At 36.8% G+C, this 60,948-nt stretch overlaps 2 protein-coding genes across 7 annotated transcripts in view; both read left to right on the top strand.

Moving 5' to 3' along the window:
- Nucleotides 1-21,964, top strand: part of LOC109068090 (OTU domain-containing protein 7B-like) — a 36,125-nt gene extending 14,161 nt beyond the window's left edge. For 2 of the 6 annotated variants that reach the window (XM_042773148.1, XM_042773150.1), the window contains exons 2-12: nt 8,028-8,208; nt 9,055-9,231; nt 9,453-9,677; nt 10,095-10,196; nt 12,097-12,224; nt 14,273-14,379; nt 14,480-14,607; nt 14,894-15,043; nt 15,287-15,401; nt 16,246-16,330; nt 16,682-21,964. In XM_042773148.1, the coding sequence (XP_042629082.1) occupies nt 8,124-8,208; nt 9,055-9,231; nt 9,453-9,677; nt 10,095-10,196; nt 12,097-12,224; nt 14,273-14,379; nt 14,480-14,607; nt 14,894-15,043; nt 15,287-15,401; nt 16,246-16,330; nt 16,682-18,130 (2,751 nt within the window). In that variant the 5' untranslated portion in view covers nt 8,028-8,123 and the 3' untranslated portion in view covers nt 18,131-21,964. Of the gene's footprint in view, nt 1-8,027; nt 8,209-9,054; nt 9,232-9,449; nt 9,678-10,094; nt 10,197-12,096; nt 12,225-14,272; nt 14,380-14,479; nt 14,608-14,893; nt 15,044-15,286; nt 15,402-16,245; nt 16,331-16,681 lie in introns of all 6 variants that reach the window. The other 4 variants (XM_042773151.1, XM_042773152.1, XM_042773154.1 and 1 more) reach the window with 4 other exon arrangements.
- Nucleotides 21,965-25,130: 3,166 nt separating this feature from the next.
- Nucleotides 25,131-54,543, top strand: LOC109104763 (myotubularin-related protein 11-like). Its single transcript, XM_042773157.1, has 17 exons — nt 25,131-25,450; nt 33,256-33,325; nt 42,678-42,814; nt 42,997-43,066; nt 43,185-43,324; nt 44,094-44,178; nt 44,751-44,898; nt 45,919-46,006; nt 46,812-46,900; nt 46,997-47,121; nt 47,331-47,409; nt 47,762-47,832; nt 48,948-49,120; nt 50,180-50,350; nt 51,364-51,579; nt 52,790-53,089; nt 53,959-54,543. Exons 1-17 carry the CDS (start codon nt 25,394-25,396, stop codon nt 54,373-54,375), a joined length of 2,436 nt encoding a protein of 811 aa, XP_042629091.1. The 5' UTR covers nt 25,131-25,393; the 3' UTR covers nt 54,376-54,543.
- Nucleotides 54,544-60,948: the final 6,405 nt, after the last annotated feature.

Consider the following 60,948-nt stretch of genomic DNA (forward strand, 5'->3'; position numbering starts at 1 on the left):
CCTCCATGTGGAGCACCGGCTGTTGTCAGACTGCTTGTGCATTCAAAAATCTCACTAGATAATTATTATAAATTAATGTTTGAAAATGTAAACTGATATTTCCTACTGACACACTACAGCAAAAGATATAAATAACTTGCTTAAACCCCTTTTTTGGGGTGAAAATACTAATGTGCCTAAGACTTTTGCACAGTACTGTACTTTACAAACGACATTGTTGCTACTTTATAAAGAATGACCATACAGTCATTTACAGAATCGATTAAAGACAGTGACAGACAGCACTCATTTTAAATAAATATCAGAGTGATTGACAGAGATACAGTAGGAACATTATTTGCGGTTTTGTATTAAATAATGACCCAGATCATGAAATACATTTGTTAGCCTTAGAGTAAGGGAAGCACAACTTGGGAAATGAGAGCATCCAAGGAGTGTGTAAATGATATGGATTTATTTTAAATATTTTTAATGTTCTTTAATGTTATCCATAGTTTTTTTTTTTTTTTTTTTTTTTTTTTTTTAAGTATCGGTTCAGGCACCGTTTAGGCAATGGTACCATTTTAAAAGTATCGATATGGCACCGGTATCGTAAAAAACCCAATCAATACCCAACCCTATAAATGACAGATTTGTTTTTTAAACATACAACTTTTTCACTTCACAAGATGTTTTTGGGTGAACTACTTATTTAAGTTATCTTTTACTTTTTTTGTCAGGTTTTCATGCAATCATGCAACTTCTGTCTTTGACCTTTTTGCTTGTTGGATCGTCCTGCTTATGACCTTGTCCTGGGGGCTCAGACCTCTGGAACTGCTGCCCTGTTGTGTTTGTTTGTGTTATAGAAGAGGCTGACTCACTCTAACTAATGTTATGAAAGATGTAAGGTGAGTGTGAAGCGAGCTGTACACTACTGAGTCAGTCAGGGTTTTATTTAGCACTTCATATTTCCTTTGAACTTTGACAGGAACCGTTTTGAGTCATTAATCTTATCCCCACCCAGTGGATTAGTCTGATTAGCAGCTCTGGGCAGGAGTGCTTTACATGCCTAGAAATCATAAGATAGAGATTTTTAATCATGTTCTAGATTCTACAGACTCTCTTGTTTTCATTGTTAGTCTTTTTCTAGTCGCTCTTCTGTAGTTGCCAAACAAAGTCCAAGCGAGAGAGAAAGCAGCTCCCTCGCTGAAAAAGCCCTGTATGTTCATCAGTGTTACTGTGAGCTGCCTGCCTTTTTGTAGGGTGTAGAGGTGGGGAGGGCCCAGTAAGGAATCATGAGTCATGGGCATTATGTTGAAAAGTTTGAGTAGGAGCTTAAAGGGAGGCGACGGCAGCGCTGACAGGATGCACCTTTACACCAGGGAGAGGAGATTTAGACCTAGTCCACACATACATGGCTATTTTTATAAACCGAGTTTAAAGCTTAAGTCTATGGAAAACCAACTGAAAAAAAAAAACGTAAAAGCGCTGTGAATCCGCACCAAATTCGGGGGATCCCTTCAGCTCGAGGAACCCTCTCAAATGTTGAATCAAGTTTATGTCTAGAGGACTTCTTTCGAATGAGACCACCCCCGCTTAGATAGCCCCCGGGGTTCGGGAGTTATGGGTAGTTAAATTCGCGGTTCAGCGTGACCGATCTAGCTATCACGGGGGGCTACCGACATGAATTTATATTGTATTTATTTACAGAGGTATATCATGTCACACTTCACAGTTCTCTAGTAAGTTTCATCTGTGTGTGAAGACAGTAGCGCAAATCCGTAAATGAATGTTCCAAAGTGAAATAAACTCCAACAAAATAAAGTTGAATGGAATTTAATTGAATTAAAGTTGAATAAACTTCAAATTTAGTGTTCAGTGCACTGATGTCAGACTCATTTTACTCCCTAACATTGGTATCGGCCCCCAAAAAAACCATATTGGTCGGGCTCTAGTAGCAAGGCTGCACGATATTCAAGAAAAATGTGATAACTTGTAAAATAATACACTATTCAATATGCAATACGAAAGCAATACAAAATTATATTTAAACATATTTAAAAACTTTATATTATATAACCAAAATACTATTTTTCATATTCTCCAAACAGGATTTTTACAGCCAAAACAGATCTACAATTTAATTTAATCTTGATTGACTGGTATTGTTTTGTTGTTGTTGTTGTTGTTGTTGTTGTTTTTCTTGTGCGTGTGTTTTTTTTTTTTTAAAAAAAGCTTATAATATTTATATAATATACACACATTTTCACTGGCCACTTTATTAGGTACACCTTGCTAGTACCGGGTTGGACCCCCTTTTGCCTTCAGAACTGCCTTAATTCTTGTGGCATAGATTCAACAAGGTGTTGGAAACATTCCTCAGAGATTTTGGTCCATATCAAGTCAAGTCTGCTTTATTGTCAATTCTTTCACATGTACAGTACATACATACAGAGAATCGAAACTGCGTTACTCTCAGACCCCCGGTGCATACAGATAACACTAACAGTAGAGCCTAAAAATCTAGATCAAATATAAAATATAAGATAAAACTATACAATAAGGCAATGTAAAAAAGACATAATAGAAAAAATAAAATAAAAATAAGGTTAAATAAAAGCAGCGCAAGGCACATGGCAGATAGAGTGCAAACCAGTGAACAAACAGTGCAGATAAAAAGATTTTTAGTGCATAAAAAATAGCTTATTCAGTCTGATTAAAAGTGACAAAGGGCTCAAGAGCAGTTATTTTATTAAACTGACTGATGAGGAGGTAGAATGATGTCAGTTCCATGGTGAATGAGGTAGTGAGCAGACCACTGCTGCACAAAGTGACTGGTGCATGACATCGTATGTTAGAGGGAGGGGGGGTGGAAGGACCTGGGGATGTGGGACCTGGGGGGGGCTTCATAGTTCAGTGGTGCCTGAGGCAGAAGAGGGACGGGGGGGCAAGTTCGGGAGCGAGTTCAGCTTCCTGACAGCCTGATGGATGAAGCTGTCCTTCAGTCTGCTGGTCCTGGCCTGGAGACTTCACAGTCTCCTCCCTGATGGCAGCAGACTGAAGAAGCTGTGTGACGGGTGAGTGGGATCACCTGCAATGACATGATAGCATCACGCAGTTGCTGTAGATTTGTTGGATGCGAATCTCCCGTTCCACCACATCCCAAAGCTGCTCTATTGGATTGAGATCTGGTGACTGTGGAGGCCATCTGAGTAAAGTGAACTCATTGTCATGTTCAAGAAACCAGTCTGAGCTGATTTGAGCTTTGTGACATGGTGCATTAACCTGCTCGAAGTAGCCATTAGAAGATGGGCTCACTGTAGTCATAAGGGGATGGGCATGGTCAGCAACAATACTCAGTTAGGCTGTGGTGTTAATACGATGCTCAGTTGGTACTAAGGGGCCCAAAGTGTGCCAAGAAAATATCCCCCACACCATTACACCACCACCACCAGCCTGAACCGTTGAGACAAGCAGGATGGATCCATGCTTTCATGTTCTTTACGCCAAATTCTGACCTTACCATCTGAATGTTGCAGTAGAAATCGAGACTCAGCAGACCAGGCAATGTTTTTCCAATCTTCTATTGTCCAATTTTGGTGAGCCTGTGCGAATCGTAGCCTCCATTTCCTGTTCTTAGCTCTTAGTTCTTAGACAGGAGCGGCATCCGGTGTGGTCTTCTGCTGCAGTAGCCCATCTGTTTCAGGGTTCAACGTGTTGTGCGTTCAGAGATGGTATTCTGCATACCTTGGTTGTAACGAGTGGTTATTTGAGTTACTGTTGCCTTTCTATCATCACTAACCAGTCTGCCCATTCACCTCTGACCTCTGACATCAACAAGGCATTTTCGTCCACACAACTGCCACTCACTGGATATTTTTTCTTTTTCTGACCATTCTCTGTAAATCCTAGAGATGGTGGTGTGTGAAAATCCCAGTAGATCAGCAGTTTTTTGAAATACTCAGACCAGCCCATCTTGCACCAACAACCATTCCACGTTCAAAGTCACTTAAATCCCCTTTCTTCCCCATTTTGATGCTCAGTTTGAACTTCAGCAAGTTGTCTTCACCACATCTTGATGCCTAAATGCATTGAGTTGCTGCCATATGATTAAGGATGCTCCAATCCGCCTTTTTCGCCTCCGATACCGATTCCGATACCTAAGTATATTCTATAAAATTAAAATACATTTCTTTTAAGTGTATACAATATTTTTTTAATAAGGCAACAATATATGATAGATACTATAGGACAAAACAAATACAGTGAACAACAAATAACTGAAATGGAGCAGAGGTACCCAGACTCTAACAAATCAAATCTCTCCCGTGAACTGCCAAACTCCAAGCAGCACATTACGTGTCCCACCAGAAACAGTAATATATTGGATCACTGTTACACAGCAAAAAAGGATGCATATTACTCTGTCCCACGGGCAGCTTTGGGGCGCTCCGATCACTGTTTGGTTCATCTTATACTGACCTACAGCAAGAAACTGAAATCAGCTAAACCTGTTTTAAGGACTGTTAAAAGATGGACTAATGAAGCAGAGAGTGATTTACAAGCTTGTTTTGACCTCACTGATTGGAGTGTTTTTGAAGCTGCAGCCACCGATCTGGACAAGCTCACAGAGACTGTAACTTCATATATCAGTTTGAATCCTACAAGGACATTATTATCATTTAGTAATGATAAACCGTGGTTTACTGGGAAACTCAAATAGCTTCATCACGCCAAAGAGGATGCTTACAGAAGTGGCCAAAAAAAACAATATAAACAAGCCAGTAAAATAATAACAAAAAAAATAAAACTCTCAAAAAAAAAAAATCATAGAAACTGAGAAAAGAGCTGTCAGCAAACAATCCGGCGTCAGTATGGACTGGTCTGAGGAACATCACCATGTACAAGACACAACCCCCACAGTCTGTGGAGAATCAACATCTGGCTGACGATCTGAATGTTTTACTGCAGATTTGAAAAGGATAGTCTACCACCCCCCATCCGCTCTGATCTGCATTTTTCACACATTCACTTACCACCCCTGCAACCCCCCTCCCTCCCTCCCCCACCATTCAACCTATGCTTAAGGTCTGTGTAGAGGACGTGAACCGGGGCTTCAGGAAGCAGAAATCTAGAAAAGCTTCAGGCCCAGATGCTGTTTCACCTCCCTGTTTAAAAGTCTGTGCTGACCAACTGGCCCTTCAACAGATCTTTGGAGCTGCGTGAAGTTCCCTGCTGTTTCAAATACCCCACCATCATTCCGGTCCCCAAAATCCCAAAATCACTGGACTTAACGACTACAGACCTGTCCCTTTCACGTCTGTGGTCATGAAGTCACTTGAGAGACTGGTCCTGGCCTACCTGAAGGACATCACTGGACCCTTGCTGGATCCTCTTCAGTTTGCATACAGAGCAAACAGGTCTGTGGATGATGCAGTCAACATTAGATTGCATTACATCCTGCAATACCTCTTTTTTTTTTTGTGGACTTCAGTTCGGCCTTTAATACCATCATGCTTGACCTTCTCTCTGACAAACACACACAGCTCTCCGTGCCCATCTCCATCTGTCAGTGGATCACCAGCTTCCTGACAGACAGGCAGCAGCTAGTGAGACTAGGCAAACTCACATCCAGGACAGATGAGTCTGCTTACAGAAAGGCGGTTGAGCAGCTGGCTGTCTGGTGCAGTCTTAACAACCTGGAGCTAAATACTCTCAAAACTGTGGAGATGATAGTGGACTTCAGGAGAAACCTCCCTGCACTCCCCCCACTCACCATCATGAACAGCACTGTGACTGCAGTGGAGTCATTCAGGTTCCTGGGCACCACCATCTCTTAGGACCTGAAGTGAACGTGAATTGACATACAGCTAAGTATGTTGACCCATAATCAGAATTCATGCTCTGCATTTAACCCATCCAAAGTGCACACACACAGCAGTGAACACACACCGTGAACACACACCCGGAGCAGTGGGCAGCCATTTATGCTGCGTTGCCCGGGGAACAGTTGGGGGTTCAGTGCCTTGCTCAAGGGCACCTCAGTCGTGGTATTGCCGGCCCGAGACTCGAACCCACAACCTTAGGGTTAGGAGTCAAACTCTCTAACCATTAGGCCACGACTTCCCCACTCACATAGACTCCATTGCAAAAAAGGACCAGAAGAGGTTGTACTTCCTTTGCCAGCTGAGAAAATTCAACCTGCCACAGGAGCTGCTGAAACTGTTCTACTCCGCCATCATTGAGTCTGTCCTGTGTTCATCCAAAACTGTCTGGTTTGGTTCAGCTACTAAATCAGACATCAAGAGACTACAGCGGACAGTCAGGACTGCTGAAAGGATCATTGATGCCCCTCTGCCCAGCCTCCAAGATCTTTACATCTCCAGAGTGAGGAAAAGGGCTAAAAAAATCACCTTGGACTCCTCACACCCAGCCCACTCTCTCTTTGAACTGTTGCCTTCTGATCGGCGCCACAGAGCACTGACCACCAGAACAGCCAAGCACAAAAACAGTTTTTTCCCGCAGGCTTTATTCAACCTGAACAATTAATCTTCATAATTATACAACGTCCATCACAACTAACATAGTTATTTGACATATATATATTAAACTGCACACTTTGTAAATAACATATCTGCACACTAATAACATACCTGTACATTTATCTAAACAATTACATTTGTTCCCTATACTTCTATTTCTGTATATATAGTACATTATTTAATGTTTTGTTTTTCTTTTTTTTTATATTAGTGTTATATTACATCCCTACTGTGTTTTTCCTGTTTATGTCTGCACTATGTTGTAATTTCTTCTACACTGGAAGCTCCTGTCGTCAAGTCAAATTCCTTGTGTGTGTGTAAACATACTTGGTAATAAAGCTCTTCTGATTCTGATATTGTGAAATATTATATATTATTATAAAATATCTATTTGGATATATTTTAAAGAGTAATTTATTCCCATTATACAAAGCTGCTTTTTCAGCAATATAACTTCAGTCTTCAGTCTCACATGATACTTCAGAAATTATTTTAAAATGCTGTTTTGTTGCTCAAGAAACATTTCCTATTATTATCAATGTTGTAAACCGTTGTGCTGCTTAATAGTTTTGTGGAAACTAGAGGTCGACCGATATATCGGTTTTGCCGATTAATCGGCACCGATAGTTGATTGCTGGAACAATCGGTTATCGGCAAAAATCCATGCCGATATTTTTCTGGGTTGCGTCTGTTGCTGGAGCGGCTGAGAAGGATCTGTTTTCATTATACAGTGCGAGAGCGGCTTCTAGTGGTTGAAATCACTGACAGAACATGCTGTTTGTTTAGACACGTGACGCTACACGCTGAACAGAGCCAGACGCGGATTTAAATGCAGCTGACAGAAAATCCTGCCACGCCACAGAGGGCCATTCACATAGTTTTACATTAAATTACATTATATTTGCCCCGAATCGTTGTTAATGCACATAATGAATTGTATATTGAGCATTTTCGGTATCGGCAAAATCCACTATGGATCGACCTCTAGTGGAAACCATGGTACTTGACTCTTTGTTCAGTAGAAAGGTTAAACGGCTTTGAAATCTTATGTAACATCATTCCTTTAAAAAAAAAAATCTTGCTTTTGATCCAAACTTTTGAACTGTAGTGTATGTATGTATGTTGCAAAAATGCAAATAAAACTGTAGTATTACTGGTGAGGTCAGCGGAAAAACATCCTTATTGCTGAGCCCTGTCATTGATTTTGTCTGTGTGGGTCTCCATATATGTCATTTAATTGCTTTTTATTTTTCAGTTATTGAATTAACATCATTTGGGGCTTTAAAATGTGCATAAAACAGCGCTATCATAGTAGCCATCTTTCTAAAGAATTGCGAATTCTCTGTAATGCAAACTGAAGCATTCAGCTGAGCTCCAAAGCAGAGGTCACAGGAAAGACATGTGACTGCTGGAGTCAACAGATCTCTGGTAATGTGCACCAATATGATGCACAGAGCCAAAGCTTTAACATGGCCTCACTGTCTGTTTTCTTCTCTTGCTCTTTAGGTGTGGCCGAAACAGTCCTTCTGCTGTGAGGGAGAATTGCTCTCCTGTCTTTTCTCTCTCCTGATGCCCCCTTCTGCACTGTAAATTCATGATCACATGACTTTGGATATGGACGCAGTCCTGTCCGACTTTATCCGTTCTACTGGAGCTGAACCCGGACTGGCCAGAGACCTGCTGGAGGGTGAGCAAAAACCATCCTGTTCCCCTGTTCCCCAGTGTCCTTACAGATTTATGTATGTATGTATGTATGTGTGTGTGTGTTTTTTTATATATATTTGTGTGTGTGTGTGTGTGTGTGTGTGTGTGTGTGTGTGTGTATCTGTGTGTTTGTGTGTGTCTGGTGTGTGTGTGTGTGTGTGTGTGTGTGTGTGTGTGTGTGTGTGTGTGTGTGTGTGTGTGTATGTATGTATGTATGTATGTGTATGTATTGTATATATATATATGTATATATGTATGTATATATATATGTATGTGTATATATATATATGTATGTGTGTTTGTGTATGTGTGTTTGTGTGTGTAATATTTATGTAATTTTAATTTATTTTTTAATAAATACTTTTTTCATTATTATATGTAACTTTTCTTGATTATCTATGCTTTACAAAACTACATTGTAAAATTATTATTATGGTTACCATTCTGACTAATTCTGTTTGGGTGAGGCATGTATAGTTCAATATGGTGTCTACCCTGAGTAAGGTCTTTAGGATTAAGTGATTGCAGAAGAGCAAAAGAACAGTTGCTTAAACATCTATGTGAATATGTGCAGTTAAGCCTTAACAAACCCAGTGCATGTTGCCTAGCAACACTGCAGATAAGAGAATGAGTTAAAATATGTATAGTTCTGCAGTATGCTTGCCTGACAGATATTATTTGCACAGTATTCGTACAAGTGACTGCAGCGGAATGTGTCATTGACCTTTGCTGCAATGTCGGGTTAATATTTAAACTCCTAAGCAGAGGTGCAGTGGAAGTATGAACTCTCATTTTCTTGCATGCTTCATGAATGTGGCTTTCCTCGCAGGGAAGAATTGGGACCTCTCGGCTGCGCTGAGTGACTTTGAACAGCTGAGACAAGTGCACGCTGGGAACCTCTCATGCACCTTTGCTGAGGAGAGAGAATATGCCTCCATTGAGCGGACAGGGCGACCCTTCGTGCATCGCCAAGATGAGGTTGCACAAGGTACAAAAGCACTAGAAGGTCTGTCTGCCTGGCCTGACCTTAATTCTCAAATGTGTTTCATAATTTATGTAAATTATTTACCCTGATCATGACAGTAGTTGCATATGATGTCATTTCAAAGCCTTGCCCACTCTCACCTGACTAACGTTGTTATCTGGTCGACCAGATAATAGGTTACCAGTGTCTAGTTTCATATTCTCCAGTTTATACAGTAATCTGAAAATGTATCATGGCAGCAGCCACGGAGAAGCGGTTGTCGAGGGGAATCTCCCACGCCAGCTCCACCATCGTATCTCTGGCCCGCTCACATGTGTCCAGTACGGGTGGCAGCAATGAGTCACTTCTAGACACTCCGCTCTGCACCTTCCAGTTGCCGGACCTCACAGTCTACAGAGACGACTTCCGCGGCTTCATCGAGAGAGACCTCATTGAGCAGTCCATGATGGTGGCACTGGAGCACGCTGGTTAGTCATTTCATTTCAAGAATCTCTTCTCCAACAATGTTTTATATTACCAAATATTTTGATATTATGAGAGTCATAGTCAGATATTTCTAACATAACATTATGGTTAGCTGCTTTATTCTCTACTGCCTACATAAGCATCCTGACTAAAATGTAACTACATAAGTGACTGATTTGAAATTCCCTACATAGGCAGCATATAGTGCTTCTCCGCACTAAATACACCGCACACACAAACAATGTGTAAGTAGTAAGTAGTAGGGATGGTATAGTATCCACTGGATACACACTTCAGAATCTTGCCAGAACAATTCTTGTTTACTGTTTTATGAATGCTGTGAATTTGTTCATACTACTCTGTTTGCATACTGTTTTGCCTACTATATAAAACCTTGTTCCCCCTCCCCCCCCCAACAGGAAGGTTGAACTGGTGGACTTGTTTGGGGACTGGCTGTCAGAGTTTATTACCTCTGGCTACTAGTGGTGATGGGAACTGTCTGTTACACGCTGCGTCACTGGGTAAGTGTTTGAACAGACTTTTTGTGTGCAAGCAGACCTGCCAACTTGTACGTAATTTGCGTAGCGGCAACGTATAGCGGCAACGGGTAGCGGTACGCATTTTGACCTCAAAGTACGCTGGTACGATTTGTCACTCTAAACTACGCAAAAATCTAGTGACACCTCTGTCCACGCGCAGTATTCAAAACAAGTAACAGAAAAAGATGAAGAGGTCAACCAATCAGAGCGTTATTTTTTAATTTTTTTTGGTTTTGCATTTAAATAATTTCTGCGTTTTATTTCTCTCCTAGTAGCCTATAGTTTATAGTTTGAGTTCAAAGCATCTCACTCTCGCCCCGTCAGGTGCTCTGACAGAAAGGCTTCGTGTGAGACTGACAGAGACGCGCTGTTTAATGTGTTTGAGATGTTTTTTTCCCTTAATGCATAACCTGCATTTCACAGGTATATTCTCCATCTGTAAATGTTAAAAAAGCAATGGAAATATTTCCATTTTGCTGTCAGAAGTGCATGAGCTTTTGCTTTGCGATTCTCAGCTAAACTCCACAGACTTTATTTAGAATGTGCGCCAAACAGACAGAGCTCAATGAAATAGGAGCGCAATAACTCTGACTAAAATATACATTTTGCTGAAATATTTTTAGTTGCACAATAAATGTAACATGTAGAATTTTTAACCTACAAGTAAGTGTATTTGTATGATGGCACTAACTGTAAAGTGTAAAGGGGTAATCAAAATAACCTCAGTTTGTGCTTTTTATTACTTTCATTTTTAGTTTAGTAACTAACTTCTACTTTAAAAGATTATTTTTAGGGATGTAACGATTAACTGCGAGCCGGTTGAAAATCGATTCAAATCGGTTGAGATGCTAAACCAATTGCAATTCATTTAGGAGTAGGAGATTATATGAATGCATGTCTGAGGCGAAATTACTGTCTTTAGAAGAGTTTAGATCATATTTTTTCTTTTCATCTAGCCTCTGTATAATGCATATTAAAGTTCGTATGTGCAGCGCTTTTAAAAAAAAAAAAAAAGTGCAGCGCTGTTTTGTTTACAGCAAAAACCAATGAAACACTTTAAGCGCCACCTGCTGGCAGAGAGTGAATCAGCGTTTCATTCGGCTCGTTCGCTGTTTCATGCAGATATTTTTATGTATAGTTTCACAAAACTGAAGTCAAACCATTCTGTTTTTGCCTCAAAATTTTTTAATTATACAATCTAATTTAGATTAAAAACTGCTCATGTTGCATGTATGCGGCATCTTTGTTTGGATCATGATTAAAATGCAGTGGTTACCTCTAATTTTAAATCCAAAGAACTACCGTACACCGCAAATCAGCCAAAAAATACAAGATATCATATCACCCAGCCTTATACAGAAGTGTACTGGAGGTTTTTTTTTTCCCCTTTTTTTTTTTTTTTTTTAAATAGAATTTAAAAAAAAACTGGATGGCAAAAATTAACTAAACCGTTATGGTAAACAGTAATAAACAGTAAACTGTTTACCCCCACTCCACTACTCCCCCCACCTGCCATTCTGATGGTACTCAAAAAAAATTTCCAAGGTTGGCAGGTCTGTGCAAGCGATCAGCACGGACCATAAGAGTTTTTATACATATTCATTCCACGTTACTGCTTTCTGAGAGTTTGTTGGTGTTAAAATTAGCTAGAAGTTTATTGGCTAAAAGACCATTTATTTTTCCTGTGAATTAATGTGTTATTGAAAATATTGACATAGAGTTCTGTACAAGAGCTTTTTTGCGGCATTACATTTGTTGTGTAACTGTGTAACTATAATTTCCAAAGCAACAGTAAAAGAACTGCATACTTGCCTAGAAACCACTGCCAGATTAAGATATTAATTCAGTAATTATGTTTAAAACATTAAACATTACTATGCAGGTATGTGGGGATTTCATGATCGAGACCTGATGCTGCGGAAGTCTCTCTATGCACTGATGGATCATGGGCAGGAGAGGGAGGCTTTAAAGCGAAGGTGGAGATGGCAACAAACCATGCAGAACAAAGAGGTTAGAGCACTTTATCTATTGATTCATTTTGTACAAACAGATGGCCACATATAACACTAGTCAATTTAGTTTCAGGCTTCAAGTAAAATATACCAGTGTTTCCCACAGACTTACACTCTATGTGTGGTGGCGCTTACCCTGGGGGAAATGTACATGTATATAATGTAAATATAAAACAGCAGATGGACTTATTGAAAGTGCAAATTCATCCTCTGCCAGCAGGAGGCTCTTTAAGAGCGGCAGAAACAGCGGTTTCATCGGTAACGGCTGTAATCAAAACAGCGCTGTGCTCATGACAGTGACCATGTGCTGATTCTGAATCTCTCAGAGACTATATATATATATATATATATATATATATATATCTCATTATTATTACAATTATTATATTACTGTTGCTTTTGTTAAAATAATCAAAAGATGATCACAAGATAAATATTCAGATTTTTTTCTCAGTAGTCTGTTTTTAAAACCATTATGAACATTTTTGCATTTAGATACAGAAGAACTTTGCCTGTTGAATATTAAAAACATATGAACAAACAAAAAATCTGGATCTCCATGTCTGCCATGCAAATCAACTGTTCCTGCTCATCTCCAGACTGGATCTCTTCTCTCCACTATCCCTCATTGCAGATTCAGTTATTAGTTCTGTCCACTTTTCTTTACTTCTCACTCGCCATGTTTTTGCTGTCACATCGTATATCTACACTAGATGCGACAAAGCATTCAAATCATTTGAACTTTGTGTCAGCGCATCCTAAATAGAACGAGCCAGCAGTTTACTGTCGGGGTTTTGTCGCGCCATGCTGCACCACATCACTGATTATAATAAGTTCTGTTGTATTTGGTTGCGTCGCACCGTGCAGCTCGCATCTGGTGTAGACATGTTAGTTAATGTCGCTTTCTGATGCTGCGTTTGAATTATTATGCCATTTTATTTGAACTTAACACGAGCCAAACATTTTTCTCTCGTGGGCCGGATGTGGCCAGCGGACCACCTATTGAGGAACCATGCTTTAATGGCTTATGTGCTCAACTGTTTGCGAAATGGAGCTTTGTGCTTGTGTATCCAACCTATCTCATTCGGCACAAATCCAAATATTACATAATATTTCCATTCGGTGATTCAACTGCTGCCGACGTGAGCCAGATGAGAGCCGACAAATGGAACACATCAAACAAACTAGCCCAACCGTCGGCTTGGTGTGTCCCGGCCTTAAAGAGAGAGATCATCCCGTTTTGTTGACATAAAACTGAACGCGCCGGCGCCGCTCTCTCTCACTCATATTAGTGAGGGAAATCCACCTGCGATCCGAGCGGAGAGGTCAGTCCACTAAATTACACGAAATCACCTATAAAATTATAAAGTAATCGACCCATGCAGTCCACGCTGATAGCTGTTCCAGGGCAGTTTTTTAGTTCTCATCTCCATAAACATAAGACGCCGGTGCATCTCTGATTTAATGTTGGTCTACCATTACGTTCGTATTTCTTCTTCGCTGTGAATTACAATTTCCATTCATCTGACCATCCGCAATCTGGGAAGCGCCACCACAAGAAGTCTGGAGGTACTGCCGCTCCAGTAATCCAAAGTGGTAAACAGCCACATTGTAGGTATGAATTTAGATCTTTTGCATGTTTAAAAAAAATATTGATACTTGGTGCCAGAGAATCGATAACGTCTCACGGCCGGAAATATTGCGATAAATCGGCACATCAGTTTATCGTCCCACCCCTAATACACACACACACACACAAAGAAAAACAAGTAGATAGAATAGAAAAAATAAAAAGATAGTGTTTTTTAAGATAAAGATTAAGATAAATAGATAAAGTTGAATTAAAATAGAATAGAAAGTGCTAGAGATAGAGGATCAAATAAAGATGGAACAGATGTCTTTTTAGACATTTCTTGAAGATGGCTAAGGACTCAGTTGCTCTGATTGAGTTGGGCAGGTCATTTCACCAGGAGGGAACAGTTAATGAAAAAGTCAGTGAAAGTGATCATCACCTAATGATGATTATGTGTGTGGATTTGTGTGCAGTCGGGACTGGTTTACACGGAGGAAGAGTGGCAGAAAGAGTGGAATGAGTTATTGAAACTGGCATCTAGTGAACCCAGGATACACTACAGCACCAATGGCAGCAACAGGTGTGTTGATTACGTCTAATTTTATTTTCTACATTAAACGCTGTAAACAGGTTTTTTGGAGTGTTTTGCTCATGCTGTGAGAGTGTTTTGTTTCCTGCAGTGGCGAGTCACAGGAGGAGCCAGTGTACGAGAGCCTGGAGGAGTTTCACGTGTTCGTTCTTGCTCATGTGCTCCGCAGGCCGATAGTGGTGGTGGCTGACACCATGTTGCGGGACTCTGGGGGAGAAGGTAAATAGGGACAAAATATTCATATTAGGGGAGTTTGACACTTTGAGGTACTCCTAACATTCACAACTCAAAACTGCCTGCCTTGTCTATTGAAGCCAAGTTTCAAAAATGACTCAGTATCTTCATGGTTATAATGTAACCATGGGCACATTAGCATGACTATTACTACAGCAGAAAAATGCAGTGGCACAAAAAAGTGTTGACTATGTCATCTTTAAATAGTGCATTTTCCATTTGTCCTCCCTTGTTCCATAAGCAAAGGTTATCTTTTTTGTCTGTTGTTTAGCTTTTGCACCAATCCCATTTGGAGGGATTTACCTGCCCCTGGAAGTACCAGCCAACAAGTGCCACCGCTCCCCTCTCGTTCTGGCATATGACCAGGCCCATTTCTCTGCCCTGGTCTCAATGGAGCAGAAAGACAGTTCCAAAGAACAAGGTGAGGAGTGGTTTATATGTAGCAAATCTGTTTGCTTTTTATGGTGCTTGCTGTTTGCGGTTCTTGCTTGATAAACCAGTTTTTCAAAGCAAGACGGAACAAAATCTGCAATAAGGCCTTTGGAACTGTAGTCTTGGAGTTCATTTGAATACTGTTTTGTGTTTTTAAATAAGCCAGATTAGTAGTGTAGTTCGGAATGCTACTGACCATTTGTTACCTTTTGTTTGATAAAAATCTCCGTAGTGGTGATCCCTCTGACGGACTCAGATCATAAGATGCTGCCTTTGCACTTTGCTGTGGATCCTGGAGAAGACTGGGAATGGGGCAAAGATGACAATGATAATGTCATGCTAGCAAGGTAGAATTTCATTATGTGCATTTGTCTGTGTTCTAGGTTCAAAACAATTTGCAGTTTGCATTTTGCAATCTGGATTTATTATTATTATTTTGTGTCCTTTACATAAACATCAAGATTTCCCAGCTTTTCGAATCATTCATCACTTTCTCTGCTCTACTGTCAGTTGTGCAGTCCTCTGTACAAGTGTACCACCTAATTTAATGAATTAAAAAGGCTCGTGCTCAGGCATTTTTGAGATGCTGTCAGTTACCACAGACAATAATTAAGATTCAGATTGAAAAAAAATAATAATTATAAATTGTTTACAGTAATAGCCTTGCATGTTAAGTCTGAAGCAAGACATTCTGGAGAGTTTTACAGAAATGCGTAGCTCATATTTTTGTTAAAATGATACGAGTAATTTCAAAATTACTCAGCTCTGACTTATTTACAGCAAAGTTCAGTAATGTCTGACCATAATGACGGCATTAGCTCTGTGGAGCCTGCTGGGACTGTGCAGTGTTGGCCAACACTTAAGATTAGCAGCTCTCCTTCTTTAATGCAGATTATCACTAAATGCTTGCTCTGAATGGAATAGAGAAGCTCTCAAATTGCTCAGGGTTGCATCTGTAGTTTCCTCTTATTCCCATAGCTTTCAGATTTGTCACAATTTGATGTCCCAAAATAATTAAATTATCTTGTTAAAAACATCAGCACATCTTGACTTTTTACTACTTATGTAGAATTTTCTTTTTTTCTGTATTTTCATGAAACATGCTCATTATGTCTCAAGGTTTTTTTTTTTTGTTTTTTTTGTTTTTTAAGTAAATATCAGCGCTGTGACCTGCCTCTTATTTGGTTTCAGTGTAACCTTATCTCTGGAGGCCAAGCTCCATCTGCTGCATAGCTACATGACTGTCACCTGGCTTCCTCTACCCTGTGAGGTACAGGTGAGCTTCTTGCTTTGTTTGACATGATAAGAATAATTTAACTGGTTTAGTGTAAACTATCAGCAGGAAACCTTTGGTAAATTTGCTCTGACAACAAAAAAAGTACATCCAAAGCATTTTTATTTCTAACACACAGCATCAACAACAACAAAAAAAACACTTAAACTGCCAAACTGACACTAGCCGTGTTTCCTGGTCACTTCCCATTCCCATGATATCTAAATATAAACTTGTCTAGAAAAAAAACTATTACCTTATGATTCTTTTGATTTGTGGTGTGCTCTTTATTTGTATTCCAACTAAATCATGTAGCATGTATACAATTTTATTTTATTTTTTTGGCATCCACAGCAGGCCCCACTGGCCCAACCAGAGTCACCTACGGCATCTGCAGGAGAGGATGCCCGCACCCCGCCAGACTCTGGAGAGTCTGATAAGGAATCCGTCAGCAGCAGTTCCAATGGCAATGGAGACAGCAGTACTACTGGAACCAGTGGGACAACAGGCAAAACGAGTGGTGGATCTTCCAGCTCCTCTAGCTCATCCAGTAACAGTTCAGCAGGGACAACTGGCACAATTGGAAAGGAGAAGGGGAAGAAAGACAAAGAAAAAGAAAAGGATAAGGACAAGAAACGTGCAGACTCCGTTGCCAACAAGCTGGGTAGCTTTGGCAAGAGCCTGGGCAGTAAGCTTAAGAAGAATGTGGGAGGCCTGATGACAGGGAAGAATACAATTGGAACTGGACCCAAACAGGAGAGTCAAGAGAAGAAGAAAGGCTCTCTGAGAGGTCGTAAGGGCAGTAAGGACAGCTCTCCCTCTATTCAAACCGGCTCTGAGGAATCTGGGAAAGGATCACCCTCCTCAACCAGTGAGCGGCAAAATGGAAGCTATTCTTCAGAAAGTGACCCTTTTAAGTACAGCTCTGATGTGAAAGTGAGTCTTAGCATCCTCCGATCCACTATGCAAGGCGAAAGGAAGTACATCTTCGCTGCGCTACTTGCTACAAGCAGCCGGCAGCCATTTCAGGAGGAAATGATTCAACGCTACCTGGTTGATGCCGAGGAGCGCTTCCGTGCTGAACAGGAACAGAGAAGGGAAGCTGAACGGAAAGCGACAGGAGGTCTTGCAATGACTGCTGGGTCCCAACTGAAAAAGGACGGGCCTGAGCTGAGTTACAGAAGTTTTGAAAGCAAAGAGGAAGTTACTGATAACTCGCCTCCTACCTTTAATGCTTTAAAGTCATCATCTTTCAGCCCGGCCATGTACTCTGGTGTGGTCCCAATCCCTAGGGCCACCTTCATTGACCATTCTCCTACCCCACTCCATATACATGGTTATTTGGATACACGACGGCAGCTGGCAGGAGGTTCACCGTCGTCTTACCCAGGCCTACCATCCTATGCTACTTTGCCCCGACACTGCCCCCTAGCACAGGGCCCGCCCCATACCCAGTACCATCCACCCTCCAACAGCTTGGGCAGCCCATCCCGTATCATCAGCCCCTGCCTGACGTCTTTTCCCCAAGATCATGATCCAATTGATTACCAAACTGAACCTGCTGGAGGCTACACAAATGGCTTGCGGGATGCACGATTCACTTTGGACAGTCGCAACGGGCCGATGCCCGTGAGGCATTACTCTTTAGGGAGTGCAGGTGGCCTCGCCAACCTGCAGTCCAGCAGATGCAGAACGCCTACCTGCAATTACTACGGTCACCCCGAGACGGGCAATTACTGTTCGTACTGCTACCGAGAGGAACTGAAGAGACGGGAAACAGAGCCAGCCATACACCGGTTTTGAATGGACAATCTCTGTCCGGTTTCTCTCCTATAGGACTCATTGGAGCCCACCGTGTGAGCCACAACATATCATGTTTGAGTAGATCTTGCTTTAAGACAAGTTCGGCCTTTCTGAACCAGGTAACTGAGACTCCGCGTTCACAATGAGTGGCCATTGTGGGAATACGACTGCTGTTGTGTTACATTTGCTGTGGCTCATAGGCAGGAGCTTTAAGCTCCTCCCACATTTGCTTGACGTGGTCATCCTCTTTCCTGTCTCCTCCTAGTGGTGAGAAGGTAAAGCACAGGCAATAGACATTGGAGCACAATGTGCTGCTGCATCACACAAACACGCCACATACCCCAAAATACATGTTAAGCACAACCAGAAAATGCGTATTTATATCCGCTGCATTTGTATAGGAGACATTTCAAGTAGGATTTCAGCTGCAATCAATGTAAGACTTGTCATATTGCGAGTGTAAGGCAAATACGCACAGTTAACTTCAAGTGAGTTTTATCTGCATTGGCCCAACGCTACAATAGTTTAACTTGTACCCTTTGAAACCATACCCGACTGGCTTAAATGAGCTAAAATGGTGCTTTCTCGCTTCTAAGATTTTCAATTTATGGAACTGAACCTTGAATAGCCAAAGGTTTCGCTTTAGGTCTTCACATGTCCATATTAAAAAAATCACAGGAGTTTATGTTCTATTAAGTGTTTCTAGAATATTTAAAAGTGCATAACTTTTCAAATTTCTGCAAAAAAGGAAGGAAATCAGACGTAATTTTTCGGAAATGGTACATCATGCAGAAGTGTTCTGTTGGTTACGTTAATAAATGAGTTTTAGGTGCTCGCAGGTCAAAGGGGGCTGATGTTGAAACAATTTCTGACCCCTTCAAATGTTACTGCCCCAAATGTTAATGATCGATCACACCCAGAGCAGACAAAATCAAGCACTTTTCTAATGTCCAGAGCTTGTGCGTGTGGGTTTCAGACACGACAATGAATAGACTGTTATGTTGCTGTGCTTCTAGTTTGACATTTTGCTTTGTTCTAGAGGTAGAGCTTGCAGTTCCACTCGCGTGGACTGCAGAGGTCAGGGTTCGGCTGTAGGCGCCACTGCGGTGCGCAAGCTCACTTGTTTCCTAGTTGCCTTTTCAGTCTTAGTTCAGGGGGATTGTTGAACAGAATTTCTACTTTTGTTTGATTTTGGATTCGCAGTGCTGATTATAGTATTTTTGATATTTGTGGATGTAGAGGGATGCTAGCAGATCTCTCAGCATCTCAAATATACAATGCACCATGCATCAAGATTTTATCTTTTCAATATACTGTTACACTGTTAACCGATAATAAAGCCTCCGATAAAACCAGCCAGAAATGAAAATACTGTTATTAACTCAGCCTTGCACACCATTCCAAACCTGTATGACCGGCAAATACAAAAGTAGATTGTTCTTTTCCATACAAAAATAGTAAATGTGGACCATATAACGTGTGCAGTATATTTCAAGTAGCCATACAATAACTAATTGTAAGTAATCGGCCAGAAGTCATTATTCACAGAAGGTCTTCTGCTACACCTCACCTACTGGCAAATTTGACACCAGTGATGACAAACAGCATTTGGTTCTTGTGTCTTAACTGAGCACAACATGGCAAAGTGGATGTGCGAATGAGATTTTGAGAGCTACGTTGGAGAGCAAAACTGCTAATATAGCACACATGCACTCAGTTTTCTGTGAATCTGAGTCTAGATGAGTCAAACCAGTCTGTTACATGTCATTTACTTGTTACTAATTGTGCTCTGTTAAAATGTTTAGTTACTGCGTTTTGACTTTGCACAGCAGAACAAATGTCCCCATTTAATTTCATTACATGGAAAAGAGCAGTCTGGACATTCTGCTAAACATCCCATTTTGTGTTAGACAGCAGAAAGTCACTCATACAGGTTCAGAACGAAATGATGGTGAGGGAATAATAACAGGTTCTTCATTTTGGGCTGAACTGTCCCTTTACCTTCTCATTGCTCATGTGAAATGGGCTCTATTGTACTGTAAGAGGATGTTGCTGCTGTGATCATGTTCATTTGATGTGGTTAAGTGTTAGTGTGCTGCATTGTTGGTAGATGTAGAGCTGGTGTTGTAGTCACAGAAAACACCCTTCCGCTTCTCAAACACTCAATGCAGATGTAATCAGTCGTATGCAAATATTTGTATGACTGTCAGCTCAAGGCCACAAAGTTCCCAAATTTGCATTACTGATTTTCTCAATTAAATATATGCTAGGTTAGTATCCTAACAAAATTTCAACATACCTCTTTTCTTCATCTGTTATCTCCCATGTGTTTGAAGCTGTACATTCTCAAATTAGATTCATTTACATTTTGAAGCACTAAATTGTCTGTTATCCAAGACAGAGTAAAGTTCTGCAGCAAAATAAGAACCTGAAGGGTTGCTAGATTTATTTCTCACCCAAAAGACAGCAAGGTTTTTGACATGTTATTCACTCTTATAACCAATAGATGGCACACATGTTTAGGTTTCTTTGTTTCTCTCATCTTTATGTCTGAATCAATGCATCCCTAAAGTGACCCTTTGAGACAGATGACATATTTTCATAGTGTAAATAAGGGACAAGAGTATGCTGCTGCTGCTGCTTCTTTTGGATTCAGAAAGTATTTTTTTTCTTTCAGTCAAGCACATTTGAATATAAGCAAACAATTAACTAATGCAAATGATTTTTTAATTTATTTATTTTTTTGTCTTAAGTAAGGCATATACCATTTACCCAGATTTCCACTCTGCTAAGACGTAAAAAAAAGAATTCAGCGTGTGACCTTGTCTTTGTGTGTGCGTCTGGTAAATTGTGCTTTTGCAAACCTATTTGCAGCTTCAAGGCAAAAACAAGAGGAAACTGTAAATGAAATGACAGCTTATGTTCTCTTTCCAATGTACTCATCGCTTGCGTTTAACGGATTCAGTTATTTAATGAATGGAAAGCTCATTCAGCCACCCCGAGTGTTGGACTTCAATAAGAGTGCAAACATTTTTGTATTAAGAAATAAAAATGTATAAATACGTTCAAGTTATTTTTGTAAATCAAGCACAGTTTTACAGTGTTTTTTTAAAGATAAGAATGTATGCTGTAGGACCGTCAGCTGAGTTGGTGGTGGAGTCAGTATTCTGGAGCGTATGGCGAGAAGCCTCTTAAATCTGAGTGTTTCTTGTGAACAAAATAATTTCTCCATCAGTGATCTGACAAGGTATGATTTGAAAATATATATTTGTAGTAAGATTTTTCAAAAGTTTGGGATGTTTAGTTCTGAAACTAGGATGTTCTTTCTTACTTGCTAGTTGTCAAACAGACGGGCCTCCTGAAGTTTCTTAATTTCTATTTTAAAGCAATTATGATACTTAATTACATTTCGAGTACATTTTTTAATGATTGTGGGTGTGTCCACCATCAGTTTTCACACACTAAATTCTCTTATTTAATACAGTGGGCTTTGTTTTGTTATGATATAGCTTACTATTTTTATATGGTATGTTTTCATGGATGTGACAGAGCTACAGTCATCAGCATTCTCAGATTTGCATGAGACTGAAACTGTTGCATGTACAGAACTGGCAGATGCAATTTATCTAATTAAATTTGTGCATTACTTCAGGTTCATTGGGCAATTTGTGTTTGTTTTCAGCTGTTTTACCTTTCTCCTTGTTTGAAAGGTGACCCCAGGCTGTGTGAGAGTGCAATCTAGGTGGAAAGAACATCTGATTTTTATGTTAGTTTTATTTTATTTTTTTCTTTTGTTTTTTGCACCGTTTTAATAAAACTCTCATTGTATTTAAACAGTTGTTTGTATTGATTTTATGTTGCACCCTCATTCTACATTTAACTATGGAGTCTTTGTAATAACAAACATCTTGTATTTTTTTAAGTGACACAAGAGATTTCAGCTGCGTATACAAGGTTCCCACTGTCATGGAAGAATTGTACAATTTTAGTGGGGAATAAAGAAACAGTTGAGCCAAATATGAAAATTTGCTGAAAAATTACTCTCCCTCAGGCCATCCAAAATGAAGATGAGTTTGCTCACCAATGGATCCTCTGTAGTGAATGGGTGCCGTCAGAATGAGAGCCCAAACAGCTGAAAAAAAAAAAAAAAAAAAAACATCACAGTAATCCACACTTTTATTTATTAATGTCTTGTGATGTGAAAAGATGTGTTTATAAACAATGATGAAGAAACAAACTCATCTATATCTTGGATGGCCTGAAAGTGAGTACATTTATTTACTTGTTTGTTTATTAGTAAATTTTCTTTGGCTAGAAGCTGCTCTTTTGCCATCTCAATGATTTTTTTCCCAGTACTCCCAGTACGGAAGTGTGGAAACCTAAATTAGCAAGAACAAAAACTAGTTGTAAGAAAGCATGCAGTTTGTTTTTTCAGCTAAAATGCAGCTGACGTCTGTCTTTCCAGTTGTTTCGAAAATATCACAAGTTACTGCGAGGTAAAGTCATTTAATTTTAATTTCCAGCAAGCACTGTCTGCCATTTAAGACTGCTATTTACCACAGCATGTGCTCTTTGCCCTGTGTCAGGATAAAGATCACACAGGGTAGAGCATAAATAAAGTTTACTCTCCTTAATGCAGGTTTATATTAGATTGCTTAAGGCTTTTTTTGCTTTCACTTCCTATATAATGTGATCAGTTTCCAGATTAGTGCTGCAGATGTTTCTATTATTTATGAGGCATTTTTTGGGGCTATTGCTTGAGTTCTTTTGCGCTAATAAATTCAAAGTGAGAGTCTGATGAATTAGTAATAGCTTTGGGATCAGTTTTCATTTGTTTTTGCTTTGCAGGTATCCATTTCAAGTTGAAGCCTTTTCCACACAGTGCACACTGCATCATGTTCATATCCAAGTAAACGCTGATGCTGGTAATCTAAAGACGCTTGTCTCAGTCTCTCTGCTGTTTGGAAGTTACTGTAAAATGGTTCTTTGATACTGCAGTGACAAGGTAACGACTCGAGGGTGTCAAAAACTATGGGAATGTCAAGTGTGTTTGCTCATCTGTGAACTGCAATATGTTTGAGCATGAGAACTGCATGCAACAGTATGAATTGTTGTGAACAATTTATGAAAATTAACTGGCATATTGCACATTTAGATTCACTGATAAAGCATAGAAAGAGATTTAACTACCTAATGTTTATTGCTTGGCAGACAATTTATTTTTAGCATGCAAAATCTTTCCAAGAATTACTTTTACACACACATATACACACACACACATATATGCACTGCTGTTCAAAAGTTTGGGATCAGTAAGATATTTAATGTTTTAAAGAAGGCTCTTCTGTTCATCAAGAATGCATTTATTTGGCCAAAAATACAGAAAAAAAAAACAGTAATATTGTAAAATAATAATATCATTTTAAATAATGGTTTTCTATTTTATTATATTTTAAAATATTATTTATTTCTGACGCAAGCTGATTTTTCAGCATCATTACTCCAGCCCTCAGTCTCACATGATCCTTCAGAAATCATTCAAATATGCTGATTTATTATCAGTTTTGAAACAGCTGTGCTGCTTAATATATTTTTTGGAATTTTTGATACTTTTTTCAGGATTATTTGATGAATAAAGTTAAAAAGAATAGCAATTATTTAAATTAGAAATCTTTTCTAACTTACTAATATAAGTTCAATTTAACACATCCTTGCTGAATAAAAGCATTTATTTCTTTCAAAAAGAATTACTGACCCCAAACATTTGAACGTTAGTGTATATTGTTACAAAAGATTTCTATTTTATGTATACACACATACACTAAAAATTGTATATACACACACACGCCCACAGTGGCATGCAAAAGTTTGGAAATCTGTTGCAGACTCAGTGAAAATGTCAATAATTTTAACAAATTAAGAGTCATCATAAGAATGCATGTTATTTTTTTATTCAGTACTGTCCTGAGTAAGATATTTAACATAAAAGATGTTAACATTTAGTCCATAAGAAAAAAAACTGCTGAAATTATTAAGATAACATGATCCATGACTGTTTTTTTGTTTTGTGATGGTTAATCTTGAGTCCCTTTTTTCAGAACTGTTTGTTCTGAACAGTTAAACTGAGCGGTGTTCTTCAGAAAAATCCTCCAGGTCCTGCAGATTCTTCCGTTTTCCAGCATCTTTTGCATATCTGAACCCTTTCCAGCAGTGACTGTATAATTTTGAGATCCATCTTTTCACACTGAGGACAATTGAGGGACCCAAACACATATTAAAAAAGGTTCAAACATTCTGTGATGCTTCAGAAGGAATCACGATGCATTAAGAGCCAGGGGGATGAAAACTTTTGAACAGGATGAAGATGTCCAAATTTTTCTTATTTTATTGAAATATCATTTTTTCCATTTAGTATTGCCCTTTGGAATCAACAGAAGATATTTGCATGTTTCCCGGAACACAAATTAAGTACAATTTACACTTCACCCCCCAGCTCTTAAAGGCATAGTTCACCCAAAAATGAAAATTAGCCCATGATTTACTCACCCTCAGGACATCTTAAGCATATCTGACATTCCTCTAACATTCCTCTTTAAGACGAATCCAATCGGAGTTATATTAAAAATTGTCCTGGCTCTTCCAAACTGTATAATGGCAGTAAATGGTGGCCCTGTTTTTGAAGCTGAAAAAAGTGCATCCATCCATCATAAAACTACTCCACACGGCTCCGGGGTTTTAATAAAGGGTGGATGGATGGATGCACGGCTTCAAAAACAGGGGCACCATTCATTGCCATTATACAGCTTGGAAGAGCCAGGACATTTTTTTAATATATAACTGCCATTGTGTTCGTCTGATACATACATACTATATTCAGTAGTATAAATAGTAATTGTAGTAGCCTAGGCTAGTATGATATTTCGAACATGGCCACTGATGTCCAAAAGTGCTGCTCACTAGGTTTTGAAACGGAAAGCGGTACTGGCCCTTTAAGAGCCTCAGTCCTGGTTTTTGTTACTCAGTAACACCCGTGTCGTTTGACTGTGGCGAAGGGGCTGTAAACAAATGCGGTGGGAAAAGGCGCGTCCTCTGTATATAGATTTCCGTGAGAGATGATTTCGCGTTTGGTTGAGTATATTAACACAGCACGGATGGAGAAACGCGGACCCTCAGATTTCAGTAACATGGGCAGGATCAGACCGTCAAACCTCTTTCAAATACACCATTTATCCTGTTAGTCCGGGACTGTTTTAGGTTGAAATCATGTTGACAGGGTCCAAAACCACCTTTAAAGTCAGACAGATGGTTCCGGACATGAAGGTAAGCTCTACAGTTAAATAATAATATAAATAGTCAGCATTTATTTAGAAGTTAATTATTGTCTTCTCAGTTCTATAAACACTGCAATTCATATAAAAGTAACCACGATTCTGAGAAGGTTTCAAGCATGTCCATGTAACTTTTATGTATTTCATCTGTCAGTTCATAACAGTTGGGTGAATGTTTATGCAACGTTTGTGCAACTTTCACGCAAATGTCACTTTTCCAGGAAAAATGCATTCATTAAATTCATTACTTCATCAGAAATAGGTTTAATGGATGGGACCACAATCTGCAGCTGTAGTAGGAGTCAGTTTTCTATTAAAAAATAGTTTAAAACTTGTTTTTTATTATTATTACCTTTTATGTTGTCTGGCATATGAATTTAAACTCAGGTTAGCTGTATTAACTTTTGGACCTGAACTACATCAGTGCTTAGAAGATTTCAGACACTGTGACTGTAAATGATGGAATATAATTTTCCGTTCTACTCTATCCTCGCTATAACTTGCTCCTTATTGTGTTTGGAAACTGCATTCACATCATTTCAGTTCGTTTCACCAGAAACTCTTTAAATGGAATTGTCGACTATCTGTGGTTGAGGAGTCAGTTTTTCCATTTAGGAAAAAAATTATAATATAAGAATAAAAAAACTCTCTAAAAGGAACAAAAAAAAAAAAAAAAAGCATAAATCTGCTTTAGTGGGGAATTAATGTCTGGCTGGTTGTATTTGTCACTTAAAAATTATAGAGTCTAAATATGTATGAATAACAGCCTCCTTTATTGGATTTTCAGACGGGATCATGGTTTCCATTTATTTTATTTTTTTTATGAATTTTGTTCATTCATGCATTAAGCATGCTGGGAAACATTAATGTTATATATATGTGTGTGTGTTTGTTATATATTATATTTATATTATTCATTTATTTTGAAGATTGTCAAAAATTACCATTTACTTTTCTTGTATACAAAAAAAAACATTTACACTCCATTATTTTATTGATTTATTTTGGAGATTGACAGTATAAATTACCTTTCACTTCTGTTGTTTAGAAAAGAGCAGATTGGACATTCTGCCTAGCATCATCTTTTGTGTTTCATACAAGAAAGAAAATAATACATGGTCTGAAGGACATGAGGATGAGTAAATGATGACAGTTTTTATTCATGGCAGAGCGAATCATCTATTTTCTTAAGCTATAGTCTGCCAGTGCTCACCTCTACTCCGTAACTTTCCTTCTGTTGCTATTTTAAGCTTCCTCTGGGTGGGGGTGGGGGCAGGGATGGAACGCTAGCAGATGCATCCACCCGCAGTTTCTGGAGAGTGTGGAGGCCCTGATGTTAACAACATCTGGCTGTTGCCACGGAAACATCCTACCCCAGAACTCGCTAGGTGTGGAGGTGGTTAATATGTATTGTGCATAATGCAAGTGGCTCTTCCCTGCTTAGAAAATGAATCCAAGTGTATAGATTGTGTGGATGGAGGCCACCCAAGCTGGTGCATTTGAGAATGGGGTGACCTATATTTTGTTCCAGTGATGTAAATGAACAGATGGAGAAAGAATTGTGAACGTAGCAGTTGTGGCAAGACTTTACCACATTGCAGTTTTCATTTAAAACTCATTATGTTCGTTTAAACCAGTCACTCAGATTTTCAGAGCCGACGTGAAGTTTCAAACTCTTGGGATCTTGGGAGTCTTGGGATCAACTTGTCTGGAATGTCTAAATATGACTCGCTGCTTCCCCCATGGGTCAAACTTCACACTGTAAATGCTGTAGAGCACCTTCCCAGCTCAGGAATATCTCATTCATTGTTGCTTGTTTGGGAGTGGAACATGCCATGTGGCATATGTAATTACTTGCGTTTATGTTATTAAAGTGAACACTGTCATCTGGTTTCAGTGCGAGATGAGTGGTTGTTTAAATAAGAGATTTGCTGAAGGTTTGTTTTGACTTTAAATTATTTTAAAAGACGATGCATAACATAAACATGACTGCAACACACCCTCTAATTGACCTTGGAGCTTTTCCTGCACTGTTTTTTTTTGAGACTTGGGTTCTTAATAAGCTCTATATAAAGAGCATGACGACATTGAATAAGCTTTATACGACCAAAACAGCTGGAGCAGTGCTGGTTTGTGCAAATGAATCTAAATAAAACTTGATTACTTTTGCAAAATAGCTTTGCAGTAAGTGATGTATTGTGGTGTTGCCGTGTGGTTGTGAATGTGATCTGAGTGGGCATTTTTAGTGTGTTGCTACGCAGTTGCTAGGGTGTTCTGGGTTTCTTACTGGTCTAAGGTCCTGTTGGTGGACTTTTTCACCCCCTGTTTGTATTATTACTCTCCAAGCCAAAATATTTAATCTAATTGCGATTTGCAATTTATCAAATTTGAAGTACTAATGTTGCAGGATGAGGTACATGCCAATGATTATATCTTAGTGCGACATATTTGTTCAGATCTCTAACTTTAAATATGAGCAGCAGTAATCGGTGTTATTTTAGTAACATTGAGATTAGGGTTATTATCTTTAACCCCCCCCCCAAAAAAAACAAACAAAAACAAATTAAAAATAAATAAATAAATAAAAATAAATCATTGCTTGAAATAAAATAAATGTTAACTGAAATAAAATATAAAAATGTGAACTTATTTTATTTCTATATAAATATATAACATTTCACATATTTGTTTACTTTAACTTAAAGTAATAAAGTAATAAAAAACAAAATAAAAAAAAAATAAATACTAGGCCCTATGTAGACATGTAATATATATATATACAGTACAGACCAAAAGTTTGGAAACATTACTATTTTAAATGTTTTTGAAAGAAGTTTCTTCTGCTCATCAAGCCTGCATTTATTTGATCAAAAATACAGAAAAAACAGTAATATTGTGAAATATTATTACAACTTAAAATAATAGTTTTCTATTTGAATATACTTTAAAAAAAAATGTATTGCTGTGATGCAAAGCTGAATTTTCAGCATCATTACTCCAGCCTTCAGTGTCACATGTAACATCCAGTCTATCACATGATCATTTAGAAATCATTCTAATATTCTGATTTATTATGAGTGTTGGAAACAGTTCTGCTGTCTAATATATTTGATGAATAAAAGGTTAAAAAGAACTGCATTTATTCAAAATAAAAAAAATTCTAATAATATATATTCTAATAATATATTTTCTTTACGATCACTTCACTTTTTATCAATTTAACACATCCTTGCTGAATAAAAGTATTGATTTTATTTAAAAAAAGAAAGAAAAAAAAAATTACTGACCCCAAATTACTGACCAGTAGTGTACATTGTTATTACAAAATATTTATATTTTAAAAACATAGCTTTTTTTTTTTTTTTTTTTTTTTTTTTTTATTCATCAAAGTATCCTAAAAAAAAAGTATCACATGTTCTGAAAAAAATATTAAGCAGCAGAACTGTTTCCAACTTAGATAATGAATCATCATATTAGAATGATTTCTAAAGGATCATGTGATAATGATCCTAAAAATTCAGCTTTGCATCACAGAAATACATGATAATTTAAAGTATAATAAATTTAAAAACAATTATTTTAAACTGTAATAATATATCACAATATTACATTTTTTTTCTGTATTTTTGATCAAATAAACGCAGGCTTGATGAGCAGAAGAAACTTCTTTCAAAAACATTAAAAATAGTAATGTTACCAAACTTTTGGTCTGTACTGTATGTATATATATATATGTATATATATATATATATATATTTATATATATATATATATATATATATATATATATAATATATATATATATATATATATATATATATATATATAAAAATATAATGGAAACATATACACACACACACACATTGCTCTCTCTCTCTTGCTCTCTCTCTCTCTATTTATATATATATATAATGGAAACACTCAAACTAAATTTAAAGTGAAATCAAACTAAAATAAATAAAATCTAATTCAAAATATTGACAATAACAATATCAATGATACTAAAATGACACTGATTTTAATAGTTAATATTTTGGATTAGTGTTTAATTTTATAATTTTTTTCTTTTTATTTAAATTTCAATGTTTTAGAAATTCTATTTGTTTTTGTCTTTTTTTTAATTTGTTTTTAGTATTTCTGTGTAGTTCTTATTTATTTTTATTTCATTTTTAGTTATTTTAGTACATCAAGTTAAACTGTTAAATGTTGCCTTAAAATCTACGTTTATTAACTAACAGAAATGTTTTTTAAGGGTTTGGTTTTAGTTTTAGTTAAAGGATTGGTTCACTTTCAAATTAAAATTTCGTGATAATTTACCCCCATGTCATAAAAGATGTTTATGTATCTCTTTCTTCAGTCGAAAAGAAAATAAGGTTTTTGATGAAAACATTCCAGCATGTAGTCATGGACTCCAAACGGTTCAAAGGGCTATAAACCATACCAGACGATGAATAAGGGTCTTATCTAGCGAAACGATTGATCATTTAAAAAATAAATAAAAGTGTATATGCTTTATAAACACTTTTCTCTCACTTCTGCCAATTGTCAAAACCGGAAGCCGCTCCGGTGGATGATGTAGCACATCGGCGTTGAGTGATTAGTGACGAGTGCAGAGAGAGAACAAAACAAAATGGCCTTCACGAATTAGAAGCACAAAACGAGGATTTATTAACGAAAATGGCAGAGGGTTATATATAAGCCAAGAGGAGACTGGTTTTCCTTTGCAAAAGTAAGGAAACATTGGTTCCTTTTCTCCTACATTTCCCAGAGGCGCACGCACAACCCATACGTGCTACTTCATCCGCCGGAACAGCTTCCGGCTTTGACAGTCGGCAGAAGTGAGAGAAAAGTGTTTATAAAGCATATAATTTTTTGTTTTTTAAATCACCAATTGTTTTGCTAGATAAGACTCATCGTCTGGTATCATTTATAGCCATTTGAAGTTGCACTGAAACTGTAATTTTGACCTTCAACCGTTTGGAGTCCATTGAAGTCCACTATATGGAGAAAAATCCTGCAATGTTTTCATCAAAAACCTTAATTTCTTTTCAGCTGAAGAAAGAACATCTTGGATGACATTATCAGGAAATTTTTATTTGAAAGTGAACTAATCCTTTAACTACTATAACTCTTGTTGTAATATTGATTCCATCCCCCTTTTGCACTAAGCAATGATGGTACAAGCTGCATTAATTGGGATAAAAAGTCTAACAAAGGCAGCGACCCAGCTAGACAAGAATCATTTTTCAATTCAGGTATGTTAGTTTGAGAACAAAGGTGCTATTTTTAACCATCTGAACTGACATACAGAAAAAATACTCCAAACGTTTTATAGAAATAGATGCATTGTTCCCATTTGTTGATGTTTCTCTGTAGCAGAAAGATGAAAATAACGAGCCGCTGAACAACAGCTCAGCTCTATAAAGCGATAGGTTTAAGTGTCCCACCCCCTCTAGTTGCCTCATTTAGCTCTAGATTCATGCTCCGCACAAAAGCTGCTTATGCCTCTAGGTGATGATTAATAAACTTAACAGTGTGAGGTTTATATGGTGGCACAGTGCATTCCCACATTTCCATTGGGCGTCTTGTTTTTGTGAGTCTGGCAGGACTGATTCAGGGAGAGGAGGCCTGTATGTTCCCTCAGCTGCATTCTCTGTCCACAGAAACCAGGGGAAGCCATGAGCAATGGAAACTGCAATGAGTCTTGGCTGCTTCTGCCCTCAGAAGCTGAGAGAAGGGAGGGAGGGATGTATTTAATGGTGAAGAAAGAGGCAATGAAAGAGATTACACGATAGCGGTGGCGACCATGTGACTCGAAGAACTGAACCCTCAGCAGAAATGTGCTACAGAAGGCTTTTTTCTCTTTTCATTTATCTGTCCTGCACTTATTGCACATTTATTCACTTCCTCAGAGCAGTCCAGTTTCCTGGGCTTTGAATGCTTAATGACTTCTGTCTTTAGATCTATATTCGTTTAGGAATTCTGCAGGGTGGAATTTTGATTTAAATCCCCATGAAATGCAGATGCAAGAGCGTGTTTGTTTGTTTTGTGTTTGTTTTGACCACAGTGTTGCTGATCATAGGGGGATATAAAGTGACCGTTTAAAAGATTAAGACTGAAAACAAACTAGTACTTTACACGCATTTGTTCCTGTCCTCGTTTAAAGTGTAAAATGTAGCCTCTGTTTAGAAACACTTTGTTGTTGTTGTGTTGTTTTCCTTCAGGTCTTGTCCGGAAAACACCAGCCTTTAAAAGTTCAAAAAATTCATTAATTAATTCATTTAAATTTTATTCTAATCTATTCATTTATTTTGTTTGTATTTATTTATTTCAATTTAAAAAAAAATGGGGGGGGGGGGGTTGTATTAATATAATTCATTATCAAGACTGTTTCATATTAGTGATGATCTCACAAGTTCTCAGAAGTTGCTAATGTGGGCAATGCAACATTTCTTGTTCTCTCACTATCTTTCCTGTACTTTCTACGTTAAACATGGCTGAAAGGTAACAAATAATGAATAATGTTTTAAAATAGTTCAGTTGATATCTTTATACACCTATTTCTATAAAACTATTTTTTTAATATCTTTTATATGTAAATATCCTTTTTTATTCTCTAAGAAAAAAATCCATTTCTATTTATTGAAAATATTTATTTTCTGGTCATTTGAGAAATCTTAATAGAAAAATGTAAAAGAGTGCTCCACTTGCATGTTGACACTGGTAGGCTGGTTTAGTCAAACTCTGAATGTTTGAAGAAATACACTTATTATCTGCATGATGCAGCCAGATGAATCTGGTTCAATCTCGCATTATGAAAGTTACAGAGATGCTGAAGCTCTTTCTCCGTTTAGGTGTGTTGGAGCTGTGGGTTCAGACCTCTGGAAGTATGTCACCCCTGTTCTACCCAGTGACTCACAAATGAAAGATGCTTTGTTATAAAAGGGTTGATAACATCAGAGTGTTCAGTTTTAACCTCTTGTAAATGAAGCTGCTTGTGTGGTTCAGTTGCACTGTGGGGAAATGAAACCTGAAAGACTATTTAGAGAATAATGCAATTTAAATATAGTGCAAGGGGGTGCTTTCTTGCATCTAGTTAAAAATAAACTACTATTCTGAGCAGTGCGTATAAATGTAGGCCTCATTTCCTGTGTCACACTATCAAAAGGCAAATACAATGCATGCAAAACTGTATGTTTGCATATAGCGTGCATCAGCCAGACTAATGAATTGTTTGATATTTTGAGATTTTTAGCATTAACCAATGTCTGCTTAATATGGTAATAGGAGTCTGAACTTACTGTTTTCTAATGTTTTCTAATGAGTGTTTTTTGAGACATATATTGTATATAATGTATAGTATATATGTCGGAACATCACCTGACCAAACTGGAAAACTGGTCTCATTGGATCCGCTTGTCAACGAAAGTATTAACAGCAATATGAACTAATGGCGATATCTATGAACTTTTACAGTAATTAGCTTACCTTGCTAGTTGTTATTGTTGCTGGTGTTTTATTCAATTTTAATATCCGAATGTTATTGAGAAGAAGAAAAATAAACTTTTAGATATCAATTTGCATCAGTTATGATAATCTTTGGGATCTCCTTTGAAGGCAGCTTGAGTAAAACAGATCAATATTTAACAAACCCCATAAAAAAGACCTGAACCGGAAGTTACGCTACCTGTTTTAAAGAATGCAGAAAGAATGTTTTTTGCACATATAACCCTTATTAATCGTGCCATACGATATGACAACCTTAATTTCTTTATTATCTCTCTGTGTTTGCTACAGGAGAGGATGATGAGCCACAGTAGCCTTCATGCACGCGGGAGAGATGTGCTCGGCCTCTGCTGTTTGCCAGGTAAATCTTACAATGCAATCTTATTTGTATAATATATTGACATTTATAAAAGGATTTCCCAGTTTCCTAATTACACTACCGTTCAAAAGTTTGGAGTTCGGGGATTTTTAAAAACATATAAAAAACATTTTTTATGCTTACCAAGGCTGCATTTATTTAATTAAAAAAATACAGTAATATTGTAAAATATTATTACAATTTCAAATAACTCTTTTCTATTTGAATATATTTTAAAATGTAATTTATTCCTGATTTCATCATCATTACTCCAGTCTTTAGTGTCATGTGATCTTTCAGAAATCATTCTAATATGGTCCGTGTATCTTTTGGTCATTTGATTTTTTGTTTAATTTTGTAAGTAAAAAAATGAAAAACAGCTCCTTTTTCGTTTTTTAATTTTTTGCAAAAAACGAAAAAACAAGAATTCGGCTTAATTTTTAGTTTTTCGTTCAGGGTTAGAAAAAATGAATAACAGCTTGAATATTCGATTTCTACACGTGGGCGGGAATTAAACTCCCCTTTCTGCTGATTGGTCAGACAAAAAAAAAGATCAAACCATGCTGTCATCAGTCCTTCTGCAGTTCCGCGCGGCAGAATACTAGTCCTCTGCTGCTGCAGCAGTTGTACAGATTCTTAAACTTTTTTATTGCAACTACATTTAATCTTTTTCTCATCAAACAACCAGACAAATGAATGGCTCGACACAACCTGTTCTGTGGCAGAGCCTAGGGCTTTCTTCTGTGAAGATATAAATTCTATGCTTTGCATCAGCTGGGCATGGCAGGGCAGGCTATATCCTACCCTGGTCCCCCAGTAAGTTTGTTTGTTTAATTAAGTAATTAATTATTATTATTATAAATATTATTAATTATTTCAAAATAAATATTTTAAACACTAATACAAAAAGGAAAGAATAATGCTTTGACTTGGGTATATTCAGAGCTGGGTAGATTACTTACAAATTGTAATCCGTTACTGATTCCAAATTACATAACAAAAAATGTAGTCAGTAACTAATCCACTACATTTCACGTTTTAGGTAATATAGTCAGAATTACTTTTTGATTACTTTTGACCTAACTCGTTTATCACACTGATTTAAACAGGATAATCTTGTACCATAATGATGTAAAAATACAAATAGTGAGAAAATATATTCCTTTCATTGTAATTAACAACATGAAGTGCATTAAACATTATATTACGTCAGGGTTTCCCAAATTGGGGTTCGTAAAGGAACCATTAAATTATAGAGTTTAATGAAAGGCTGAAAAGTAATTAAATCATAAAAATGTAAAATTAAAATAAATCATACACTTACTAAAAAGATGAAATATTTTATGTTTACCTTCATTTGTTGTGCCATATGACCATTCATCTATGTCAGAGGGTACTTAAAGGATCACCGATTATGATTTCACTTTTTTTAACTTTAGTGTGTAATGTTGCTGTTTGAGCATAAAAAACATCTGCAAAGTTACGATGCTCAAAGTTTAACGCAAGGGAGATACTGTCTTTTACAGAATTGCTGATTGACCACCCCTTAAAGTAAATATGTTAGGTGAAATAGGTTCAGAGGACAAAGAGATTTGAAAATGTCTGCAAATAAGAAATAATGAGAATTTGTGCATTTTAATGAGTTTGAAAGACAAAAGCCTTTCAATAATACATAATAATACATGGTTAACCTACTGAGTGATCATTTAAATAAAAAATAATGCGTTCATCAGTAGTTGATGCAATGTTGAAACACTTCTTAAACCTGAAATTATTTTTGTAAACCCATTGGTCAAATGCTGTATAGCCACCGGATTAATGACTGATAACTGTGTGAATGTCCACAAACTGGAAGACTTTCTGAGTGTATTAAGCGGTAGACTATTTTAGAAAGGAACATTAAAAAAAAAAAAAAAAGAGGAATTAGAGAGAATCAATGAACGATGAATCATTTATTTCTATTGTGTGAATAATATGTAATCTATAAAAAAAGTAACTGTAGTCTGATTTAGTCTGACACTTGTGCACTCGCACACAGGGGCAAAAAAACACTAACATGCAAAACTGGATGTTTGCAATATAGGGTGAGTCAGGCAGGGGACTAATGCCTTGTTTGATATTTTGAGAGTTTAGCATTAAACCAGTGTCCGCCTTAATCTGGTAATAGGAGTACGAACTTATGGTGTCGAATGGTTTGCGGGGTTTTTTGAGACAGATAGATATGTATATAAGGTATAGGTTATGTTGTCTGGAACATCACATGACCAAACTGGAAAACTGGTATAATTGGAATCCGACCTGTGCAGATGAAGGTGGATTTAGACCGCAATATGAAACAAATGGAGATATCTAAGAACTTTTACAGTACTCCTGCTTAGACCTTTGCTAGTTGTTATTGGTGTGGTGTTGTATTCATTTCCATATCCGAATGTTATTGAGAAGAAAGAAAAATAAACTTCAGATATGCAATTTGCAGCAGTTCTGATACTCTTTGGATCTCATTTGAAGGCCAGACTGAGGTAAAACAGATCAAATATTTAACAAACCCCATTAAAAAAAGACCTGACCGGACCGTTACGCTACCGGTTTAAAGTAATGCAGAAAGAATGTGTTTTTCACAATAACACTATTATCGTGCAACGATGAAATTAACCTTAAACAATGGAAACGTTCATTCTTCATGTGTTCCACACCAACTCATGTGTATGATCTATCTGAGGTACTTTTTCCCCCCGATTCGTGTGTAGACGGATGAGAGCTCTAGTTAGTCCTTTGAGTATGGCTATCGAGTCTTCGTTTGAGGCACCTGGTGCGGCTGCCACCGGTATTTCGCACTGCTTATTGTCCACGCGTTACAATCTTACACAGCCAACTTTATCAGTTGTATAACATTATTTGACATTGTTATACACAGGATTTCACGGTTCCTTTAATACACTACCATTCAAAAGTTTGGAGTTTGGGGATTTTTAAAAAAAAACTTTTTTTATATGTTTCTATGCTTACCAAGGCTGCATTTATTTAATAAAAAATACAGTAATATTGTAAAATTATTACAATTTCAAGTAACTCTTTTCTATTTGAATATATTTTAAAATGTAATTTATTCCTGATACAGAGTTGAATTTGCATCATCTTTACTCCAGTTCTTTAGAGGCATGTGATCTTTCAGAAATCATTATATATGGTCCGTGTATCTTTTGGTCATTTGATTTTTGTTTAATTTTTAAGTAAAAAAAAATGAAAAACAGCTCCTTTTTTCGTTTTTTAATTTTTTTGCAAAAAACGAAAAACAAGAATTCGGCTTAATTTTTTGTTTTTCGTTCAGGGTTGTTAGAAAAATGAAATAAACCAGCTTGAATATTCGACTTTCTACACGTGGGCGGGAATTAAACTCCCCTTTCTGCTGATTGGTCAGACAAAAAAAAAAGATCAAAACATGCTGTCATCAGTCCTTCTGCAGTTCCGCGCGGCAGAATACTAGTCCTCTGCTGCTGCAGCAGTTGTACAGATTCTTAAACTTTTTATTGCAAAACACATTTAATCTTTTTCTCATCAAACAACCAGACAAATGAATGGCTCGACACAACCTGTTCTGTGGCAGAGCCTAGGGCTTTCTTCTGTTGAAGATATAAATTCTATGCTTTGCATCAGCTGGGCATGGCAGGGCAATAAGGCTATATCCTACCCTGGTCCCCCAGTAAGTTTGTTTGTTTAATTAAGTAATTAATTATTATTATTATAAACTATTATTAATTATTTAAAAAAAAAAATTTTAAACACTAATACAAAAAGGAAAGAATAATGCTCTGACTTGGGTATATTCAGAGCCTGGGTAGATTACTTACAAATTGTAATCCGTTACTGATTCCAAATTACATGACAAAAAATGTAGTCTAGTAACTAATCCATACATTTCACGTTTTAGGTAATATAGTCAGATTACTTTTGATTACTTTTGACCTAACTCGTTTATCACACTGATTTTAAACAGGATAATCTTGTACCATAATGATGTTGCAAGTCAAAAATACAAATAGTGAGGAAAATATATTCCTGTCATTGTAAGGTAACAACAACCATGAAGTGCATTAAAACATTATATTTACGTCAGGGTTTCCCAAATTGGGGTTCGTAAAGGAACCATTAAATTATAGAGTTTAATGAAAGGCCTGAAAAAGTAATTAAATCATAAAAAGGTTAAAATTAAAATAAATCATACACTTACTAAAAAAGATGAAATATTTTATGTTTACCTTCATTTGTTTGTGCCATATGACCATTCATCTATGTCAGAGGGTACTTAAAGGATCACTGATTATGATTTAACTTTTTTTAACTTTAGTGTGTAATGTTGCTGTTTGAGCATAAAAAACATCTGCAAAAGTTACGATGCTCAAAGGATTAACGCAAGGGAGATATTGTCTTTTACAGAATTGCTGATTGACCACCCCTTTAAAGTAAATATGTTAGGTGAAAGAGGTTCAGAGGACAAAGAGTTTGAAAATGTCTGCAAATAAGAAATAATGAGAATTTGTGCATTTTCATTGAGTTTGAAAGACAAAAGCCTTTCAATAGTACATAATAATACATGGTTAAACCTACTGAGTGATCATTTAAATAAAAAATAATGCGTTCATCAGTAGTTGATGCAAATGTTGAAACACTTCTTAAACCTGAAATTATTTTTGTAAACCCATTGGTCAAATGCTGTATAGCCACCGGATTAATGACTGATAACTGTGTGAATGTCCACAAACTGGAAGACTTTCTGAGTGATTAAGCGGTAGACTATTTTTTAGAAAGGAACATTAAAAAAAAAAAAAAAAGAGGGAATTAGAGAGAATCAATGAACGATGAATCATTTATTTCTATTGTGTGAATAATATGTAATCTATAAAAAAGTAACTGTAGTCTGATTTAGTCTGACACTTGAGCACTCGCACACAGGAATGTAACACAAGATTTACATAAATGTAATTAATTGCCATTTGGTTTGTTTCTCACCAAACCTTACTGTATACCTTCAGAACGTTTGGAATATAGCATACGCCACAAGATGCATATTATTTTATGACAGATTTGCATCCCCTTAAAGAATGAAAAGTGAAAGTCACCGTTCTTCTGCCATTAAATGGGTAAGTGCGAGCAGGACATTTTTGTGTGTGTGTTTCGGAAAAAAGAAGGTAGACCTAATAAGCCTTTAGAACAACATCTGACTAGTTACCCTAGTTAAATAAAACAGAAAAACACGACTACCAACAACAACATCATTAAAGTGCACAGGAAATATGCAGCAATCTAAACAGTTTATTTAATTAATATTGAGAATTAGTTGATTTGATGTTCACCTGGATTTGTTCCTCAAGAGGGGAAATAATTTAATAAGTTGTCATTTATAGTCATTTGGTAAAATGCATATTTTTATTTGTGTACATTCAAAATGACTACAAAATGTCCGTCCCGTTGAAAAATAAAGAAAACAACAGAATGCACTGCTTTAGCGCAAAACCATGAACCAATACACAGCTAGTAGGCTGCTTCATGCGCCTATTTTTAAAAGTCTACATTAAGGTTATTTGACGTTAAATGCATTATTTAAGTCATTTTAGAATAAATCACAGTATATATCATGATAAAAAGTGACTTTACAGTTTGGAAAATATGGTAGGTTATGAAATCCCCCCCAGCCAGCAGCAGAGGACTAGTATTCTGCCGCGAGGAACTGCAGAAGAACTGATGACAGTTTGATCTTTTTTTTTTTTTTTTGTCTGACCAATCAGCAGAAAGGGGCGTTTAATTCCCACCCACCGTGTAGAAATCGATTCAAGCTGTTTATTCATTTTTCTACCCCTGAAAGAAAAACAAAAAATTAAGCCGAATTCTTGTTTTTCGTTTTTTGCAAAAAATTAAAAAACGAAAAAGGAGCTGTTTTTCATTTTTCTACTTTCAATATTAAACAAAAAATCAAATGACCAAAAGATACACGGACCTAATATGATGATTTTCTACAAAAGAAACATTTCTTATCATTATCAGTGTTGAAAACCGTTATTGTTGCTTTATTTTTCAGGATTCTTTGATGAATAAAAAAAATCAAAAGAACAGCATATGTTTGAAATAGACTTTTTTGTAACGGCATAAATTTCTTTACTGTCACTTTTGATCAATTCAGTGTATACTTAATGTATAAAAGTATTCAATTCTATAAAAAAAAGTACAACAGTAGTGCAAGTTGAAGTAGTTCTGTCAGGAACAGTGTTGTTGATGAAGCTACTTATAATTATGTATAGATTGGAGCTTGTCAAACTACAGTTTCATAGTTAGTAAATGCAAATTTACTATAAAAACAATTTTATTAGACGAAAAAACATTGAAAACATTTTTTATTTTTGCTACAAAAAAAACATATATTAGTAAAATGACATTTAGGAACTTAATGTGTGAAAACTGAGTGATTCATTAATCAGTAAATCATATTGTTGAATCAGATTAAAAACAGTTAATTCACAAACCAAGCTTATGAACCAAATGATTTCCTGAAATGAATCCGACTTCCCAACACCGTTTGAGAGAGGGGAGTATTCCAGGAGAGTGTGTTTGTTTAGTACAGTGTGACATACAAAAACAGTGATGTAGTGTTTTGGCATGTGATTCCCTACTGAAATAAGTAGTCACGTTAGTAGCGGCGCTGCTTTCAGGTTGATCCCTGCCAGGAAAGCACTAGGTCTGGATGGTTGTGGTCAGTCTGCCTCTGTGGGTGTGAATGGCCTCAGAAAACAATAACTCAGTGTGCAGAGCAGCCCCTCACCATAATCTCAGCGTCAGCAGTGTGTTTAAGCAGCAGCTTTGCTCAGGAATGTTGGCAGGCTGTGAGTTCGACCCAGACAACCTAATCTGTAACGTTCATATCAGCACTTACACTCAGCGGCCCTTTGGGAGCACAGAGCATTTCCTAGCACGTCAACATTTAATAGAGCCGCTCACCTCAGCACTTCAGCTCAGTATTTGTTGATATTTAGCTTGCATAGTCTCTTACTGTTTGGACACCATTTCCCAGCTAGTTTTCACTTTCTTCTCAAGGACATTTAAAATAGTGGTCCCCAAAATTTGTTTGTATTAATTTATTATTAATGTATAATTTTTTATTATTATTGTTATTTTATATTATAGTTTCTTTCCTGAGGCAATCCATCTCATGAACCGTTAACTTGGCAATAAATGTGTAATACACAACACGATTTATACATTATTTATTTAACACACATACTTCCTTTTACATTTCCTTGCATTAAACTTCTGTACTTTTTATTATCTGTGTCTTGTCTTGTCACTGTAATCTGTTAGTGCTCTGGAAGCTTCTGTCACCAAAACAAATTCCTCATGTGTAAACATATCTGGCAACAAAGCTCTTTCTGATTCTGATTTAAATAATTTAGTGTTTATTTTAATTAATATTTAATTAATCATTTTGTAATTATTAATTGAAATATTTGTTACTTTTAATTAGTTATTTTTTATAAATATTATTTTTAAATTATTTTATTCATTTTTTAATTATTTACTTTCATCTTTATTTTATTTTACTGCATTGCATTGCTGTTCACAAACCCATGACTGTCCGATTTCTCTAGAAATCCTATTATGTAATATTAGAAAGTAAAAGCATTTTCTGTGTGATATTCCATTTAAAAAAGAAAAAAATCACTGAAAGCACCTTTTAAGGGAAGAGGCCTTATTGCTTTAAGGTCACTGTTACCTCGTAAAACCTTGCTGGAAATGTCATAACTGCAAGTTTATGAAATAGTAAGAGTTTGTTTGCTCTGTTATCATGGGAATGTGAGATGTGACCTTGCTTCATGGTTTCTCATTCATGTGATGAAGACTGGAACAAACCAGTTGATGTGACCCGGAGAGGTTTGACCAACATGGCATGACTCTGGTAGCACACGCAACCAGAAGTTTAATGGAAAACAAATGTTGACAAAAACAAATCAAACAAAACGTACGTTTTCAAAAAATTAAAAAAGCAAAAAAACAAAAAAAAGCACAACACAACCCAGAAAAAAATTATTTTTATTAATAATTACTAAAAAAATATTATTTATATCTAAATAAATTTAAGAAAAAGTGAATTTGGCCGTTTTATTTTAGCATTTTACATATATAACAATTAACTAATTGACTATAAATGTATTAATACAATTTACAGGCATCATGAAAGTATTAGGATAAGCTGTCAGATATATCAGCCATCTATCACACAACAAATTTTTATTATTTTCATTGAATCTTAGTCCAGGTAAAATCATAATTTTGTGCATGTTTTACTAAGCGGCTTGCAATGTTGTAACACGAGATAAAATAAAAATCAAATTTTTTTTTTTTTTGCTTAAAAAATATATTTAATGGTATATTTATTGAATTAGCTTTAATTTTTATATTTTAAGTTTCTTTTTAATTTTACAGTAGGTTTTAGCCATTTTTTTATTTTTTTGTTTATATATAGCTTTATATATAGATATTAATTTATCATTTAAATATTACATAGTATTTAACTATATATATATATAACATTTATATATATAAATATTAAACCGATTTATTTCAGTAATTTGCCAAATTTAAAGTGATATTTTATTCTTATTTACATTGTTAAAGTGTTTTATTTAATATTTATTTTTATTTTATTTTATTTTATTTCAACTTTATATTGATTAGTGAAAACTATTCTTAAAAGAACAACTGAAACAATTAGAAGCTTTGAATATATTTCACCATTCATGAAAGTTTCCAGTGAATCCTAAGCGCTCTGTTTTTCTTATATCACCGTGACGGTCCGATCTCACTGCTTCCGTCCTGCTCTCTCTGACATCTGCTTCCCATGATGTCTCAGGAGTGAGTTTTGAGATCCAACTCACCCTTGAGAGTCATAAAATTAAGAAGCTCGCCTTTGAAAAGTGACCACAATAGACCACAGCTCATTTCACGTGGGTGAGAGCAGCGTGTTCATGCCTGACTCTGGTGGGTTTAAGGGACTCACCGCATTAAACTTCTGTACTTTGCCTTCACTTTTTTATGATTGTGTGAGTTTTATGTCAACAGAATCATAATTCCCTCAAACTATTTTTAAAATGCCACATATCCTTTATATATATGACCATGATTGCCTTCAGAGACTTTAAAGTTTCCCTTTGAATTAAAAGCCAGATGTTTGTGTAATTCCTTCCACAGATCACACATTTTCCTATTGCCATTGTACACTTCTAGCATAATACCATATATGAACTCCAGGGTAACATGGACTAAAAGTCACAAAAGGCAAGTAGTTTTCATGTGCGATTTGTTTTTGCAGGAGAGTGTGTGCTACAGCGAGCCATGCTGGTGAGGAAGAAGCTGACCGCTAAAGAAGGAGGAGGCTGGTTGTCTGGGACTCTGTTCTGCACTCATTTCAGAGTGGCCTTCGTGCCTCAGGACAGCCAGAAACCTGATGTGAGTGGCACCGATTGCTGAGATGTTTCCGGGATGAGAATTCCAGCAGAGTTTTTTTCTCCGTAAAGTTGAGCCTCGCTGTTTTTTTTTTTTTTTTTTTTTGGTCCACTGAAGTTTCTAAAGTCTCTGGCAGTCTTCTGCAGATGTATTTATCTCGATGGCTTCTTTTTCTCCTTATTCAGGATAATGCGGATCCTGTGCTGCTCGGAGATCATGATGTAGCTCTAGCCTCTATTGACAAAGTCGTGGCAGGTGAGGCAATCTCTACAGACTGATAAATGGATACATATTTTCATGAAACCTGTCAATAACATGTCCAGGACACATTTTATCCATATGCTTTAAATGACTGCTAATAAATGTGTTGTAGTGGGACCGTCTCGGACCAAACTAGTGACCCCTACCTGCTCCCTAAAATTCACCCCAGAGGAACTGGTGTTGTACTGCCGAGACCTGCGTGTCCTCTGCTTTCTGTTCGACAGACTCACGCCTGATACTCAAGCTGTGGAGGTTTGTCTTAATATAAGAAAACATAAGGGAAGTCTCTCATGCTCATCAAGGCTGCATTTATTTGATCAATATACAGTTAAAAACAGTGAAATATTATTACAATTATTTACAATAACTGTTTTCTCTTAATATATGTAAAAATGTTATTTATTCCTGTGATGTTAAAGCTGTATTTTCAGCATCATTACTCCAGTCTTTAGTGTGTCACATGGTCCTTCAGAAAAAATTCTGATTTGCTGCTCAAGAAACATTTGTTATTATCAAAACAGCTGTGCTGATTAATATTTTTTGGGGAAATGTGATACGTTATTTTTCAGGATTCTTTAATGAATGGAAAGTTTAAAAGAACAGCATTTATTTGAAATAGAAATCTTTTGTAACATTATAAATGTCTTTACTGCCACTTTTCAATTTAATGCATCCTTGCTGTATGAAAGTATTAATTCCTTTTAAAAAAAATCTTACTGACCCCAAACTTTTGAATTGTAGTGGTGTTCTTATGCAAGATGTGTATCATGCTTTTCAAAGACAGACAGAATTGTTTACAGGCAAAATATCTACTACTATTTTATTCTATTCTATTCTCATTTTTAATGGCCATCAAAAGATGAATTTTCTCTTAACCAAAACCACAAGCCAACCCTAACAACCTTCCAAATCTGATAACTATGAACTTTAAGTCTTTTACTTTAACATTATTGTGGAGTATGTATCAAGCTTTTGTTGATCATCATTCTAATGACTGCCACTCTACTTAACTTGCTTTCAGATCACGTATACCATAGCAAAAACCTACCAACCGCTGAAACCTGGAACCATCCTCTCCTTCCAAAATGCTGCTTTGGGTAGTATTGGTAAGTTATTGATAATCAATACAAAAAGCCATTATGACAGCAAGGAGAGGAAATCCTGACAGCACACATTCATCGTCCAGACGTTTGTTTTTCTTTCTTGAAGATACCATTTTTGCTCATCTGCATCATGACTCCAAATCATTCCTTGAGGGTTGCCAGCAGATGTTTTATATCTTCAGTACAATATATGTGTGCTTCTGGGAAGAATATACATTTCAAGTAGATATGCATAAACATGTCGGGATTTGTTGTACATTTTGGTTATTTTTTCAGTTATTGAGTTGATTTTGAAGCACCAGCACGTGAGGGAATGTGTTTTAGATATCTAGTATAGTTGTAGGTAGGGAAAATGACCGTCAACCAGATGAATAATGGAAAGTAATCTGAAACAGGTCACCTTCTAGCCCTTTTCCAACCTTGTCAAGGTTTGTTTGTACTCAATGCATGTTCATTGCACCAGTTCAGTTGCTCTGCAGCAAGCAAACTGAGTTTGCAGCTCTCGGGAGGTTTTGCACAAAAACCAGATCTTGTAACTAATCCAAACGTTCAATGCTTCTCTACACCTTCTATAGAAATGAAGCAGTTCCTAAGCAACAGGTGGCATGACCCTAACATGAACTGGTTCGAGTGTTCGATGGGATGGGAGCAGGAGCTGGAGAGGACGGGTGCCAGCGGCTGGAGAGTCAGCTCTGTCAATGACCGCTTTGAGATGTCCACCAGGTAGATATCCTCTTTCAGACCTCCTGAGCTCAGTTTAGCTTTGACATTAGAACACGTTTATCCACTTTTTAGACACAACTGATGTTCATTGTTCCATAACATTTTACTAAATCCTTTTCCCACACATTAACACTAATGAATAATCATTTGTTAAAAACCGCATACTACCATACTATTCATGCCATTTTGGCAGCATGCAAATAAACAAATAAAATGAAGGTAATTGTGAGCTGTGATTTGAGCTGTGAAGACATTTAAAAAAAATAAAATAAATTAAGGCAAAATAATCATATTTTACTTACTGAATTCTCATCCAAACACTTTAAAAAAAAAAAGAAATTAATACTTTCATTCAGCAAGGATGCATTGAATTGATCAAAAGTGACATTAAAGACATTTTTAATGTTATAAAAGATTTCTATTTGAAATAAAACCTGTTCAAAACAACTCACAACACATTAAAAAAAAAAATAAAAAAAAGCACAACTCTTTTCAACACTTATAATAAGAAATGTTTCTTGAGCAAAAAAAATCAGCATATTTGAATGATTTCTTAATGAAAAAAAAAATTTTTTTTTTTTTTTTTTTTTTTTTTTTTATCAGATAATTTTTTTTTTTTTGTTTTTTTTTATGATTCTGAAGCTTTAAATTGTAATAGACCATGTGGGACTGAAGACTGGAGTAATGATGCTGAATGCTTATTCAGCTTTGCATATCAGGAATAAATTCAATTTTAAAACATGCTCAAATAGAAAACACTTACTTTAAATTGTAATATTATATTTTTGATCAAATAAATTCAATAGCTTGGTGAGCAACTTCTTTCAGAAACATAAAAAATCTTACCAAACCTGAACTTTTGAATGGTAGTGTAGAAATTTAAGGCTATTTCTATTTGTGCCTATAAGTACAGTGAGCTCACCACATAATATCATGTTTGCACAAGCGTGTCCAATCATAGGCACATCATGTTCCATGTGGAAACTCCTCACACGTTTTTTTCCTCCTGTGTTCTTGTAGTCTGCCCAGATTCAGTGTGGTTCCTCAGAGGCTCCTGGACACAGAGCTCAAGAAAACATTTGCCCACTTTAACGAGGGTCGCATCCCAGTGAGTTCATTCTGACATCCCCTACCAAAGACCAAGCCTTTTAAACACAGCGTGAAAATAAAAGTGACATTATTTACTACTTCGATAAATGTTCCATAATGGAATGTTCCTACGTTTTGTTTTCATAGTCCATTACCATAATCGAAATATAAATACTTTCTAACCAAGACTACTAACCAAAACCAAAGGCCATTCCTTGCAAATCAAATGATTAAGGATAAAACCAATTCCTACACAACATTGTTTCCCACAGAATATTCTGTTTCATCAAGGGATGGTTCACCCAAAACTGAAAATTTTCATCATTTTCTTGTGTCGAAAGACTTCCTTTCTACTGTGGAACATAAAAGAGGATATTTTGAGAAATGTCTCTCTATTTTCTTTTCTCCATAGAAATGTAGTTTGGTTCCCAGCATTCTTCAAATCTTCTTTTATGTTTACGTTTAAGTCATACAGGTTAGGAATGACTTGAAGTTGAGTAAAATGACAGAATTTTCATTTTTGGGTGAACTATCACTTTAAAAATACATCACATTGTGAAAGTCAAGTGTTGGGGACTGCTGTTTATGGCCTTAAAGGAATAGTTCATCAAAAAATGAAAATTGTCATCCTGTTCTCCTCAAAAGTTGTTTTCAAAGTCCAAGCTGTTTTGCCACACAAAAGGAGAGTGTTTAAAGAATATTTATGGAGTCTGTTGAGCTCCAAAAGAGACATAAAATCACCATGAAAGTAGTTCATACACAGCACAGCTTTTTATACTGAAGCATATTTTATGATTTATATGATATAATTTAACTCCACTCAGCGCTGGTGCTGGCGACATCCGCATGGCAGTGACTTACTACGAATGGCCAGCTTCCAAAATAACATCTACCATGAGAAGGACGACATCAGGTTTGCTATTATATTTTCTCTAGATAACTTAGACGTTCATCAGCAGCAGTCGAGCATTCATTAGGAAACAGAGCTCTTGTCGTGTTTGATCTGCAGGAACCTGGAGTCGGTGCTCTTCGGCGGACAGCAGCTGTGTGTGATTGTGGATCTGGGAGAGGAAATGCCATCACCTGCAGACATCCAGCTGGCTCACACGAGACTCCGGACACTTTGTCTGGGCGGTGGGTCATTTTAGTTGGTTTTTGATGACCTGATGCAAAAGCCAGCTTGAATTTCCAGACAGGTTGTTGCTGTTCCAACAAGTCTACTTGAAGATGCTGGCCAGGCGAGCTTTGATGTGTGCAGCAGCACATTAGCATCCAAAAAAGCTCTTTTTAGCAGGGCATATTAAAGGAATAGTTCATATTATTTTTGTCTCTCCGCCCTACAGATATTTCATCATCTGTATCGGTACCTGATGACAAGTGGCTCTCCACTCTTGAAAGCACTCGCTGGCTCGACTATACCAGGTATATTTGTGCATGAATATAAATAGTGATCTTTTAAACTTTACAACAATATCTGGATGCATCATATAGAAATGTTTCTCTCTTGTGAATATGTTTGCTTCCTGGCCAATATATAGTATGTATACTGTTAAAAGCATGCAAATCTTACCTAGATGACCAGCACTTCATTTGCTAAATGTGTAGTATACAAAAGAGCACACTGCATCTCACATTTCAGTCTCTAATATTGAAGTTTTATTTTTAGCGTTGTGTATTTGAAGTTGAATTTATCAGTGTATCCCGCTGTGTGTGTGTGTGTGTGTGTGTGTGTGTGCTTTACCCTGCTGTGTTTGATGTGCTTGTGTCTCCACAGGTGCTATCTGAGAAAAGCCGCAGAGGTGGCTTGTTTACTCAGAGGAGGTCACATGACAGTTGTTCTCCAAGGTTAGTCACACTGATCGTTAACGGCCATCTATCCCAACTCTGAACTTTGCACCCTGTTAGCATATGATGATTTATGTGTGTCATTAATGTTTAAACCCATACAACGAGATCCAATCTGTGGCGAATACAGTGAGAAAATCAGATATTTATATAACCTTTGCCCTTTGCATGTACAATACTGGGTCAGTAAGATTTTTTTAAAAGAAATGATTTTATTCAGCAATAAATTGATCAAAAGTGACAGTAAAGAAATTTCAATGTTACAAAAGATTTCAACTTTATATTAATTTTGTTCTTTTAAACTTTATATGCAGCTTTACATTTTAAAATATATTAAAAAATAGAAAAAAAAATACTATTTCACATTATTACTGATTTTACTTTATTTTTGATAAATGCAGCCTTGGAAGAGACTTTTTTTAAAAACATAAAATAATCTTATCAACCCCAAACTTTTGAACAGTAGTATAAATGTTTTATTTTTTCTTATCTTTACTGTATATTGTCATAAACCTGTTATTTAAATTTCAGCTTTGTTCATAATGCACTCAGTTTAATAACTGCAGTTTATTTTTAGAAGCCGTTCTTGATACTACTTGAAATCTGATCTGAACCCCAAGTGCATTTCTAAAAATCTTTAGAAATAATATGTCAAGCTACATACAACTGTGGTTTGTAACAATAGGATTTCAGCTCTTTTTTAATGACACACTTTTAGCAGAAGTTTAAACATACCACACAGTTGTGATTTATTATTTTTCCTAACCCATTAACCAACAAACAGTGACATCTGGCAGCGCTCTTCAATTCTTTAAATTCTCATTTCATTTTACAGTCCTCTAAAACGTTTGTTGTCCTCCACATAACCCACAGCCATATACATCAATCTTCCTGTATGTCTTGTCAACCAGTGAATAACTTCAGGAATGAGTTTCTCAGATGAGGCTGACGCACCCATATATCACTGTAAAACCTGTTCGCCACATGTGCTCTGAGCAGAGACGCTGAGAAAGCACCACGAGAGGGCGATGAAATCCCCTGATCCACTGTTTACAGGCATTTTAAGTTTAAAGCTGAAATTGTAAATTCTCAGATGATGCACTGTGTTTCCTCAGAGCCAGAGGATCGAGACATGAACTGTGTGGTCTGCAGTCTGGTGCAGGTGATGTGTGACCCTCACTGCAGGACTGTGGCTGGATTTCAGAGCCTGGTTCAGAAAGAGTGGATCACGGCCGGACACAAATTCCTCAGCCGGATCAACTACCACAGAGAAAGTGATAAAGAGGAGGTAAAAGAAAGAGAAGCAGAAAACTGTTCTGTTCTGAAACCCACTTACATATGACATGTTTGGGGTCAATATTCTCTGATTATCTAAAAAAAAAAAAAAATAATTTTTTGCTCACCAAGGCTGCATTTATTTGATTAAAGATACAGTATTGTGAAATATTATTACAAATAAAAATAGTTGTTTATAAATATTTGAATCTATTTTAAAATGTAATTTATTCCTGAGATGCAAAGCTGCATTTTCAGTATCATTACTCCTGTCTTTAGTGTCACATGATCCTTCAGAAATCATCCTAATATGCTGATATGCTTTTGTAACACTAAAAATGTCTTTACTGTCAATTTTGATCAATTTAATGCATCCTTGCTGAATAAAAGTATTCATTTTGTTAATAAAAATTTAATCTTACTGACCCAAAGCTTTTGAATGATATTGTAGTGTGTTTCCAAATTAAAACTCACTTATGAGATTACATTTCAGTCCTATTTTCAGGATGCTGTCTTAAAAGATTAAAAGACAGCTGCTTATGTAGGGTGGAAGAGAGCAAGGTTTTGGACACCGCCAGAAGATCTATTCTTTCAGCAAACACTAGTGTCATAGTGTCACTGTCATCTACCTACCCTTCAACATCCAAAACCTTATGAAATGTCATAACAATGAATGAATATCTATAGGTTAAAAAAAAACAAACTGATGTAATGATAGTGTACTAAAAAAAAAAAAAAAATACACAGAACACCAATATGGGTGGAAGTATATTATTTATTTTCTATTGATACTTTTATGCAATGAAAAAAAAAATGTAATTGATTTCCCTCAACTCTGCCTGCCTTCTCTAATGAAGAATCTTGTCGCAATGTATTCTGGTACAGCCTTATCCTCAAAGTACGCATGTGATTTTGCACAAAGCTAGGTTGTGAGCCTAAAAATGTTGCCTAAATCGGCTGTTTTAGTCGATTTTAGCTGGACTTGTTCTCATTTCAGCTTAAATTTCAGTTTGAATTCACAGTAAGAGTCCTGGTCTAAATGAGTTGTATGATGTACCTTGCTCTCCGGCAGGCCCCTGTGTTCCTGCTGTATCTTGACTGTGTGTGGCAGCTGTGGGCGCAGTATCCCGCACGCTTCCAGTTTACTGAAGACTACCTGCTGGCTCTGCATGACAGTGTGCACCTTCCACTCTTCAGCAGCTTCCTGGCCAACAGTCAGAGGGAGAGATGTCGCCGTTCACAGGTACTCGCACAGAGAGTTTCACAAAATGTGTCAAATCACAAACAAAACGTTGCAAACTACATGACAGCTATTTAATACAGCAAATATATTTTCCTTTATTATTAGCCTTAAGGGGTTAATTTTACAATAATGCATAATGCCTTTTTTACAGCTACTTAAATACATAAACTACCAGTAAGACTAAAAAAAGTACTTTTATTCAGTAATAATGCATTATATTGACCAAAATAAACACAAAAACCAAAAACAAAAAAAATAAAAAATAAACTCTTTAATTTTCAAATCTCCAAACAATCCAACAAATAAATAAAAAAAACTAAATAAAAAAAACTGTTTCCACAAAAATATTAAGCAGCACATTAGAATGATCTGTGAAGGATCATGTGACACTGAAGACTAAATGGGTATGCAATATTTATTTTCTTAGAATAATTGTCTATTTAATAGAGTTATAATTTGAGAAGAAAGAAAATGTGTGATGCAAAAGATGTAAACCTAGCTATGAGAAACTGATTAATAGTATTGGTAACTATTTTCTTTTTTATTGATTATTAAAGGGATAAGTCACCCAAAATGAAATTTCTGGTTAGTGCTTGAAAACAAAAAAAAAATAAAATTTTGTAATGAAACCTGAAAGGTTTCTGTCCCTCCATTAAAAGTCCTGATAACCAACACACTGATAACCAAGATCCAAGCCATAAAGGCTTATTAAACAAATCCATATGAATCAAGTGGTTTAATTCAAGTCTTTTGAAGAGAAACTTTTCATTTTTGAGTTAACTATCCATTTGAGCATTTATATATATATATATATATATATATATATATATATATATAATATATATATATAATATATAATATATATATATATATATATATATATATATATAAATGCTCAAATGGATAGGATTTTTTTTTTTTTTTTTTTTCGTCTGGAAGTTTTGCTGATTCATGTATTCCTTTACCAGCCAAAACAACAGATCTGAAATCTTTGCCGTTTTGTTTCCTTGCAGCATCTTCCCCAGAGCTACACCCCAGTGAACGGTCTGAGGGAATTGCCCGTGGGCGCCCCAGAGGAGCCGGTAGATCCACCTTTCCCCCCGGTGTGGGACTGGGCCCTGCAGTACAGCAGTCTGAGACGATCCCGCTTCACCCAACCCGTGTCACAGCCCGCCTGCCCTCCACCCGTCCTCAACGGAAACCTCAACACCAACCTGGACCGCGGCTGGGTAAGATTTACCTGCTGTGAGGACTACGCTAACAGTTACATTTCAGCAAGGATGCATTCATTCTGTATAGGAATAGGGGTGTTGCACGGTGATTAAAGTTCTGGGCTGTTTAACAAAAGTTTGTAGGTTTGAATCCTGCTAGAGGCAATCTAAGAACCATCATCAGTGTGCCCTTGATTGAGGCAGTTAAAGGGATAGTTCACTCAAATATGAAAAAATTTAATTTTTTATTTTTTCACCCTCATGCCATTCTTATCCTGTTTTTTTTTTTCTTTTTTTCTGTGAAAGACATAAAGGTGACCTTTCTTCATAAAAAGTGAATGTTTATGTCACCAAGCTTCAAAATGCACAAAAACATTAGTCAATATTACTATTAATGCTGTTCTTTTGAACTTTCTATTCATCAAAAGAATCCTGAAAACAATGCGTTGAGCAGCAAAAATATTGAGCAGCACAGCTGTTTTCAACACTGATAATAATAAATATTTCTTGAGCAGCAAATCAGCATGATTTCTTAAGAATCATGTGACACTGAAGACTGGAGTAATGATGCTGAACATTCAGCTTTGCATCATAATATATTTAAATAGAAAACAGTTATTTTAAATTGAAATAATATCATGCAGTATTACCGTTTTTACTGTATTTTCTATTAAATAAATGCAGCCTCGGTGACCAAAAGAGACATCTTTCAAAAACATAAATATATCTTACTGACCCCAAACTTTTGAATGGTAGTGTATGTCACCATCTAAGTCAATAATAGACAATAAAACAGGGTCAGAATTACATGAAGGTGAGCAAACAATGACAGACTTTTCATATTTAGTTAGAATTCCTCTTTTAATCTTGGGTTTCTCCAGAGGGGTCGTCCCTGTAATAACTGCACTGTAAGAGCAGCAGATATGACTATTCATTTCCTCCTTCACTTATCAAGAGGAACAGTATTGAGTAGGGAACTGATAGTACAGGGCAGAGAAATTAATTTTCAGCTAACAGGCATTGCTTGTGTCAAGTTAATGATCATTGATTTATGTTTTCTGGACTGCCCTAGATGGCTGGAAAACAGAAGGGAGGTTCTTTAAAAAACGAGGCCAACTAATAAACCTGTGCCAAAATTAGATAATTTTTCTAATTGGGCTGTCAACTGACTGTACTGCTTCATTAGCCTGATAAAGAGTGTGTTAATGCTGTTTACTCTCTCTCTCAGCATAATGACGGACTGCCAGGCTCTGTGTTCCTGTTGTCCCGTAGTACATTCTCCCATCCCTCCAACCTGCTCCCCTGGAGGAGCGGAAACTCCGGCTCTTACTGGAAGAGCCACCGCAGGGCTCCTTCATCTGAGAGTCTGTCTGGACTCGAACGTCTCATCAGAGCCTGTTCGCTCTCGGAACCCTCAGAGAACCCCTCAACCCTCCACGACCCATACGAGCCCCTGCTGCCCCTGCTCTTAGGACCCTGTGTCAGAGTATGGAGGGGCTGCTATTTACGGAGCGCACTACACGCTCAGGTACACTGTGATGGTGTTTGGTTTTTGGATGTGGCCAAGTATGTTTTTTTTTTTTTTCAACTGGGTTGCAAATTGAATGTATGTGAATAATCAAAATACAGTGAAAACAATAAGCAAAGCTGTGTTTATATCCCAAGTTAAAAAAGAAAAAAAAAAAGAAAAAGAAAATCATCACTTTCCTGGGAAATTAGTGCAAAGAGTTGAAGTTTTATGTACTGTGATACGCACTGTGGCTCTAGATAAGATAGATAGATAGATAGATAGATAGATAGATAGATAGATAGATAGATAGATAGATAGATAGATAGATAGATAGATAGATAGATAGATAGATAGATAGATAGATAGATAGATAGATAGATAGATAGATATTTAGATGGATGGATGGATGGATAGAAGGATGGATGAAAGGATGGATGGATGGATGGAAGGAAGGAAGGAAGGAAGGATAGACTGTTAAAAAGATACACAGATGGATGGATAGACAGATGGATGGCTAAACAGCTGGATGTATGGATAGACAGTTAAAAAGGATGATAAAACAGATGGATGGATGGATGGATAGATGGATGGATGGATGGATGGATAGATAGATAGACAAATGGCTAAATGGATGGTTGGTTGGATGGACAAGACAAATGGATAGCTAAACAGCTTGATTTATGGATAGATGGCTAAAATGATGGAAGGATGTATGTATGGATGAATAGATGGCTAAACAGATAATTGGGTAAAGGGATAAAAGTATTAATGGATGGATGAATATTTGATTATTTAAAACATGATATTTAATATCCTCATGTTATTGATGGCTTGTAATCAACGATTTTATTTTTCAACATACGTCTCTCTGTCTCCACTTCCTGCAGGCTTTCTCACACCCCACGTCTTCCTGCAGTCAGCATCCATTAGATCAGCTGGCCTGGGAAGTGCAGCAGCTCCGAGAGAAACTGGCTCAGGCTTCTCACAGACGCCCCGAAAACCAGACTAAACAACAGGAGCCACGCCGACTGGAGCCCAACCTCAACCAGAACGCCAACAATGGGACCTTCCTCTTTTCCTCTTCCTCTAGAACATCGCAACAACAGCCGTCCAGCCAAGGTGCGGCCCACTCCTCCGTCATTCCCAAAGCCCAGCGGACAGCATCCGATCCACCCCGGCCTGTGCAGAGGAATAACGGCAAGCACACGTTTCTGTTCGGCCACCAGCAAGAGCCGCAGTCAGGGCAGCGCTACATTCCCTCTCCCAGTGCCAAACTTCCTAAACGCCACGGAAACTCACACTGATCTGTAGGAAGGAAAGAAACGGCTCCGTCTGGTGTTTGTGTTACTGAAACAATGCAATATGGTACAAACCAGAAACTCCACTAGAAACATGAAATCTATGTGCATTTGAAAAAGCACAGATTGACATGGGTTTTTTTGTATAAGCAGTTATGTAAAGTGTAGCAATTTTTTTTTTTAAATACAGGCTAGCAAAAAAGCGTCAAGTTACGACGTGAAATTCTTCCTCTGTTGTGTTTTTGTAAGATAATTTAACTAGATGGTCTAGTTCACTAAACATAAAGAATCTTGTGTTATTTCTTCATCCTCATGTTGTTCCAAATGTATATTACTTCTTCCAAAGTCATAATTTTGTTCATTATTCACTGAAAATCTAGACATCTTGCCCTAGATCTTCTTTTAAAAGTTGCAGTATGCGATTTGTTAATTAATCTTTTGAGATGAATCTTTTCAATGAATCAGTTGATTTGGTTCACAGAATCAATCTAAATGATTCATTTTGAAGCTTGAAAACTGTTATTTGCACTATATTCATATGTAAAAAAAAGTGATATATTTTCTCACCTCATCTTCCATTGAAGAAAGAAAGAAAAATGTCTTTGGCATGACATGAGGGTGACTAAATGACAACAGAATTTACTTTTCATTTAAATAGATTAAAAAGAAAAAAGAAAGAAAAGAAAAGCTGTAGTGAAGCAGAGAGTACTAGTAAACGTCTGCATATGAAATGTTATGTGTCTGAGGCTCATGCCAAACCTTCTGTGTTGGTCAAGAAACAGTTTTAGCTTTAAGTATTTTATTAATGTAACAGTAGTTCATGGTACGGTAGGCTAGTAAAATAGCATTTTGTGTTTCCTCAACCAAAAAGGCGGGCAAATGGCTGCTATCACGCTAATAATATAAAGGAGGTTTTGCAGTTCCCTGAACGACCACAAGAGGGACACAAAATAATCTTCTGCCTCTGTGTTAAATCCAAATAGTCTAATACAAAATGATGTCTTGCCTCTCAATATTTACAAGCAACGGCACAATACTGTCAAGTCTGTTATGCATTTTTGTATTTTATTAAGTCTTAATACAAAAATAGAAGAGAAATATCAGTGATAATACAATTATTTATATGCTTCTGCCTCTGCCGATTCAGTAGATACTAAAGTGTTACTTCATCATGAATGTACAGGGATGTGTTTTTAACATCATTTTGCGGTTAGAGTGAACTCAATTTGTGTATAAGGAAGGATAAAAAAGTAGCACTCACTCTGAAGGACATTTTATATTCTCATTTTTATATGACATATTATCTTCTGCACATTACTCTCTCCGTTTTCAATCACTGTGGAGTTCCAGGACTTCCTTCAACATGTGTTTTCATTTCCTGTGGATTATTTGCAGGATTTCTTTTGTAAGATTGTTACAACGGTTCAGAACTGCTCGTTCTGTTAATAGCTGACCCAAAAATGAAAACTGTCATTATTTACTCAACCCAATGTTGTTGTTTTTTCTCTCTTAAAAAAAAATAATTTTAATGTTCCAAGGAAAAAATGTGAACTATTCCTTTTAGGTGTGATGGAAACTTTTATGCTCTTACAAGACAGACGGCTTCAGATCTGTCCTTGTGAGGCGTTTTTCCTCAAAAAAGTGTTACGCCACAAATGTCTGACAACAGTGATGTTCCAAAATTGAGAGAGCAGCTCCAGAGGGTTGTGTCCTACTTTTATTTCCCCTAAGGGGAAAAAAGGTGCTGGAAACATTAACATACGGTACAGTGTTGAGTTTTTATTCTGTTGTCTCACTCTCACATCAGTGTATAGTTTCAGCGGGACAAATGGACTTGAAATATCTTGCATCAACATATTTCACAAGACTGAATTTGAGCAAACGTTTATTTGATGGCACAAGAATTGCTTGCATTTCATGAAATGACCCAATGCTTGTGCCTTAAAACTGATTTCAGTTGTTTTGTACTTTTCATCCTTGCATCACAGGGACGAATTACTACCTGTTCTCATGTTTTTCATTCCTTATTCTTTTATAACAACCTTTATTGGCACATTTTCGATAAATAAATACATCTTATAGTTGCTAAATACAATTGTTTGATGGTTTTCTTAACACTGGTTATTCTGGCTTATTAAAAATATATGACAAATGAGCCCAATAGTTCTGACATACTCGAGTCTTATCAAAATAGATATTTACAACATGAGCGCATTAGTACAAAGAAGCATTACACCATTTAAAGTTCATGAATTGTAAATTACACAATAAATAAACGTTTACATTAACAGCACTCATTACAAAAATAAATACACACTCAGGAAAGCTTTACTACTGTATATCATCTGGCATTAAAAACAAAATACAATGAAATACAAACTGAATCTACTATCTATGAAGCCAGTAGTTTGTTTAAATCACTTCCACCAGTAACGGAGTAAAATGCTCTTAGCATCAATTTACTTTTGCTCGATTATGGCGCTGGAGAGTATTTGAAACCTATTAAATGATTCACTTACGATGCAAGTCTCACTTAACATTGTATTCTCATTTTACAGGTAATAGATTCTGAATATTGAACCATGATATGAAGCCCAGTCACACTATCACAGTGGAACTCAACTGGCACAACCTGAACATGAGGGACAGATCTATTCTTGTAAATCTGTAGTTAGAGTAGTATGCTTTTAAACTTTATAAGGAAAGATGAAAAATCTGTGTCCTGAAATGAATTCAGTTGAGAACCACAGCATTAAAAGAGTAGTTCAGCCTAAAAACTTACCCTCAGGCCATTGAAGTTGTAGATGAGTTTGCTTCTTCATCCCAACAAATTTAGAGAAATTCAGCATTACATCACTTGCTCACCAATGGATCCTCTGCAGTGAATGGGTGCCGTCAGAATGAGAGTCCAAACAGCTGATAAAAACATAAGTAATCCACATGACTCCAGTCCAGCTTTTCGCTTCCCAAGACTTTAATGGATGGACTGGAGTCGTGTGGATTACTTATGACTTTCATTCTGACGGCACCCATTTACTGCAAAGGATCCATTGGCGAGCAAGTGATGTAATGCTAATTTTCTCAAAATTTGTTGTCATGAAGAAATACTCATCTACTCATCTTGGATGGCCTGACATTTTCAGCATATTTATTTCTTTAAATGGCACAATCATTCCCACAGGCCTCCTTTCTCTTCAACTAGCTGCTGCTTCTGACTTCCGAAAGGCGAACAGTGGGTCATGCCCTGGCAGCTGTGGGCTGGAGCGAAGCCTCCCAGGTGACGGAGGGTTTTGCACATTGGGCAGGGATACTCAGCCAGACCTTCTATGTCCTCAAAAGCCAGGTTGACGATCTGATCGGAGCAGGGGTCGCAGTAGAGGTGGCCGCAGGAGAGACGCTTCAGACGGGCCTCGTAGGAGATGCAGCACTGGCAGTGAGGAACATCAGAGTTCAGAGACAGACTGCCGGTAAGAGAACTGCTCTCCATGCTAGCGGCCTGACTCGAGCCCAACTTTGTGGATGATCTGCAGGACCATAGGACAGAAAAACCACAGATGAGATCTCTAGCATTTGAATTGTTTCTCTGTATTGCTAGTAAAATGGTAAATGCCAGGAAAATGCACAAGTTGGGAGGGTGTCAGAGGGTTTCAATATAAAATCAAGTATTTCTAACAGACAGCACTGAAATATGACATTCAATTTCTTATTTTAAATTAATTTCAACAAAACAAATATTTTTTTTTTTTAAATCTTAACAAACATTCTTTATTCTTTCATTTTAATTTGTAAGTTTTCAATTCAAATCTTGCTACGTTGATGGATTTTTTTTTTTTTTTAAATTAAAAAGTGTGATTTAAATCTGGAATAAATATTTATTTAAAATTGTAAATTAAGAAACGTTCTTTAATCTTTAATTTTTAAATATTCAAGTCAAATCTAATGATGATTGATTGGATTTTTTCCTTTTTTATTAAGTCAGTGTTTTCAATATATAATCACAGACCACAATGAGAAAATGACAATTAAATTTAAATTTAAATCTTAAATAAATTAATAATAACGTAAATACATTCATTTCGAACTTTAAATCAAGAAACATTCCTAAATCTTTAGATTTAAAATCACAAGAACTCCAATATACTTTCAAGACCAGATTATTGTTATCTGAACTATGATGTTCACATAAAACGCTATACTCATACTGTGTGTATGTCTCAGTAAAATATATGCTATTTTCTTTCAGGAGACACATCTGAGACTAAGTAGAATCTGTGAGCCAACCCTCCATTAAGGATAAATATGATATTCTCCCAAAGGAAGGTAGTGTTGTGACCCTGGGATTAATCTTACCTTTACCAAATACTACATCATTTCATTGTTAAAGTCACCCTGCAATAACAGCTACTGTAGTTGAATCTAGTTTTACAGCCTGATCAAGCAAAAAATAAGAAGTGCAGCAATCCATCTAGTCTGTTTGTTCTGTTTTGTGCTGTAGGCTATACCAGATATGTCCATGCATTAGATTTGTATGCATCACACATCATGCAATGTACATGCATCCTACAGTAATATAGCACAATCCCTGTAAAGATGATGTTCGGAGCAGGTATTGCCATAGCAACCCATTTATAGTCTGCCATTATTGTTCAGTCCGCAAACGCGAATACTGCATATGCATGCAAACATCTTCATTGCGCAACACTGACACAGTTATTGAAACATGACGTACCTGTGCGAAGAGGACGGAGAACCTTTAAAACAGTCCAAGCTTAATGTCGCGATAATCTTCCAGCACATGTTCAGTTCGGTCATGATAGACGACTGGAGCGATGTGACATCTGTGCAGCAGACTCATAGTTTTTAAACATGTTTACGCACGCGACCAGACACTCAGTGCGCCATGCGCGGCCAGTAAATAGGTCATTAAAACGCAGTTCACAACAGGATCGGCGGTTTATCGTTCTCGAGGTGGGAAGCAGGTCGATAAATCGATAGGAGGGGATTGCTCTCGATGGTCAGCGCCAGTGAGATGCTGATAGAATCTGAGCGAGGGAAAGGAAGGGGAAATCTGCTCATCAAGCGCGAAGCGAGCGGTGCGCGAGCGTCTCTACAGGATCCTGTCTTCAGAAAGTTTGTCAAAACACAAAGTTTAAAGCATAACTCGACCTATGTGTATTTATGGCAAGCCGTTTAACAACTGTTACTGAAAACTATCGCATATATTTATGTTGCCCATCTAGGCTGTTAAATGAAATAGTATTTGATATTTATGAGATCATAGTGTCCATTCCTATTATAATAAAATTTTAAATGAGACATTCTGTCGTCTTTACACATGATAATTGTTTTATTTAATATGATCATGAACTGCATAACAATAGCCTATGCAAATAGGCAAAATTATTAACTCGCCTTGTTGATATTATATTACCATGTTTGTTTTTTTAAGGCACGTTTTACAACATGTCCACGTTTACATCTGTCTTATCTGGGCTGCGTTCAGCCCCGACAAAACGTTGCAAAACGTTTTTTAAACGGAAACGGTGGCGTGTTGAACACCCTGTTGTGATGACGCAAGCGTTGCAACTATGGCAGCTGAGAAGGCCATTCTCTGTGTTCTTTTTGAAGAATTTTCGGAGCCTGATGATATTGATATAAATACTTCTTTAATACTGCAAAGTACCCTCGATGTTACAGTCACTGCCCTTGCCGTCCAGAATGAAAGAGAACATCCCAATCGAGTGAAGGGATTTGTGGAAACTGTGGTCCCTAATTATTGTGATCCAACATTTGCCTCGCATTTCAGGATGAAAAGACAAACATTTCAGGTGAAGGATAATCCACTTCTTACCTCCGAGACTGTGTTATGATCTATATGACCTTATTATTTTTATTGTGAGTAGGCTATCATTATTGACGATCACTGTTGTACTATACTTTTGTGATATTTACCATTATATAATCAGATGAGTATAACAAAAGTTTATGAAAGTGTCACTCCACAATACATTATCAAAAATATATTGTTGCGGGATGTGTCTTCAACGTGTTTAGTTTAGGACAGCTCAGTGTGTTTGTGTGAATGAGAGTGAGTGAGTGCGCGTGTCCGAGGCGCGCCCCCCCCCTCCTGTCTGTTCCCCCGCGAAGCAGCGGATGAGTGTGTGTGAGAGGGAGACGGTGACCGGTGCAGGTAGTTAGCTGTGTGTAGCGTATCTCAGTGCAGCCAGCAAAATAAAGCACCTAAATTCTTCGGCAAGACGGCCTCTTTGTTTTTTTTATGCTACCATCGCACTAAGCAGCGTGAAGTTTAGGGAGTTAACCCCGGGAGGAGAACTTCCGGCCCTGGAGAAGACGGATCTCCCCTGTGTATCCCAACCACGGTTAGGAAACAGAAACAGGAAAGGTTAACACTGGCGACCATGAAGGGACATTCACGTTGTTAAAAGACTGGTGAGCATTGAAAATAAAAAAAGCAATAAAAAGTAAAGCCGAGTAACTGTAATACCAGTGTAATAGCGGCGCGGCTAAGCTAATACAAACATGGCGGCCGCTCGCTATCCCTCCGATGTTTACGGACGG

This window comes from Cyprinus carpio, chromosome A16, assembly GCF_018340385.1.
Source record: "Cyprinus carpio isolate SPL01 chromosome A16, ASM1834038v1, whole genome shotgun sequence".
NCBI lineage: Eukaryota > Metazoa > Chordata > Actinopteri > Cypriniformes > Cyprinidae > Cyprinus > Cyprinus carpio.

Coding starts and splice junctions, on each gene's coding strand:
- LOC109104763 (XM_042773157.1), top strand. CDS start 25,394: ATGTTGACAGGGTCCAAAACCACCTTTAAAGTCAGACAGATGGTTCCG. Junction 47,410..47,761: donor CGCTGGCTCGACTATACCAG/GTATATTTGTGC, acceptor GTGTCTCCACAG/GTGCTATCTGAGAAAAGCCG. Junction 47,833..48,947: donor CATGACAGTTGTTCTCCAAG/GTTAGTCACACT, acceptor GTGTTTCCTCAG/AGCCAGAGGATCGAGACATG.